Source organism: Dendrobates tinctorius, unplaced genomic scaffold (assembly GCF_039654945.1).
Source record: "Dendrobates tinctorius isolate UK_male_01 unplaced genomic scaffold, ASM3965494v1 ptg000028l, whole genome shotgun sequence".
Classification (NCBI taxonomy): domain Eukaryota; kingdom Metazoa; phylum Chordata; class Amphibia; order Anura; family Dendrobatidae; genus Dendrobates; species Dendrobates tinctorius.
Genome location: NW_027361696.1, coordinates 75,158,639 through 75,219,586, shown reverse-complemented (window position 1 = coordinate 75,219,586; position 60,948 = coordinate 75,158,639). Strand labels below are relative to the sequence as shown.

At 42.7% G+C, this 60,948-nt stretch overlaps 1 protein-coding gene and 1 long non-coding RNA gene across 2 annotated transcripts; one reads left to right on the top strand and one right to left on the bottom strand.

Moving 5' to 3' along the window:
- The first annotated feature begins 891 nt into the window (after window positions 1–891).
- On the top strand, window positions 892–14,990 carry LOC141085553 (galanin peptides-like). The gene is made up of 6 exons (XM_073571001.1): window positions 892–1,041; window positions 4,129–4,209; window positions 6,905–6,959; window positions 8,683–8,772; window positions 14,607–14,681; window positions 14,814–14,990. The coding sequence occupies exons 2-6, from the start codon at window positions 4,129–4,131 to the stop codon at window positions 14,870–14,872; spliced, it is 360 nt and encodes a 119-aa protein (XP_073427102.1). The 5' UTR covers window positions 892–1,041; the 3' UTR covers window positions 14,873–14,990.
- A 6,792-nt stretch (window positions 14,991–21,782) lies between these two features.
- LOC141084950 (uncharacterized) lies at window positions 21,783–42,304 on the bottom strand. The gene is made up of 3 exons (XR_012231179.1): window positions 42,221–42,304; window positions 31,836–31,948; window positions 21,783–23,814 (listed from the first exon to the last, which is right to left on the bottom strand). It is a non-coding gene; the product is annotated as an uncharacterized lncRNA (long non-coding RNA).
- Between the last annotated feature and the right edge of the window lie 18,644 nt (window positions 42,305–60,948).

The window sequence follows — 60,948 nt, the reverse complement described above, 5'->3', positions numbered from 1 at the left end:
GACGTTACGCCTTATCCCATGAATAGTGGATAACTTCCAAACTTGAGGCTACTGCTTTAAGTAACATATAACAGTTACGAGGTAGCATTTAGATTCCGTGCATCTACTCCAATATTAGCTAAATGGACTCCATTAACCATAAGAAATGGGCTAGAATTTCTCAGGACCACAGCCAGCAGCCGGTACCTGACTATGCGTCGTGTTTGTAGCAGGTCATAACAGCCAGAGAAGCTATACGCTTCTACGCCTGTCATGAAAGGGGTGAATAATCCTGAGACTGCAGGAGTCAATAAAAGTGTAATTTTGTGCTGAATTGCCTGAAGACACTTGTTGTTATATTAGTTATGTTATTTGATTGTACTATTGTATATGGCAAAAAGTTTGTAAATGTTGCAAATCGATCTCTTTCACAAAGGGGATCTCTGTCTTGCTGGTGGCAGGTCATTGGGGAAAAGAATAGCATTACAATAGTAAAATCATTTTATGTTCATTGGGAAAAGGTAGAAAACAGAATATTCTTTTTCCTTGTAATAAAAAAAAATAATTACAAGCATTCTGTCTACCGGAACTATTAATATTAACATTAAAAAAAATCCTCCTGAATTATAAGGGTAAATTTCTGGAAAAAAAAAAGGGTCCTTGGTGCAGGCGGGAGAAAAAGACTAACCACGGAGAGTAAACCCTCGACTGAACTGTATCCACATAAGATGGAAGTCAATTATGGGCAATTATGGCTATCAAACTAATTTTCCTGTTGAAAAGGCAAATAATAGCATTCGCCTAATCAGAAACCTTTTTGCGTCTTTGCTTTTTTTTTTTTTTATCCCCTCCTTTACTCCCTCCTGGATAATGATCAAAAATTATCCTCCCTGCATAAATACCCACAAAGTAGCTCGGATTTTACTACAGTCAGCGGGTGGCTGAGTAACATTGGGCTTGCAAGATTTCAGCCAATAAGATATAAATAAAAAACCCACCCAAAGAAAAAAAAAGTCTCATTTCCTATCGGCTACGAAAACAGCAACAATTTTCCGAGAAAAGGTAAGAACTTCGGCATTTAATGTCATATCATTGCCGGTATGATTGTCAGATTTACATGTCATCTATTCTTCTATTATATCTGTCTGCATGCAATGAATGGTGAAATAGAGTAATCTCTTACATATGACTCTCCAGCTGGTGGGGAACTATAACTCCCAGCATGCTCCAAAACCTAGGGATATATTATTCATTATGATACATACATCTTTTTTAACATTAGGGAGAATGCACTTATCCATTCTTGAAGCATCCTAATACTTCTAGGTATACACAACTGTACCGTGCACTGCAGCTGCTGCAGAACCTCATTTCGAAGTGAATGATATAAAACTCCCTCCATAATGATCAGCTGTCATGAAATAATGCATTTTGATGTCCTGTAGTATTGGAGTTGTGTATTAGAAGTGGATACAGCTGCTGAAGAACCTCTTTTCGAGGTTCATCAATCAAAGAAATTTGCAATTAAGGCTGCATTCACACATCCGTGGGAAAAGTCTGATTTTTTTTTTTCATTGGACAACACACAGACCCATTGAGTATGTCCTATTCTGATCCTCAAAATCGTAACAGAGTGGGACACGCTCCTGTTTTTAACACTTATATGTGTATGGATCAATGAAACTAAAGCGTGAAGTTAAACTTTTATTTGAAAGCTCCTGTCATGGGAACAGAATATGAGCTATTCATTTCGAATTGTTAAAGGGGTTATCCATCGTTGAGCACAATTTTTTTCAGATTGGGGTTAAAAAAAAATCATTTTTCGTATTGGGTTTAATTTAAAATTTTGCCATGTTTGCCTTCTATAGCCGCTGTGTTGCACTGGCTATTACTGGCTGAAGAATGCAAAACCAAAAGGAAAAAACAATGTGTGTATATACCCTAATGAAAATAAGTAAAAAAGCAAGTGCATTAAATAACATAGGGTACTTGGTAAACATGCTTTTACATCATGCATGTCATTCAAGTCTACTTCAGTTTTTTTGCTTTTCTACTGGCTGAAGAATATCTGGCTTTTCCTTAAAAAATAAGCCAGTTAGTCTCTTTATATCCCCCAAAGCATTGCTGCAGCAGCCAGAAATTGTATTTTGAAGTGCATCGGAGTGAGACGATGCACTTACAGCTCCTCAGCCTCACGCTGTTTTTCCTATCAGGTAGCACTTTGCTCTGCCCTGGCTGACTGATTGATAGGTCAGTGGCCCTGCAACAGAGTTAATAACCTGTCAATCAACCAGGGCAGAGCAAAGTGCTAGTAGGTAGGAAATACAGCAAAGGCTGAGAAGCTGTAAGTGCATCGTCCCACACACAACTTCAAAACATGATTTCTCATAGCTACAGCAGTGCATAAAGGGATCACCTGGCTTATCTTTTAAAGGGATTCACCATTACAGAATGGTTTGGGAAGTGGGTAAGTTTCTGATCGGTTTCCTTTAATGACCCATATTAGTTTAGGGTCCCATTGGATACTTTAAATTAAGGTTCACATAACGATTTTTCTAGCCATCATCTGATTCCTGACTTATTACATCCCTAAGACCCATTTTTTTGGCTACTACTTACAACTAGTAAACCCATACAGCATTGTTTTTTTTGTTTCCTCACATACATATGTATAGTATTCAAGATACCTACAGTATTTTTTTCAACTTGCTTGGTTATTTGTACTAGACATTTTTGTTTATTACGTTTTACTGAGTTTTCAATAAAAGTCTGGTGTTATGATTGGAGGAATTTTTGCTTATGGAAGATGTTTTATCTGGAATATCCTCAAATGGTGGTGATTATTTGATAGCTTTGAGCTATTAAATTTCACCTGATGACCCATCATTTTAAGGCAAATCATCGATTTCGTTCAACCTTGGTGTTAAGGTGGCCATATACATTAAAGAGAAGTAGGTTGGAGGCTGAACGAACATTGACTGACTAATCACCTTGTGAACCACGTTTTAGTCCATATTGGCTATTACAGTGGTTCAAACTGGGCATACGCGTTCTCAAACTTCAAGGAAAGGGCAAACAATTGTTACGGGAGAATCCTCTAGGCTAAATCTTTCCGGCAACGTTCAGAAAATGTTCTTTACGGAATGATCTTTTGTGGACTGATGACTGTTAATCGATATTTTTAATTAAAGCCAACTTCTTTATAATCCAGACCATGAGGGTTAGTCGTTAGCCACATGTTTATTGTTATATTTCAGCCAATAAATGATTATTTCGGCTATAATCATCTTTTTCGTTCAACTTTAGGTAGTCTACATTTAATCAAAACTGACAATTTCAACCAAACGATCATTCATTTGGTGAAATTTAACAAAGGTTGATATTTTTAGTTGACTGGTAACAGACTGCCATTTCCGGAAAGAAGTTAGATATTTTTTTAAATTTTAGACATTTAGTCACTAGACAATCAGATAATGGTCCCTAGAGTATTGGTTGAAGTCATTGAGCATTTATCACCAGTTTGAACAACTGTCAAGGCTAATGTTGCCAAAAATATGACTGCATCCATGAAACCAACATTCTGCTGGCGATCGTTCATTCATCAGTTGTTCAACGATCAACTTACTTGTTTTAGTTGGAATGGCTACATTAAGGTTCTACTGGACAATCTCTAGTTTTTTTGAGTGATCGTTCAACCTTTGCGGTGTCATTGAGCAATTTTTAACTGGTCTGAACAATTGTGGTCTAAAATTTATATGACTGCATGACCAAAACAAGGATTCTGCAGGCGATCAATTGTTCATTCAGTGGGAGAACCAATGATCACATCCATAATTATCTTTCTTGGGGCTGGGAATGCCCTCTGTTTAACTCATATTTTTTCTGACCTATTTATAATTTGAGCCTTGAATTACAGTCATGATATACTGTATTCACATGCCGCAGATTGGATGCCAAAATTTTCTCGAATCACAATTACAACCGCTCTACTCAATGGGGCTGTTTCTATATTATGTGCAATGATTTCGGCATTCATGCTTAGAAATCAAATATTGGTCATCATTATCAGAATATTTGGAGACAGTCTCTTTATATTGACTTATGTTTGTGTTAATAAATCATCAAACATTTTCTATCTGTTCTTTCTAGATGCGCACTTCTCAGGCTCTCCTGTGTGTTTCTTTCCTTCTCTGTGGCTTGGCAGCTCAATGCTTTGGCTACAGTATCATGGTAAGAAAGTAGAAATTACAATTTCTATTAGACCCATCAAAGACATATATAAAAAGACTCAGACTGAGGTTGTGTCCCTGATACTGATTTCTGCCAAAAAAAACTCTTCAACATAGGAATGAGTGCCACTAGTTCTATCATGATGGTAGAATAAACTGGCTCTTCTATCTGTATGGTACATGCCCTTGTCACCTAATAGAGGGTACCATTGTCCATATTTACTAAGACTAATGTTGCAGGTTATGATAAAAAAGCACCATTTTCTAGCTATCATCTTACTAAATTTGACCACGCCAACTTTTCCACCTGGTTTTCAAACAGAGGCTGGACAGACATCTGTCTGGGATGATTTAGCGAATCCTGCTTTGAGCAGGGGGTTGGACCAGATGGCCCAGGAGGTCCCTTCCAACTCTACGATTCTATGATTCTATGGTTTTCATCTTTTAAGCAAATTTTTGGCACAATTTTGGCCCACACAATAATTTGCACCAGTTTTTGTCAATGCTAAAGACCGATGCAAATAAGTTCATAAATATGGGTCTATATTGCAAGAATGATCAAGATTAATTATTGAAGGAGATCTCACTCTTTACTGAAATGAGAGTATTCTCCATTCTATCCCCCACTGCAGTTTTAATCGAATACGGCAGCATGGTCGATAAAATGCATCCCAATCCCTGACAGAGATAGCTAAAAAAAGGGTCCCATTTCATCCCCATGAGAAATCAGTGGTAGCGCACATGTGTGACCACCTCTCTAATTCTTGATTATGTGAGTGGTGGTCACAATGGCATGATGGCGCTTTCATAGAGTCAGAGAAGTGAGCGCTATGACTCCATTCACAGGCGCTACGAAACCTCCGTTTTTCCTAAACCTCCACCAGTCTCTCATTTATCACCCCTTCTGTGAGTAGCAATTGTTTTTTTCTCCTCCTTAAGCCATAAATATGATCTTGTCTAGTCGTGGACAACTTCTTTAAGTATTTTTCAACTGGTGGTAAAATTATGATACCACAGACCCAGTGATTACTCGACAATACTTTATTCTGGATTTTTTAGGAGAATTAGGGCCACCTCTAGTGTTTGGTACATTCTCATTCAATGGTAGGGTAGCTAAAGGATCATAATACTCTCTGGCACTACTAATTTTGGTGTGAAACAGATGGATTCAATAGAATGAAATTCGGTCTGCCGAAACTTTGTTTCTCGATGCAACAGATTATAGATTAGGGTCTCATGGTCTCTGTAGAGTTGAAATTGTTAGAGAATACCCTGAGAAAGCTCTAGAAAAAGTATCTCATATCAACGGCCATTTCTCGTGAGGTCAAGAAGACATACACTCACTGGCCACTTTATTAGGTACACCTGTCCAACTGTGTGTTAAGACTTAATTTCTAATCAGCCAATCACATGGCGGCAACTCAGTGCATTTAGGCATGTAGACATGGTCAAGACAATCTCCTGCAGTTCAAACCGAGCATCAGTATGGGGAAGAAAGGTGATTTGAGTGCCTTTGAACGTGGCATGATTGTTGGTGCCAGAAGGGCTGGTCTGAGTATTTCAGAAACTGCTGATCTACTGGGATTTTCACGCACAACCATCTCTAGGGTTTACAGAGAATGGTCCGAAAAAGAAAAAAAATCCAGTGAGCGGCAGTTCTGTGGCCGGAAATGCCTTGTTGATGCCAGAGGTCAGAGGAGAATGGGCATACTGGTTCGAGCTGATAGAAAGGCAACAGTGACTCAAATTGCCACCCGTTACAACCAAGGTAGGCAGAAGAGCATCTCTGAACACACAGTGCGTTGAACTTTGAGGCAGATGGGCTACAGCAGCAGAAGACCACACTGGGTACCACTCCTCTCAGCTAAGAACAGGCATCTGATGGCTACTTTCAGCAGGATAATGCGCCATGTCATAAAGCTCGAATCATCTCAGATTGGTTTCTTGAACATGACAATGAGTTCACTGTACTCAAATGGCCTCCTCAGTCACCAGATCTCAATCCAATAGAGCATCTTTGGGATGTGGTGGAACGGGAGATTCGCATCAGGGATGTGCAGCCGACAAATCTGCGCCAACTGTGTGATGCCATCATGTCAATATGGTCCAAAATCTCTGAGGAATGCTTCCAGCACCTTGTTGAATCTCTGCCACGAAGAATTGAGGCAGTTCTGAAGGCAAAAGGGGGTCCAACCCGTTACTAGCATGGTGTACCTAATAAAGTGGCCAGTGAGTGTATATTGTCTCTCTTGACAATACTGAAGCTTCTTTTCCTACAAGTCTGCTATGGTCAGGCTGGAAATGTATGGATAAGTTGACAACTGGGTTTTACCATCCCTCTTATCAGTGGAGCGTTTCGCAAAATCGTCTGACACTGTCCAGTCAGTGCTGATATTTTTAGTCTGTGAAGAGACACAACCAAAGAAAATGGTAGCGCCCAGTTGTCAATTTGTTTAAATATTTCGATGGAGAATATTAGAGAAACGTCACACTGAACAGTTTTAAGAAAAGATGATCCAACTTTGCTATTTAAGAAGAATTTACTGAAACAGACAAGTCAGAAGAACTGAGATGTCCTTTTAAATATTTAAATTAATTTTTAATAACCGTATAACTTGTTTTTCCTGTGTTTAATATCATTTTTACTTCACTTTCTTATTTTGTCTTTTATTTATTTAATGAATGGGATTTATTAGCCCAAAGATAAGAGAGGATGGACTCTGAACAGCGCTGGTTACCTACTTGGACCCCGTAAGTATTATTCTGGCATGTGTTATTATTGTTTTAGCTTTACTCTAAAATAACACAGAAATGATGCCTGAAATATAGGAGTAGAAAGCAAGCTAAACACTCAAGGTTTAGTAACTATAAAAGCCAATTATCTATATGGGTTGTCCACTATTAGACATGCCCGGCTTAACCAATTCAGTGCATACTCACCATCATTTCATCGATGTTGGCGCTGCTGTTCCTGGCAGGTGACATGACGTTGTTGGGTCACATACCGCTGCAGACAATTCATAATTTGACTAAAGGGAACCTGTCACCTCATTTTGCCGCTATAAGCTGCGGCCACTGCCTTTTGGGGCTTATCTACAGCATTCTGTAATGATGTAGATAAGTCCCTGAAAGAGAAAAAAAGCAAGCTTTGTTATACTCACCTGGGAGCGGTCCGGTCCGATGGGTGTCGCAGGTCCCGGGTACGGCGCCTCCCAAATTCATACGATGTCGTCATCATACGACGACAGTAATTACTGAAGAACATAATGATTGGAAGAATGGAAGGTACAAGGTGAAGACGATGATCAGCAACCCAGTGGCTTGATGCAATCAAAATAATGGTGGAGAAGACCCTTGTGGACCTATCTAGGCTTGCACAAGATCGATCTTCCTACAGATAGTTCATCAATTGACCATGGCTTAAGATTGAGGCAAAGGCCATTATATAATAATAATTAAATAGAGTTAGTGATGCCACCATTCCATCCATGATTAATTCAGTTAAAAGGTTATTTCCATGGTAGGTAGTGATGGCGTAGAGTATCACCAGATTATGCCATCACATATTGACTGGTCCAGGTTCGACACCGCTCTTTGTCTGTTGCTTCTTTATTCTATTTCCGTGCACAGGAATACTCCCAACCCACTGTTTGGGAACCTACAACAAAGCCCTGATCAAAAAGTGATGTTGATGGCAGAAACAATAGTGTCTATACTGTTTAGAAAGTGTTAGTCATTAGATAAAAATTGCTTGGAGGACAATTGTTTACTGGCGCAAGGTACATCTCAGACTACATATTGAATTTTTTCAAGTCGACGATGCAGCCAGTGCTTAGCATTGTCTGAAAAAATCCAACATGCTGGACCGGTATTCAGAATGATTCCAATCATTTGTTGATCAGTTGTCGGTCGAAATGAATGACGGTATGTTTCACCGGGCCTGCTGTCAAAAATTTGTTATGATTGAAATCAAACATTTCACTGAGGTTTTACTAATGTGTATAGAGTCCTGTACAGCTCCCTGCAGCTTGGGTGGCTGCTGTACAGGGAATTAGAACTTCCTCCTTCTCAGCATTGATCAGGATTGGGTGACCCAGAAGATGGACCCCACTGATCATCGCAAAAACTTTAGAATAGTTTTAATTCTATGGACATTATAGGCTATTAAGTTCTAAGAAGATGATTATGCAAACCAGATATCTCATTTATGGAGACTCAATGACAGACCTCAGGCGAATCAAAGGTTAGATGTGTTGGCCTTTAAAGAGAACTTGTCACTGGGTCAATTGTGGTCAGGTCTTGCTCTTGTTTTATTCTCTGTAAGGGAGCAGAACAATGAGTTTTCTTCAACTCTTGACAATCACGTCAGATCTCTTCTTTTTTTAAAACGGCTGTGAAGTAATAAATGCACTCAGTGACCAAGCAAAATATTATAACCTGAGTGGTAATCACTGATTATCTTTTGCTTTGTTAGATGCGCATCGAACACTGAACGACAAAGGTGGAATGGCCGGAAAAAGGGAGGTAGTGGATGATCTGTTCAAGTCTGGAAGAGATATATTTGGTAAGAGCTGTGTTGGGTGGATGAGCAGAGATAGTGATCTTCCCTGTGTGCCGAATTATTAGGCAAATGAGTATTTTGATCATATCATCCTTTTTATACATGTTGTCCTACTGCAAGGTGCATAGGCTTGAACGCCAACTGCTAATTATGTAAATCAGGTGATTTGCATCTCTGTAATGAGGAGGGGTGTGGTCTAGTGACATCAAAACCTTATGTAAGGTGTGCTTAATTATTAGGCAACATCCTTTCCTTTGGCAAAATGAGTCTGAAAAGAGATTTGACGGACTGAAAAGTCAAAAATTATGAGATGTCTTGCAGGGGGATGCAGCAGTCTTGAAATTGCCAAGCTTTTGAAGCGTGATCACCGAACAATCAAGCATTTCATGGCAAATAGCCAACAGGGTCGCAAGAAGCGTGTTGATAAAAAAGGAGCAAAATAACTGCCCATGAATTGAGGAAAATCAAGCGTCAAGCTGCCAAGATGCCATTTGCCACCAGTTTTGCCATATTTCAGAGCTGCAACGTTACTGGAGTATCAAAAAGCACAAGGTGTGTCATACTCAGGGACATGGCCAAGGTAAGGAAGGCTGGAAAATGACCACCTTTGTACAAGAAACATAAGATAAAACGTCAAGACTGGGCCAAGAAATATCTTAAGACTGATTTTTCTAAGGTTTTATGGACTGATGAAATGAGAGTGACTCTTGATGGGCCAGATGGATGGGCCCGAGGCTGGATCAGTAAAGGGCAGAGAGCTCCACTCCGACTCAGACGCCAGCAAGGTGGAGGTGGGGTACTGGTATGGGCTAGTATCATCAAAGATGAACTTGTGGGACCTTTTCGGGTTGAGGATGGAGTGAAGCTCAACTCCCAGACCTACTGCCAGGTTCTGGAAGACACCTTCTTCAAGCAGTGGTACAGGAAGAAGTCGGTATCGTTCAAGAAAAACATGATTTTCATGCAGGACAATGCTCCATCACATGCATCCAAATACTCCACAGCGTGGCTGGCCAGTAAAGGTTTAAAAGAAGAAAAAATAATGACATGACCCCCTTGTTCACCTGATCTGAACCCCATAGAGAACCTGTGGTCCTTCATAAAATGTGAGATCTACACACAATGTTGATCGTAAACAGATCAAGCAACTGACAGAATCTATGGATGGAAGGCTTTTGAGTGTCATCGTAAAGAAAGGTGGCTATATTGGTCACTGATTTTTTTTTTTTTGTTTTTGAATGTCAGAAATGTTTATTTCTAAATTTTGTGTTGTTACAGTTGTGGCCAAAAGTATTGACACCCCTGCAATTCTGTCAGATAATACTCAGTTTCTTCCTGAAAATGATTGCAAACACAAATTCTTTGGTATTATTATCTTCATTTAATTTGTCTTAAATGAAAAAACACAAAAGAGAATGAAGCAAAAAGCAAAACATTGATCATTTCACACAAAACTCCAAAAATGGGCCAGACAAAAGTATTGGCACCCTCAGCCTAATACTTGGTTGCACAACCTTTAGCCAAAATAACTGCGACCAACCGCTTCCAGTAACCATCAATGAATTTCTTACAATGCTCTGCTGGAATTTTAGACCATTCTTCTTTGACAAACTGCTCCAGGTCCCTGATATTTGAAGGGTGCCTTCTCCAAATTACCATTTTTAGATCTCTCCACAGGTGTTCTATGGGATTCAGGTCTGGACTCATTGCTGGCCACCTTAGAAGTCTCCAGTGTTTTCTCTCAAACCATTTTCTAGTGCTTTTTGAAGTGTGTTTTGGGTCATTGTCCTGCTGGAAGACCCATGACCTCTGAGGGAGACCCAGCTTTCTCACACTGGGCCCTACATTATGCTGCAAAATTTGTTGGTAGTCTTCAGACTTCATAATGCCATGCACACGGTCAAGCAGTCCAGTGCCAGAGGCAGCAAAGCAACCCCAAAACATCAGGGAACCTCCTCCATGTTTGACTGTAGGGACCGTGTTCTTTTCTTTGCATGCCTGTAAACTCTATGTTGATGCCTTTGCACAAAAAGCTCTACTTTTGTCTCATCTGACCAGAGAACATTCTTACAAAACGTTTTAGGCTTTTTCAGGTAAGTTTTGGCAAACTCCAGCCTGGCTTTTTTATGTCTCGGGGTAAGAAGTGGGGTCTTCCTGGGTCTCCTACCATACAGTCCCTTTTCATTCAGATGCCGACGGATAGTATGGGTTGACACTGTTGTACCCTCGGACTGCAGGGCAGCTTGAACTTGTTTGGATGTTAGTCGAGGTTCTTTATCCAACATCCGCTCAATCTTGCATTGAAATCTCTTGTCAATTTTTCTTTTCTGTCCACATCTAGGGAGGTTAGCCACAGTGCCATGGGCTTTAAACTTCTTGGTGAGACTGCGCATGGTAGACACAGGAACATTCAGGTCTTTGGAAATGGACTTGTAGCCTTGAGATTGCTCATGCTTCCTCACAATTTGGTTTCTCAAGTCCTCAGACAGTTCTTTGGTCTTCTTTCTTTTCTCCATGCTCAATGTGGTACACACAAGGACACAGGACAGAGGTTGAGTCAACTTTACTCCATGTCAACTGGCTGCAAGTGTGATTTAGTTATTGCCAACACCTGTTAGGTGCCACAGATAAGTTACAGATGCTGTTAATTACACAAATTAGAGAACCATCACATGATTTTTCGAACAGTGCCAATACCTTTGTCCACCCTCTTTTTTATGTTTGGTGTGGAATTATATCCAATTTGGCTTTAGGACAATTCTTTTTATGTTTTTTCAATTAAGACAAATTAAATGAAGATAATAATACCAAAGAATTTGTGTTTGCTGTCATTTTCAGGAAGAAACTGAGTATTATCTGACAGAATTGCAGGGGTGTCAATACTTTTGGCCACAACTGTATATTGGTTTACCTGGTGAACTCCAACTTCCAAAAATATTAAGCTTTGATATTTGAGTCTTTTGGGTTGATTGAGAATATAGTTGTTGTTCAATAATAAAAAGAATCCTCTCAAATACAACTTGCCTAATAATTCTGCACGCAGTGTAAAAAGCATGTGTTATTGTTAGTAATGAAAGAGAAACCATCAGACTCTGAACTCATGGCGAGAAACACTGACTTTTTTCTAGATCTTTCTGTATTAGGTAGTGCCAACATATATGTCCTGTGGGGTGCCCAATTGCAGCCAAAAAGCTCAACAGCTCAATAGTAGGCAATTTCATCTATCTATTAGAGATGGGCGGATTGATTTATGGGAGTCCAGTCCATCAGCCTGGTCAGTAGTTTCTGGCCGCTGGATGGGAGGGCAATAAATCTCTAATCTTCCCTTCTGTCACGCCACAATGATGACATTGCGCCAGCTCAGCTAATTGAAAGCCAAACTGGGAATCATGGAAAGTAAGAGATTTGTGAGACTCCCATCTAATGGCCAGAAACTACTGACCTGGTCGATGAGCCAAAGTCTGTGAATCAATCTGAGCAGCTTTTTTATCTATCTACGGTATCTATTATCTATCTATCTTCCCCACAGCATGATGCTGGCACCACCATGTGTGACGACGAGGATTGTGTTTTCAGGGTGATGTGCATTGTTAGTTTTCTGCCACACATATTATTTTACATTACACCCCAAAAGTTCTAATTTGGTCTTATGTGAACAAAATATCGTCATTCACATGCCATGTACGGCAAACAGCCAGCATGTGGAAGGTGCTCTGACCAGATGAGACCAAAGCAGAACTTTTTGGGCTGAATGTAAAGCGCTATGTGTGTTGGAATGCTAACATTGCACATCACCGTGAAAACACCTTCCTCACCGTCAAATATGGTGGTGGCAGCATCATGCTTTGGGAATGCTGCTCTTCAGCAGATACATGGAAGCTGGTAAGAGTTGATGGGAAGATGGATGGAGTTAAATACAGGTCAATCCTGGAGGAAAACCTGTTAGAGGCTGCAAAAGACTTGAGACTGATTGAAGGTTTACCATCGAGCAGAATGACCTTAAACATACTGCCAGAGCTACAATGGATGGTTAAGATGAAAGCATATTTGTTTGTGTGAATGGTCCCGTCACAGTTTAGGCCTAAATCCCATTGAGTATCTGTGACAAGATTTGAAAATTGCTGCTCACAGACACCTCCATCCGATCTCACTAAGCTCTAGCTCTAGTGTGTGGAAAGAAGAATGGGCAAAAATGTCAGCCTCCAAATGTGCAAAGCTGGTAGAGGTACACCCCAAAAGACTGGCTCCAGTAATTGCAGTGAAAAGTGTTCCTATAAAGTATTGACACATGGAGGTTGAATACAAATGCCCTCACAATTTTCAGATTTATATTTTTAAAATAATAAGAAAACTGTGAATCAATACCTTTACACTTCATAAATACTATCTATCTATTATCTATCTATATGAGTTTGTATGTTCTCCACGTGTTTGCGTTGGTTTCCTCCGGGTACTCCCATTTCCTCCCACATTCCAAAGACATACTGATAGGGAATTTAGATTGTGAGCCAAAATGGGGACAGTGCCGACAAAGTTTGTAAAGCACTGTGGAATTAATAGCGCTATATAAATTAGTAAAATAAATAAATAAAATATCTATCTACCGGTATCTAGCTATACAAAAAAACCTGACCAGCACCTCCTTAGTGTGAATACCAGGTGCAAGCTGCAGTGACTGCAAAACATGTATAAAAAGGCACATCAGCACCCTGTGAATGCCAAGACATATAATGTCAATGGAAATAACAACTTCTAAATGCTTTGTCCCTCAGTAAGATGTACTTACAAAAAAAGCGAAGGTTCTTAGCGCATAAATTGGCCAATTCATGTGTGCCCGTCAACCACGGCAAGGTGACACTTCTCTGAGCGGTCCTGCCTTAACCCTTCCATATCCTACTGTACATGCCACTTTCGGGCTAAAAAGCCTGCAATTATGATCAAACATGTCTCTCCTGGGCTGCAAGCCTACAATTTGAATGGGCATGTACAGTAGGATATGGAAGGGTTAAGGCAGGACCGGTCAGAGAAGTGTCACCTTGCCGTGGTTGACGGGCACACAGGAATTGGCCAATTTATGCGCTAAGAACCCTCGCTTTTTTTGTAAGTACATCTTGCTGAGGGACAAAGCATTTAGAAGTTGTTATTTCCATAGACAAATTATGTGTTGGCATTCACAGGGTGCTGCTGTGCCTTTTTATACATACCTATCTATATATCTATTATCTATCTATTATCTATATACAGTGGGAATGGAAAGTATTCAGACCCCTTTACATTTTTCACTCTTTGTTTCGTTGCAGCCATTTGGTAAAGTCAAAAAAGTTTATTTTTTTTCTCATTAAAGCACACTCTGCACCCCATCTTGACTGCAAAAAAAAACAGAAATGTAGAAATTTTTGCAAATTTATTGAAAGAGAAAAACTGAAATATCACATGGTCATAAGTATTCAGACCCTTTTCTCAGTATTGAGTAGAAACATCCTTTTGAGCTAGTACAGCCTGAGTCTTCTTGGGAATGATATGCATGCACTGTGAGCTGTGAGATCTTATATAGACGGGTGTGTGCCTTTACAAATCAAGTCCTAGCAGTTTAATGAACTTTTTTGAATTTACCAAATGGCAGTAATGAAACAAAGAGTGGAAAATTTAAAGGGGTCTGAATACTTTCTATACCCACTGTATCTATTATCTATCCATCTATCTATTATCTATCTATCAATCTGTCTATCTATTTATGGCTATGTATCGTCTGCTAGGTACTTTATGTTGTATGTCACTATATACGGTATGTGAGCAGTCTTTGTGTTATTTACTGTATGTTGTATATTTTTATGCAGGCGTACAGCAGCATCCACTGGATGATAGCACCGTTCAGACTGTCCTTGAGTTTCTTGCATTTCTACATCTCAAAGGTAATATGAAAGATGTCATCATAGAATTCCAGTCAGTGAATGCATCTGGCTTAGATACAGTGGTGGTTTATCATCATTCCTATTCTGTTATTCAATAATATGTTCTTTCTACATGTTTTCTTCTATTTTCAGAACTCGGAGCCTTGGACCATTTGTCTTTGCTCGTCTCAGAAGAGTCCACACAGACCTAATGACATACCACATCCCCAGGCTCATAACCTTCCTACAGATATCATTGTTACAATATTTCAATTTCAGTCCAAATTTAAGATAAAAAAATAAATGAAAATAAAGAGAAATTTTAAATGATTTTATATTTTTTAATTAGAACATTGCCTCCAACACTTACATGACTACAAGTGGTAAACCGTAGATGTCAGTCTAATATTGGCATTGTGGTAAGGCACAGAAAACATAGCTAATTGACATAGTCAACCGAATACAGGATTAAGCTAAGAATGAGCATTTTCAAGAAATGGCTTTTTCACATTTTTATGTTTCCGTTTTGTATTTTATGATGATGATGATCACTAAACCCCCCAAAAAAGTAATGACATTTTCATCCAACTGGGTGATCTGGACAGTTGAGTGATCTGCACAGTTGGGTGGTCTGGACAGTTGAGTGGTCTGCACAGTTGGGTTGTCTGGACAGTCAGGTGTTCTGGACAGTTGAGTGGTCTGCACAGTTGGGTGGTCTAGACAGTTGGTTGGCCTGAACAGTTGGGTGGTCTGTGCAGTTGAGTGGGCTGGACAGTCAGGTGGTCTGGACAGTTGAGTGGTCTCCACAGTTGGGTGGTCTAGACTGTTCAGACCACCCAGCTATTCAGATCACCCAACTGTCCTTACCATCCAACTATCCAGACCACCCAGCTGTCCTGACCACACAGCTGTGCAGACCATCTGGTCTGCACAGTTGGGTGGTCTGGAGAGTTGAGTGGTCTGGAGAGTTGGGTAATCTGAACAGTTGGGTGGTCTGGATAGCTAGGTGGTCTGAGTGGTTGGGTGTTCTGGACAGTTGGGTGGTCTGAACATTTGGGTCACCTGAACAGTGGGGTGGACTGGATATCTGGGTGATCTGGACAGTTGAGTGGTCTGCGCAGATGGGTGGTCTGGACAGTCAGGTGTTCAGGACAGTTGAGTGGTCTGCACAGTTGGGTGGTCTGAACAGTTGGATGGTCTGCGCAGTTGAGTGGGCTGGACAGTCAGGTGGTCTGGACAATTGAGTGGTCTCCACAGTTGGGTGGTCTGGAGAGTTGGGTGGTCTGAACAGTTGGGTGGTCTGGATAGCTGAGTGGTCTGAATGGTTGAGTGTTCTGGATAGTTGGGTGGTCTGAACATTTGGGTGGCCTGAATAGTTGTATGGACTGGACAGCTGGGTGATTTGGACAGTTGAATGGTCTGAACAGTTGGGTGGTCTGGACAGTTGGGTGGTCTAGACAGTTGGGCACTTATTGACACTGCATCATTACCAATGAAAAGAGAAGACCAACCTGTACTATCAAACCATCATGTCATGTTCATAATGCCCCACCATACACTTTTGATATCTGTTGGCCGAACAATTATTTAGCCAATCATTTAACCAGCAGCTATCTTTCCCGTCTCTACCATACACAGGAATGCTCACTTGGCGGTGTGCTCCTGTGTTCTCTATGAGATACATATTTCTGGTGGCGACTTATCTCTAGAGAATAAAAGGATGGGCAATTTGAAATGGGACATGCTGGATCCTTATCTCCCCCAACAGTCATCTATCGGAGGCACCCATACACATTAGACTATTGGCAAAATCCATCAATATGGGCAAATTTGGCTGATATTAGTCTAATGTGTCACGGGGGCTTAATTCACAGATAATTGGAAGGGGAGAATAGACAAGTGAGACATGAGGAATGTTAAAATGGGTAACCCCTCTCCATATAACCCATTACAGCATTGGGACATTACAGGAAACAGTCCCACCAGAAGAAACCTCGGCCATCTATGCCCAACACGGAGAGTTATCCTATTGAATAACCACTATGATAATCTACTGTATCTATCTACCTTTTCCATGTAATTGCTCTGGCTTCCCTCCAGCAATAGGGATTGATCACCATGAATTAAAAATGGTGACTTCTTTTTAGAAAGCAGTTTTCTGTATGAGACATCCCCATTAATAGTTTCTAAGTACAAATGCCTACCTTTACCTTTTAAAAAATTACTTTTAAAGTTAAGTGCAAAAAAATGCTAGTTATCTGTACATGTGGGGTTAATAGTGTTACTTAATGAAAGTGTGGCTACAAGGAGGATAAAGTCACTGCTCATTCTACTGTCATTCTACCATACACACGTTGTCAAAATTGTTTGTACCCCTTGTTTAATGACAGAAAAAGCCACAATAGTCACAGAAATAACTTGAATCTAACAAAATAAATAAAAAATCTATGAAAAATCTATGAAAATGAATAAATGAAAGTCAGACATTGCTTTTGAACCATGCTTCCACAGAATTTTTTAAAAAATAAAACTCATGAAATAGGCCTGGACAGAAATAATGGTACCCTTAGCGTAATATTTTGTTGCACAACCTTTTGAGGCAATCACTTCAATCAAACGATTCTTGTGACTGTCAATGAGACTTCTGCACCTCTCAACAGGTATTTTGTCCCACTCCTCAAGATCAAACTGCTCCAGTTGTCTCGTGTTAGAAGGTTGCCTTTTCCAGATGGCATGTTCCAGCTCTTTCCAAAGATGCTCAATAGGATTTAGGTCAGGGCTCATAGAAGGCCACTTCAGAATGTTCCAATGTTTTCCTCTTAGCCATTCTTGGGTGTTTTTAGCTGTATATTTTGGATCATTATCCTGTTGCAAGACCCATGACCTGCGACTGAGACCAAGCTTTCTGACCTTGGGCAGCACATTTGTCTCTAGAATCCCTTGATAGTCTTGAGATTTCATTGTACCCTGCACAGATTCTAGACATCCTGTGCCAGATACAGCAAAGCAGCCCCAGAACATAACCGAGCCTCCTCCATGATTCACAGTAGGGACAGTGTTCTTTTCTTGATATGATTCATTTTTACGTCTGAACATAGAGCTGATGTGCCTTGCCAAAAAGTTCCATTTTTGTCTCATCTGTCCATAGGACAACCTTTGTGGCTTGTCAACATGTAGTTTGGCAAATTCCATTCTGGCTTTTTTATGAATTTTGTTTCAACAATGATGTCCTCCATGGTGGTCTCCCATGAAGTCCATTTTGTCTCATACAACGACAGATGGTGCAATCTGACACTGATGTTCCTTGAGCTTGAAGTTCACCTTTAATCTGTTTAGAAGTTTTTCTGGGCTCTTTTGTTACCATTTGTATTATCCGTCTCTTTGATTTGTCATCAATTTTCCTCCTGTGGCGACGTCCAGGGAGGTTAGCTACAGTCCCATGGAGCTTAAATTTCTGAATAATATGTGCAACTGTAGTGACAGAAAAATCAAGCTGGTTTGAGATGGTCTTATAACTTTTACCTTTAACATGTCTGTCTATAATTTTCTTTCTAATCTCCTAAGACAACTCTTTCCTTCGCTTCCTCTAGCCCATGTTGAGTGTGATACACACCATGTCATCAAACAGCACAGTGAGTATCTGTAGCTCTCTATACAGGCTCACTCACTGATTCCAAGACTGTAGACACCTGTGATGCTAATTAGTGGATACACCTTGATTTAACATGTCTATTTTCTCACATTATTTTCAGGGGTAACATCATTTCTGTCCAGGCATATTTCATGAGTTTTATTTTTTTATAAATTCTGTGGAAGCGTGGTTGAAAAGCAATGCTTGCCTTTCATTTGTTTATTTTCATAGATGTTTTATTTATTATTACTTTTGTCAGATTCAAGTTATTTCTGTGACCGTTGTGGGTTTTTCTGTAATTAAACGAGGGGTACCAACAATTTTGACATTCTACTGTGAACACAGCTGTAATGACTCCCAGTTGATTGGCAGGTCACGTTGCAGTGCAGAGCAAGCTGTCAATCAATGTGCTAGAGAGTTATTACAGCCACCAATCACACAATAATGACCAGTGACGGCAGCCTCTTCATGCACACCCCTGTGACTAAAATTGAGTGGCTACAGGGAGGAAATACGTTTATTTCTTACTGGTAGCTGTACATTTGGCATGGCGGACAGGCAGCATTTTAATGATATCTACCTGAAGATTAATCTTATATTTTCAGGATAGCATTTTTGCACATGATAGGCCCCCTTTAAAAGTAATTTTCAAAAATTTAAGGATGGACATCTGACAAGCTCCCTTGAGTAATGCTTGTAGGAAAAGAGACCCTGAATCCAACAATGTATCACTTAGTTTCGTGGGTGCAGCAGTTGTGATACATTTAGAGTTCTTACATGAAGGATGAAGCAAAGGTGAGAAAGCTAACCCTGACCCCAACACAGTTGACCCTGCCCACATCACAGTTGACCCCGCCCACACCAGACTCTGTGTGTACATAGTCTATGGACAGTGAGTTGATTATCACATGACGGGGCAGTTTCTATACCCTGTAGCATGTAAGCCCAAAAGGGCAGTGTCCTCTCTCCCCTCTGTATCAGTCTGTCATTGTTAGTTTGTTTTTGTTTACTGTAAGTGATATCTGTAATTTGTATGTAACCCCTTCTCATGTACAGCACCATGGAATCAATGGTGCTATATAAATAAATTATAATAATACTGCACCACCTCATCACACTCTCCCTCTTTAGTATACTGTCTCCTACTGGCTGTGCCCCTACACTGTTACCCCACACTGCTCTATTTTGTGACAACTCACACTTTTCTCCATCCATTTTCTCACACTAATCCTCTCAATAGTCTCCTACATGTTTTCCCCTCCCTCCTCATACTGTCTCCTCTCACATCCCCTGCTATCTGTATTGTCTCTTCATATATTTACCCCCTTGCTATCCATACTGCCTCCTGACACATCTCCCAGACTCCTCATACTGTGTCCACAAACATTCCATCACTCTCGCTCCCCATACTGTGTCCACATGCATTCTTCCAATCACTCACCATACTGTAACAGCATACATTCTTTCCCTCGCTCCTCATAGTGTTCCGCACCTGTCCCCCACTCACTATACTGTCTGCACCCATCCCTTCCCTTACTCCCCATACTGTGTCTGCACCCACCGCCTCCCTCTCTTCCCATACAGTGTCCGCATACATTGACCCCTTAGCTCCCCATACTGCGTCCGTACCCATTCTCCCCATTCTGTGTCCGCACCCATACCCACACTCACCATACTGTTTGCACCCATATCCCTACGCACCATACTGTGTCTGCACCCATTCCCTCTCTCACTTCCCACACAGTGTCCAAATATATTACCCCGTTACCAATACTCCCACTCACCATACTGTATCTAGACTCATCCCCCTCATACTGTTTCCTCATACATTCCTCCCTCTAGCTCTTCATACTGTGTCCGCACCTGTCCCCCATTCACCATACTGTGTCCACACACATCCCACCACTTACCATACTGTGTCTGCACCCATCCCTCCACTCACCATACTGTGCCTGCACTCATCCCCACTCACCATACTGTGTCTGCACCCATTCCCCTATACTGTTTCCTCATATATACCGCCAGCTCCACATTTGCTCCTCATATTGTGTTTTCAAATCTCTCCTGCTCATGTCTCTTCCTTGCTTCCGAAACTGTATCTTCAAATCTTCTCCAACCCCCATCACACTAATTTTTTGGTGCCTTCAGCTCCACTCCCCATCAATGTGTGCCTCTACAGCGCCAAGGGAATTTTTGGTTATCAAATAGAGGGGCCTGAAAGATGGAAGTACAATGATTCACTGGGAGCAGGCTCGCTGCACCTTCTCTGAGCCTTCTATCAGCTTGACAGCAAGCTTAGAGAGCAGCGGACTCCCAATCCAGGGCAGCAGCAAAATGCAGCAACCAGGGAGACACCTTAGACTGCCGCATCAAGCGGCTCAACAGCACCCCTCCTGCCGGCTGCACCAGAGGCAGATGCCCTGCCATAGCGGTGCCTATGGGAGGCATGGTCGGACAACTGCTCATATGCCAGATAGTCACAGCAGTGATAATGTCCTGGTGATAAAACCTTCATTGTAAATAAGCAAAAGCACACAGATTGATAAGCGACACATAGCTGAATTCAGTGTTTTAACTGCTATCTCATGCTGTTCTCAGATTACATAACACAAATCTGTTGACAGATTCCATTTAATGGTCTTTTTAGTATGGCTTCCTAGACTTCTATGCATGCAGAATGTTCATTTATATAATTGTTCTGTGCATACAGATCATCATGATATCTGCAGCATATCTCTTGTTTACAAAGTACAATGTGCTGTTAAGAATGAAGATTTTTAGGCTTGCTTAAAAATTATCCCACACAAAGAACAAGCATTTTGCTCATTTGCTGGTTGATTGCTAGCTTGTTTACACTTGGTCAAAAATAGGGAATGGTCTTAAGACAAATTTTTTTTCAAAGCTGTAGCAAAGAAAAAAGTTCATATGTGTTAATGGGACATATGGACAGGAGTTGTTCTGTTGGTCGGAGGTTTGAAGGGGCATTTTAGTAGCTGTAGATGTGCACAGTAGCTTCTGCTTACTACAAAATCTTATAAAAGGTTCAAGTTAGGTTTAATGATGTGCTATAGAAATGCTAATAGCTTCACAGCTAGACCTTCAACTGATTGAGGAGAAGTCTCTCCTTAAAGGCTTTTTCTACGACTTTGATATTGATGACAATGACTTTGATATTGAGGCCATCAATATCAGATTGGTGGGACTAACCCATCAGCTGTTCTCGGCGTCTTAGTCTTGACAAGTAAGCCAAGAATATGCAATACTAGATGAAATGTTCAATAAACTTCTGCCTTCTTCTAAGTGGTTATACCCGAGCAAATGAGATCAGAGAAGCAGGAAATTCATCTCATCCATGGAAAACCCACTTGTAATATTCGCATGGAATCAGAAGCCCAGAAAGTACAAAAGGTCTTTGGGTGACAAAAATACATTATATCTACTATTGAAATGGATATTCACATAATAGTTTCAAAGGACAAGTTTCCATTAAAAGCTTTATTGTCTCTAATCTTGATGGGGTATTGACAAGAAGGTACTTCACATATAGATACGTAATAAGGATTCATGCACACAGCAAGGATGTTTATATGGACCTAGTTAGGTGGTACATGGTGTCGTTATATCTTATCATTACCGACATGTAGACCTTCCATGTTCCTCTATATGGTGGTCTCAGTGAAGATCTGCATTTTCCTATGGCTTTGCCATCTAGGAAAGAACACTTCTGTATTACAGAATATGATGAACTTGGAGCATGTGTTCTTATAAAATTATACAGCATGGGACCTAGATAAAATCTAGAAAAAATGCTGCAGATTGTCTATACGGTCCTCCATGATGGAGAAGACACCAGAACATTTTAGATTGCCCACTTATGCAGCTCCTTGTATTACTAGAGTGTAGAGTTGAGCAAAAAGATTATCAGGTCCCTGGTTGGTTGTCTGTGGCCACCGGACCAGAGCATTGAGAACCTCCATCAGCTCCTTTTCTGATTCATATGCCTTCCAATGTGATTATATTGCAGCACAAAGCATGCATGACGTCGTGGAGAAGAGGTAACAGGGATGCTGCAGGACTAGTAAGGTGATCGCTGGACCAGAGAACTGAGAATCTCCTACTATCTATATCTCTTCTTTTTCTGATTAATATGCCTTCCAACATGATTATATTGCAGCACAAAGCATGCATGATGTCATGGAGAAGAGGGACAGGGGATGCTGCAGGACTAGCAAGGTGACCACTATACCAGGGTCCTGCAGATCTTTGGCTCAACTCTACCATAGTGAGAATTAAAATTTATAGTGTCATTAAATATGAAATTTTCAATTTTACATTAAATTCTGCAAAGCTGTAATCAAGCTGATGTTGGCGAACACTTATAAAAAAAGGAGAAAATGCCATTTTGTTTTGTATATAAATTTCAACTTATTTCTAAGGAAGGCTATCACAATGAGTAGAGATGGGCGAACCCAAACAGTAAAGTTTGGCGTCCGTACCGAACACCTACTGAGACCAATGGAGATGTGATAGAGGTTACGTCCGGTCACTGAGAAAAACTCTCACAGTGCTAGCGGGGATGTCACCGAGGTAACCGCAGTTCAGCCTGGCTGGGAACGGAACCTCACTGACTGGAGGTAACCTCTATGACGTCACCACCGGTCTCTGAGCAGTTCAGTTCATCAGTGGTTTTCAACCTGGACGGACGTATTGTGGCACCATACAGGTTGAAAACTGTTTATCTGTCAGACATGGATTACGGTGTGGGACAGAACAACGGACAAGTTTCGTATATTGTTGTTTTTTTGTTTTAGTTTAATTACAGGGTCATGCACATTACAGCGCAGCAAACACTGGTTGTTCGGGGCCCCAATTCAAGTGAATGGGGTCCGGATTCGGGTTCGGGTCCAGGTACTGTTCTGGCACCCAAACCTTTTGTAACAGTTCGTCCGAACCTGCCTGACGCGAACATCCATGTGTCTGCCCATCTCAAATGATGAGACTTGAGCAAGCCATATTCCATCTTAAGATACAGTATTAATTATGCTAGGTAACAAACACTAATGACATGCATTGAAAGCATGGGACTGTGAGATGTACAGATGGGAGATAATGATACATAACTGAAAGCAGAATTCAATGGAAATTACTAGTAAACATTCAGATTGCAATCAATGGGTTTTGCCCGCCTCCAGTCCCCAACAGAATTCTTAATGCAGCACTTTTTCCAGTAATTTTAAAGTCTCCATCAAAACATATCCTAAACCGAGTTCAGATTTCACTTCGATCCGCGTTTGCCAAAGCGTAACCCAAAAGAGTTAATGTTGTATCCGACTTGGGCTTGTCGTGACTGCCGACCGTTTAGGTAATTGGCCAGCAATTCCTCCAGTGAATGCTTTAAGTTTTCTGTGTCATCTGTCTCATAACGTGGACTCTGGAATTCCACACATGAAGCGCTTTTAACAATTTCCATCAGATCACAAATGTTCAACATTGGCCCCACATCTCTCTCAAAGACTGTGTTCACTGGAAAAAAAATTTAATAGTGGATCATCATTAATAAATATCTTATCCTGAAAAAATATACTGCAAACAATTACCTAAATAAACAAGTAAAGAAGAAAATCCTAATGAGATCCTAATACATGTGCATGATTTTGTCCCCATGAGGCTGGGCCTATGTGTGACACTGGATGTGGATACAGCTGACGCCTCCTCCACCAGCATTCTCCCTGTGTGTTTGATGCCTCAGCGCAGCGGGCGCGATGACATCATTACATCACCGATTACATCATTACATCACGACCGCTGTACCAAGCAGGGCAGACAACACGCTGCAGAAACTATACCAGCAGGGAAAATGGGGAGAGGTGATTTTTCTCCTTCGTCTCATTGGGGGAAACAGGTACTGTGGGTGTATGCTAATGCCACCTGGAGGCTGACACTAAGTGAATAAAAAAAAGGTTAGCTCCTCCTCCGCCGTATAAACACTCGCCCCGGTTGTGGGCGGAAACCAGTTTTTTGCTTAGTGTCCTCTGGAGGCACATGCAGTCTGGACTCTCCAGACTATTTTTTTTTTTCTCTTGCTTTTTTACTATGAAGATGAGACGGGCGACGGATCCTATAGAAAGGGTCCAATCTCCCCAAACCATCAACGGGCAAGCACGCGTTGAGTATTGCCTCCGCGTATCCTTTCCCACACCGAGGGACATATCTGGGACTTTTCCCCAGACATCTAGCTTTTTTGCTTTTTTTCGAAGATTAGACAGGGGCAATGCATCCTATTGAAAGGATCCAATTTCCCCAAACCATCAACGGGCGAGCACGTGCGCGTATCCCTCCACATATCCTTTCCCGTGACGTGGGACATTATGCCGGACTTAGCCCTGTCCACCCCTAGGTATTGAAACCATGGGCTTGCACAGAGGCACAAGACTAGTCTGTGTGACCCCCATTGCTCCACCAATGCAAGACGGCGGTGCTGCATGGCGGCAGACGGTCCCTCTCCTCGCCCCTGCAAGGCGGACAGAGCTAGGGCTGGATGGCAGGTATGGAGGGCTGGGGAGGGCCCTGGGAGAGGCTCCAGGCAATCAGGGTAAGACTGCAATCCGGCAGTCCCCATTCCCCTTCCTCCCTCCCCCTCCTCTTCTCCTCCCTCCCTACTACCTTCATGTGGCTCATCAGTCAGGGGCCGCGGATGTGGAGGGCCACCAGCGCCCATGGAGCTGCTCATAGAGGTACCGGCGGGATCGCAAGGATAGTGGGGCCGCTAGTGCACGGGCGGGCAGTGAGAAATTTAGTCCGCGGCTTCAGCGTGACTAGGCCGCGGGTGGAAGTTTCGCCCCCCCGGCGTGAGGTCATATCCGGCGCCGCCCCCCGCTCGCTGGCAGGGCGAACGCCGAACAAATTGAGGCCCTGGCTTCAGTATGGGGTAGGCCGCAACCGGGAGAGGACGTCTCCGCCTACCCAGAGGAGAAGGGAGCACCACAAAAGCAGAGTCAGGAGCGCGGGGGGACACAGGATCAGGGTAAATACGACCCTGACCCGGGAGCCGCGCTATGTGCGTTAGAGGGTTATCCTCCTCCTCCTTCCTTCCCCTCAACACTCATAAATTGTGCCTAGCAGCAATATGACCGGAAAGGGAAAACCGCACATGTTCCTTTATGCTGCATGCATTTCCTGTGGGGCTATGTTCCCACGAGCGCAGACGATAAAGTTATGTGAAGACTGTGACTCTGAACGCGCCCAGGAGTCCTCCCCTGCGATGGAGCCCAGGGGTCCGGATCCCCCGGAATGGAATTATCACTCTCGCGGTCCATGGCTTCGCTTACAAAGGCGATCAAGACCCTTCAAGCCCCGGATAGGGGCTGAGACGACGGCTCACCTGTTTGGGAGGGATCATCCACCTCACAAGAGCCTCCGGCCTGCAGGGGCCGCACTCTCTCTAGGCAGGTGCATAGGAAGAGAACCCACACTGCGTCTCCAGGCCCCTCCGGTGCTTCGCCATCCGTGAGTGCGGCGTCTCGTTCACGTCACCATTTTCCGGGAGCGAGCAGAGTTCAAATTATGACGCAGAGGAATCCCTGGACCTGGGTGCTCCATGGTGTCGGGAGACGGTTGACAATCTCATCGAAGCTGTCAATCAGACTTTGGGTATCAAGGACGACGTCTCCTTAACCTCAGGTCATAAGGTGTCCTTTAAGAGGGCCAAGCGACCGCATAGAGTGTTTAGCACTCACCCAGAGTTCGAGGACATAGTGCAGCATCACAGGGAACGATCAGACAGTCGTTTTTCAGGCCAGAAGACGCTGGAAGCGAGATATCGGTTTGCACTAGAGCTCTCTAAGAAATAGGCGGAATCTCCGGTTGTGGATCCCCCAGTGTCACGCTAGGTCTCAAAAACGTTGTTATCGGTGCCTAGTGTTACTTCCATTAAAGACCCCATGGATCGCCTCATAGAGAGCTTGGCCCGCTCGGTATATGAAGCATCGGGATCAGCACTCTCTCCCTCATTCGCGGCAACATGAGTAGCCAAGGCCATGATATCATGGTCAGAATCATTAAATAAAGTCCTGCAGGATAAAGACCTGCCGACGGAGGTGTCTGAGATAGCAAGTCAGATCGCAATAGCGGGTGACTACTTAATCAATGCCTCCTTAGGTGCGGCTAAATGCGCAGCACTAGCGGCGGCAAATGCAATCGCCATTAGGAGAGCCCTGTGGTTAAGGTTGTGGCAGGCTGATTCAATTTCCAAGAAATCTTTGACTTCCCTGCCTTATCAGGGTAACCGCCTATTTGGGGAAAAATTAGACAAACTCATCTCGGATGCTACAGGGGGAAAAAGCAGTTTTCTCCTGCAGCAGAAAATCAAACTGCCATTTCGTCAGCCTCTGGCACACTTTCGGGCGTTTCGCAACCCTGGGTGGATGGCAGCGACCAGTTCCTCCGCTCCAGTTCGCTACAACCAAGACAAGGATCGTCAGGTCACGTATAGGGCCAACCCGCTGGGCAAGAAGTGAGCCCACCTGCCCTGGTCAAGGGGAGCCAGATCCCAGAGACCCTCAGCTAAATGACTCAGGGCATCCGTTACCCAAAGACGAGTAGGCGGCCGTCTGCTCCGGGTCTGCCACATCTTGGTCGCGGTAGCACGCGACGCGTGGGTGGCAGAATTAGATTCGTCCAGGTACAAAATAGAATTTGTCAAATGTCGACCGAAATGATTTTTTCTTTCCCGGCTTCCCAAAGTGGAATTCCAGGCAGAGGTATTGCTAGGAGCCATCGAGGTACTCCAGCGCAACTGGGTCATTGTCCCCGTACCAGAGTACGAGAGAACTCAGGGTTTTTATTCCAACCTGTTCGCTGTCCCCAAAAAGGACAGGACAGTAAGGCTGGTACTGGACCTAAAGCTCCTGAGCAAGTTCTTCAGGATCAAACACTTTCGGATGGAATCCCTCCGTTCAGTTATATCTGCCATAGAGCAGGTAGAATACTTGGCCTCGATTGACGTCCAGGATGCTTACCTGCACATTCCTATTTTTCCTCTGCAGCAAAGGTTCCTGCATTTCGCAATCGATGGTCGGCATTTCCAATTTGTAGCTCTGCCTTTTGGGTTGGCCACCGCCCCCAGAGTGTTCACGAAGGTAACGGCGGTCGTCATGGCCATTCTACACTCTCGGGGCATAGTGGTCTTGCCGTACTTAGATGACCTCTTGGTGAAAGGTCCGTCATTTCAGGCATACGAGGAAAATGTCAACATCACGCTGGATACCCTATCCCGTCTAGGATGGTTGATCAATGGGAAGAAGTCATCCCTTGTCCCAGCTCAGAGGATTTCTTTCTTAGGGATGATTGTCGACACCACCCGAGGGTTGGTAGTTCTCCCTCAGGGCAAGGCTCTAGCACTCCAGCAGGGAGTTCGGAGACTTCAACAACCAGTCCCTCACACAATTCGGTTCAGGATGAGGGTCCTAGGGAGGATAGTGGTGGCAATGGAAGCAATTCCGTTTGCCCAATTTCATCTTCGTCCCCTGCAGCATGCCCTCTTGACATCCTGGGACAAGAGCCCATTCACGCTCGATTGTCAGTGCAGGTTATCCTCTCAGGTCAAACAGTCACTGCAGTGGTGGACGCTCGACTCCTCTCTTCTTCAGGGAAATCCTTTCCCCCCAGACCAATGGTTGGTGGTCACAACCGATGCGAGCCTCCTCGGTTGGGGAGCAGTTTTTCGCCATCACACGATGCAGGGGCGATGGTCGCAACAGGAAGCATGCCTCTCGATCAACTTGTTGGAGACACGAGCGGTGCGCTTGGCACTGCAACATTTCCAGCACTTTCTAGCAGGTCGTCCTGTTTGGATTCAATCAGACAACGCCACAGCAGTGGCTTATGTAAATCATAAAGGGGGCACGAGCAGCAAAGCAACCATGCGCGAGATGGAACACGTACTTCGCTGGGCCAAGGAGAACCACTCGGTAATTTCAGCAGTCCACATACCAGGCGTGGAAAACTGGGCAGCGGACTTCCTCAGCTGGCAGGATGTTGTACCCGGGGAATGGGTCCTGCACCCCGAGGTCTTCCAGCAGATTTGCCAACGGTGGGGAACACCGGATGTAGATCTGATGGCCTCCCAGGTGAACGCCAAGATGCCCGTGTTTGTCGCTCGGGCTTGGGACCCGCGAGCGATCGCAGTGGATGCGTTGGTTCTGCCATGGAACCAGTTTTGCCTTCCATACTTGTTTCCCGCGCTGCCTCTACTTCCAAGGGTCATCAGAAAAATCAAAACAGAGGGGGTTCCGGCAATTCTGCTGGCCCCAGACTGGCCCCGTCGGGCATGGTATGCGGATTTAGTGCAGCTTATCGTAGACGTTCCATGGTGTCTGCCAGAACGACCAGACTTATTGTCTCAGGGGCCGTTCTCCCACCTGAACTTAGGGGCCCTGTGTTTGACGGCATGGCCAATGAATCTTGGATTCTGACCCAGGCGGGGTTTGGGCGTGAAGTGGTCGCTACGATGGATAGCGCCCGAAAGCCTACCTCGGCAAAAATTTACCATCACACTTGGAAAGTCTTCTTCGGTTGGTGTCGAGATCGCGGGCTTGCTCCACTGATTTTTTCGATTCCCAACATCTTGGCTTTTCTTCAGTCAGGCCTAGCCTCAGGGTTGGCCCCGAGTTCCCTTAGGAGACAGATATCGGCCTTGTCTGTCCTCTTCCAGCGAAAAATCGCTACTAATATGCAGGTGAGGACGTTCATCCAGGGGTCTCACATTTGGTACCTCCCTATAGAGCGCCTCTAGATTCCTGGGACCTTAACCTTGTCTTGAGTGTCCTGCAGGAGGCTCCTTTTGAGCCATTATGAGAAATTTCGTTGTCGTACCTTTCCAGGAAGGTGGTATTCTTGGTAGCCATAACTTCCATTAGGCGAGTCTCAGAGTTGGCGGCCCTGTCATGCCGAGCTCCGTTTCTCACTTTTTCAAGGATAAAGTGGTTCTCAGGCCAGCTTCCCCCTTTCTGCCGAAGGTCATGTCCTCGTTTCACATTAATGAGGAAATTGTCCTGCCTTCATTTTGTCCAGTGCCAGTACATCAGGTGGAAAAAGCGCTTCACACGTTAGACCTAGTGAGAGCGCTCAGAAGGTACGTGTCGCGGACGGCACCCTTTCGCCAGACGGACATGCTGTTCGTGCTCCCCGAAGGGAGCAGGAAGGGACTCGCAGCCTCAAGTCAACCATAGCCCGATGGATCCATCTAACTATTCAAGAGGCCTACTGCATTAGAGGCATGCCGATTCCAGCGCACTCTACTCGGGCAGTGAGCGCCTCTTGGGCGCTTCGGCACTAGGCTTCGGCGGAGCAGGTATGCAAGGCAGCAACCTGGTCCAGCCTGCACACATTTTCTAAATATTACAATGTGCAAACTCAGGCTTCGTCAGATGCGAGCCTGGGTAGAAGAGTTCTCCAAGCAGCAGTGGCGCACCTTTAGACAGGAGGTGCATGTGGCTTGGATTGGTGAGTCAATCTCCCACCCAGGGACTGCTTTAGGACGTCCCACAGTATCTGTGTCCCCCAATGAGATGAAGGAGAAACATGGATTTTTGTGAGCACTCACCCTTAAATCCTTTTCTCCGAGACGCTCATTGGGGGACACAGCACCCACCTTATTAGCCAGTTGGCTCTTGTTTATTTAATTATTATATTTCCTTTTTGAGATTAGGGTGGCCCTTTTCCAGGCATATTGTATTCTGCATTAAGGCTGATTTATTTTGTGTTCTCCTACTGCTGTTGCACTAAACTGGTTTCCGCCCGCAACCGGGGCGAGGGTGTATGCGGCAGAGGAGGAGCTAACCTTTTATTTGTTCACTTAGTGTCAGCCTCCAGGTGGCAGTAGCATACACCCACAGTACCTGTGTCCCCCAATGAGCGTCTCGGAGAAAAGGATTTTACGGTGAGTACTCACAAAAATCCATGTTTTAAAATCAAGGAGTACTTTTTGGGGGCCATTATACTTTTTATGTGGCATCTACTATTTGGAAGGCTTTTTGTGGGGCCATCATGCTACTTGGGGAGCCATCATGTTATTTGGAGGGCTATTTGTAAGGCCATGATGCTACTTAGGGGGCCATCATACAATTGGGAGTGCTTTGTGGGGGTAATCATACTATTCGGGAGACACCATATAATGTGAAGGGTTTATTTGGGAGGGCCATCATATTAGTTGAGGGGCTATTTCTGGTGTCATCTTACTGTTTGAGGGCTATTTGTGAGGCCATATTACCATTTGGGAGACTATATGCGGGCCATTATACTGTTTAGAGAGCTTTGTGGGTTCCAAGTATATTGTTTGGAGGGATCTACAGGGTCAATTATGCTGTGTTCAGGGTTGTACGGGTACATAGAGGACTCAGCTGTGATCCCCTGCTATCCTGTCTGTACACTCTCTTTTGCTTCCTCCCCTGCCTAGGAGCTGTGGTATGATCAGACCATGTTCCTGTACGGTCAGACACAGCCATTACACAGTACACAGCAGGGGTACATTTATAAGATTATGTCAGCTCAGATACATTTTTGTTTAACACATCCAGTTGTGGACTCACAGATCTTCTCTTTGAGGATTTGTTTTTTCTCCTCTGACATTGGCCAATCAAAACATGGCGGTACCCACGGAGCAGTTCAGTGGTACATGGCAGGTTGGTTGAAAGGAAATTATGCTTCTTTATTTATAGGGGAGATGACTTTGGAATGGAGGGGTGCAGTGAAAAAGAAAAACTGTTCCAAAATCAGTGGAGCAGCGACAATTATAGGATCTATAGTATTCAGTTAATATTTGAAAAAATCCAGTGAATGGTCGCCTTTTAGGCAGATTGATTGAGGTCCATTACTGATCAAATGTATACAAATACATAGGCCAACGATTACTGATGAAAATACAATTCTTACTACTATCCTTCTGTCACCATACAGCACCATGTCGACGGCAGCGCATTTCCTGTTTACACAGGACAAGGTGCTGGCGATAATTTGGGTTTTTATGTTGGCATTAATGATCCAATCACCCAACGAATGAGTCCATCAAAGTCCATCTAAATGCACCTTAAGGCTGGTAGGACTTGAGTGATCATTTAGCGTAAGGGCTCATTCAGATATGCCTGCAAATCGGTCTAATCTCAGACCACAATGCGTGTACTGACCACAGGTCTGTCAACAGAAGGTAATGACAGCCTCAAAGAAATATATGTTACATACATATTCTGCTTAGGTGTTTTGTCATCCTAGATCAGACCCAATTGCGCAGACGTCTGAATGAACCATAAGACACATTGAACCTGAAGGATTTTGATTTTGGCTGACTTGGTCTAATGTTGTGCATATTTTTTATATCAGTGTTAATTATATATTTATTCAAAAATATTGATTAAAATATATATTATTGTTCATCCATCAAGTCACCATGGCGCGAGATCGAGTCGAAGGCCGTTAAATATAAACAATAATTATTAAAAATGTATATTATTATTATAAATTCATAACAAAATGCTAGTATTGCTTCTCACCTACAGTCCTCAGGTCAGATCTAGGTAATGTTGGCATGGCTTTTGAAGAACAGGTGAACCAGCAGATGGTCATTACTGTCACACGACATAGTAGTTTCATGGTTATTCTGAGCCTTTGTATCACAAGCAAAATTGACAGAAAACATAGTTAGCGGAGGGGTCAACAAAAAGTATCAATCATATAAATACTAATAAAGAAATTAATGTAATAATTAAAATCACAAGGTTAATAACTGGAATTAAAGGGTCTGCTCCACTTTTTATTAAAACAATCCATGTTTTTAAAATGCTTCCATATTTTTCCCTCTCTTAAGGAACACTGCAAAATGGCCTCTTTTAGGTGTGGTTTTTCTAAACCTAGCCTATTTTGCAAACCTATTTTTGAATTGTCTTGGACTCTTAGAAAGTGTGCTGATGCTGATCTTATATTAAACTTAGGAGGAATCATTATTAGGGCTCGTTCAGAAGAAAGTATATTTGATCTGTGTGCTGTCCATGTGTGCCATGAACCATACATGAAGAGCACATAGACGCAAGGGTCTACTGTACTGTTCAAAGACTGGTATACAAGCAAAATCTTATGTTAAATTACTATAAATATAAGTTTTGTATGGTTGCCTTTTTTTTAATAAATCAATCAATGAAAGGACTTGTTCAAGATTGTAAAAACAAGACTTTTTTTTTTGCAAAAATAGGGCCATACCAGTCCAAGGTGGTATATGACATTGCAGCTCATCTCCATTCCCTTCAATGGTGTTGTCTGCTTTCTATAGAGGTCATATAGAAAGTTTCTTCTTGAGAGCACAGGTGACTTATAAGAAATGCATTGCTCCTTGGGGACAAAAGGTATGCAAATGACCTCTTCGAAGATTAAGACAACAGGGTCTCTAGTGTCAGTTACTGGAGGTAGCAATTCTAGAAGTTAATACTGACCATTTAACCACTTAGCGCAAATGGATGTAATTGTATGTTCATGTTGGGGTCCGCAAGTGGGGAGGGGGCGCAGAACCCAATTTCTCTTCACAGGTGGTAGATTTGGGCTAGGTTACATAGCTGGCATCTGTCAATAAGAGCAGCAGCTGGAGCTGAGCTCTAATCTCTGCCATTAACCATTTAGATGCCACTGTCAGAGATTGACAGCAGCATCTAAATGGTTAACAGCAGAGATCCCGCTGTAAATCTCAGACAACAGCATCTAAATGGAGCGCTCCCCAGTGTGAGCTGTTGGGTAGCCATGTCAGCCAGAGGCCTGCTAAAGATCTCCGTGGGTGTCATCTTGGTACTGCTGTGAACTTCAGCCACAGGCTGAGTTTCATAGGAGTTCACAATTTACACTATATACTATAATAAAATTATATTGCAGTATATAGTATAAGTGATCAGGCAATCACAGGTTCAAGTCCCATATTTAGACCAAAGTATAAAAACATTGTATTTACTGATGAGCGAGTATACTCGTTGCTCTAGTTTTCCCGAGCATGCTCGGGTGTCCTCTGAGTATTTTCACGTGCTCGGAGATTTAGTTTCTGCATGATTGGCGACTGTTGGACAGCCTGAATACATGTGAGGAATGCCTGTTTGTTAGGGAATTCCCACATGTGTTCATATGCAAATTGCCTCTTTAGAGAAAAAGAGGACTTGAACTCTATAGCGCCACCTGTTGGTAGTAGCAATTCTACAAGTCACAATCAACCCTTTAACGAGTCCTGTAATATGACTTAGGATAAAAGCCAAATCAGAATCTCAATTTGCAGACACTGTGTTTCGAGCATGTATTCAGGCTGTCCAGCAGCCGCAAATCATGCAGCTGAGACGACGAAATCTAAATCTCCGAGCACACCAAAATACCCGGAGGACACCCGAGCATGCTCGGGAAAACCCGAGCAACGAGTATACTCGCTCATCACTAGTTGTATTTACCCCAAAATGGTATCAGATTGTCATGTAAAAATATAAGCCCTCACAAAGCTCAATTGACAGAATAAAAATGTCTCATAAAATGGATTCACAAACTAAACTTTTTTATACCACTTTAAAAAAAAAGTTCATGCAAGTTGGTATAATTGCACTGATCAGGAAAATCCTGGAGCTTTTTTTACCATACTATGAACATGGTACAAAAAAATGGTGTAATTTGTATTTTTTTCACCATTTCATACCATTTGGATTTTTTTAGCTGTTTCACACCACATTGTATGTTAAAATGAATGGTGTTTTTCAAATCTACAACTCGTCTTGCAAAGAACAAGCGCTTAAATAGCTATGCCAACTAAAAATAGGAACGTTATGGCTCTAATAAGAAGGCAGGGGAAAAAAACAAAAGAGCAAAAATGAAAAATGGCCTAGGAATGAAAGGGTTAAAGGGAACCTGTCAGCTGACCTAGCCACCCTAAAACCTCCACCAAGTCTTTGCACCGTTTATCTACTGTTTAACCTTTTTTGTGGTGTAGCGACTTTTGAATGGCCGTATAATTAATTTTAATACTGCATTACTATAAAATACCATTGATTGTCCGCTGTCTCTAACATCATGTCCATCCTCTATCTGCAACTGAATCTTTCCTTAACTGTAGTCCTCCCTCTAATAACCTATCTACTTCTGATTTTGCCATCTCCGTATGTGGTTCTACCATTACTCCCCAGCAGCCCACTCATTGAATTGGGGTTATATTGAATCAGATCTTTCCTTTTCTCACTTTATCTAATCACTTGCTTATGTAGCCTTCACCACAAAAACATCTCCAGAATTTGTCCTATTCTTTTTTTTTTTACTCAAAAGCAAAACCTCTTACTGTTGCTTAGATTCATTCTCATCTGGACTACTGCACCTCTATACTTATTTGTCTACCTCTTACTAAACTCTCCCTTACCAAATCTATTCTAAATGCAGCAGCTAGGATCATATCTTGATCCAGCGTTACACTGATACCTCTATCCTGTGCCAGTAATTGCACAGGTTGCCCATCCACTATAAATTACCATATACAGTTGTGTGAAAAAGTGTTTGCCCCCTTCCTGATTTTGTATTCTTTTCCATGTTTGTCACACTGAAATGTTTTAGATCACCGAACAAATATAAATAATAGATAAAGACAGCACAAGTAAACACAAAATGCAGTTTATAAATGAAGGTCTTTATTATTAAGGGAAAAAGAAATCCACACCTACTGGGCCCTGTGTGCAAAAGTGATTGCCCCCTAAACCTAATAACTGGTTGTGTCGCCCTTAGCAGCAACAACTGCAATCAAGCATTTGTGATAACTGGCAATGAGTCTTTTACAACTTTCTGAAAGAATTTTGGCCCACTCATCTTTGCAGAATTGTTGCAATTCAGGCACATTGGAGGGTTTGTGAGCATGGACTACCTTTTTAAAGTTATGCCACAGCAACTCAGTTGGATTAAGGTCAAAACTTTTACTAGGTCATTCCAAAGTCCTAATTTTGTTTTTCTTAATCCATTCAAAGGTGGACTTGCTGCTGTGTTTTGGATCATAACACAAGTGCACTTCAGCTTGAGGTCATGAACAAGTGGCCAGACATTCTACTTCAAGATTTTGTGGTAGACAACAGAATTCATGGTTCCATTTACCACAGCAGGTCTTCCAGGTCCTGAAGCAGCAAAACAGCTCCAGACAATCAAACTACCACCACCATATTTTCCTGTTGGTATGCTGTTCCTTTTTTGAAATGCTGTATTACTTCTATACCAGATGTAATAGGACATACACCTTTCAAAAAGTTCAACTTTTGTCTCATCAGTCCACAGAGTAATCCCCCAAAAGTCTTAGCAATAATCAACATGTTTTCTGTCAAAACTGAAAAAACCATTGTGTTCCTATTGCTCAGTAGTGGTTTTAATCTTGGAACTTGGATTATGGCTCTCACTGTGGTTTGCTAAAGTCCCAAAGCTTGAGAAATGGCTTTATAACCTTTTTCAGACTGATAGATCTTAGTTACTTTGTTTCTCATTTGTTCCAGAAAATCTTTTGCTAGCAGCATGATGTCCAGCTTTTGAGGATCTTTTGGTCTATTTCACTTTGTCATGCAGATCCTATTTAAGTGATTTTTTGATTGAAAAAAGCGTGGCAGTGATCAGTCCTGGGTGTGGCTAAGAAATTTTAAGTCAGCTTTCCAAAGATGTGATAAGCCACAGTTACTTTATATTTTAAGGAGGGGGAGCAATCACTTTTTCGCACAGGGCTGTGTAGGTTTGGATTTCTATTTCCCTTAAGAATAAAAACCTTCACTTAAAAACTGCATTTTGTAACTACTTGTGTTTCTTTTGTCTGATATTTAAATTTGTTTGGTGATCTGAAACATTTAAGTGTGACAAACATGCAAAAGAATAGGAAATCAGGAAGCGGCAGACACTTCTTCACGCAACTGTATTTACGATTGCTTCAAGTGGAGAATATTATATCTATGGTACCTTACAGAGCCTGAATGGTAGCAAACTACTATTACCACTCTGTAGACTGCCATAAAGGTTGCATGCACAATACTCTGCTGTAGTGGGCCTTAACGTAACTTTTGGAGGGTATATTTCACTGTTATTCTGGAGTTCATAAAGTAACCAAACATTTTTAATATAATGATTGATCAGCCTTAGGAATTTTTGTAATATACTTCATTACTTAATTTTGCTTTGTTCTATCCCAAACACTGTGTTCCATTGCTATTTCAATCCTCAGCTCCTTTGCAAGCTCCTTTGAACTGCTGCTCATCAAGCAACCTGTGAATAGGACTTTCCCTCTGTGAGCCTCTCTGCTCTCAACACCCATTTTGAGAGAAATATAGATTGCTTGAATGCTGTTTATGGATCTTGCTGAGAGGCAGTGTAAAGAGGCAACTAAAGGAGCTTGAGCTGGAAAATGTGAACAGCACTGTGTCATACTGTTGGGGCATGAAGAAGGCAAAATAAGCTAATGAAGTATATTATTAAACTTCCTAACTTTGCAGTTATTAATCATATATACACTGCTCAAAAAAATAAAGGTAACACTTAAACAACAGAATATAACTCCAAGTAAATCAAACTTCTGCAAAATCAAACTGTTCACTTAGGAAGTAGCACTGATTGACAATCAATTTCACATGCTGTTGTGCAAATGGAATAGACAACAGATGGAAATTACTGGCAATTATCAAGACACACTCAATAAAGGAGTGGTTCTGCAGGTGGGGACCACAGACCACATCTCAGTACCAATGCTTTCTGGCTGATGTTTTGTTCACTTTTGAATGTTGGTTGTGCTTTCACACTCGTGGTAGCATGAGACGGATTCTACAACCCACACAAGTGCTAAGGTAGTGCAGCTCATCCAGGATGGCACATCAATGCTAGCTGTGGCAAGAAGGTTTGCTGTGTCTGTCAGCATAGTGTCCAGAGGCTGGAGGCGCTACCAGGAGAAAGGCCGGTACACCAGGAGATGTGGAGGGGGCCGTAGGAGGGTAACAACTCAGCAGCAGGACCGCTACCTCAATCTTTGTGCAAGAAGGAACAGGAAGAGCACTGCCAGAGCCCTGTAAAATGACCTCCAGCAGGCCACAAATGTGCATGTGTCTGTGCAAACGATTAGAAACTGACTCCATGAGGATGGTCTGAGTGCCCGACGTCCACAGATGAGCGTTGTGCTCACAGCCCAACACCATGCAGGATGCTTGGCATTTGCCACAGAACACCAGGATTGGCAAATTCTGTGCTCTTAACAGATGAAAGCAAGTTTACACTGAGCACATGTGACAGACGTGGCAGGGTCTGGAGACGCCGTGGAGAGCGATCTGATGCCTCCAACATCCTTCAGCATGACCGGTTTGGCAGTGGGTCAGTAATGATGTGGGGTGGCATTTCTTTGGAGGGCCGCACTGTGTTGGGCTGTGAGCACAACCCCCATCTGTGGACGTCGGGCACTCAGACCATCCTCATGGAGTTGGTTTCTAACTGTATGTGCAGACATCCATTTGCACAACAGCATGTGAAATTGATTGTAAATCAGTGTTGCTTCCTAAGAGGACAGTTTGATTTCACAGAAGTTTGATTTACTTGGAGTTATATTCTGTTGTTTGAGTGTTCCCTTTATTTTTTTGGGCAGTGTATATACATATACAGTGGGGGAAATAAGCTTTTGATCCCTTGCTGATTTTGTAAGTTTGGCCACTGACAAATACATGAACAGTATATAATTTTAAGGGTAGGTTAATTTTAATAGTGTTTTCTCTTTTTAAATCATAGTGACAACCCAAAACATTCAAATGACACTGATCAAAAGTTCACATACCCTGGTGACTTTGGCCTGACAACATGCAGAGAAGTTGACATAAATGGATTTGAATAGCTACTAAAGGTAACATCCTCACCTGTGACCTGTTTGCTTGTAATCAGTGTGTGTGCATAAAAGCTGAGTGAGTTTCTTGGCTCCAGACAGACTCTTGCATCTTTCATCCAGCCACTGACATTTCTGGATTGTGAGTCATGGGAAAATCAAAAGAATTTTCAACTGATCTATGGGAAAAGGTAGTTGAACTGTATATAACAGGAAAGGTATACAAAAAGATAGCCAAGCAATTGATAATTCCAGTCAGCAGCATTCAAACTGTGATTAACAAATGGAAAATCAGGGGCTCTGTAAAAACAAAACCACGGTCAGGTAGACTAACAAAAATTTCGTCCACAACTGCCAGGAAAATTGTTCAGGATGCAAAAAAAACCTCACAAATAACATCAGCTGAAATATTGGACTCTCTAAAAACTAGCGGTGTGGCTGTTTTGAGATGCACAATAAGGAGGCACTTGAAGGAAAATGGGCTGCATGGTCGAGTGGCCAGAAGAAAGCCATTACTGCACAAATGCCACCAAGTATCTCGCCTACAATATGCAAAACAGAACAGAGACTTCTGGAACAAGATAATTTGGAGTGATGAGACCAAAATTGAACTTTTTGGCCACAATCATAAACATTACATTTGGAGAGAGGTCAACAAGGCCTATGATGAAATGAATATCATTCCTACTGTAAAGCATGGAGGTGGATTGCAGCAGGTTATCAGCAAATACTGGATGCAAATTTGCAATCATCTGCCTGGAAACTGCACATGAGACATACTTGGATGTGCCAACATGACAACAATGCCAAGTCGACCTGTCATTAGCTACAGAAGAACAAAGTGAAGGTTCTGGAGTGGCCATCTCAGTCTCCTGACCTCAATATCATTGAGCCACTCTGGGGAGATCTCAAGCGTGCAGTTCATGGTAGACAGGCCAGGAATTTACTGGAACTGGAGGTTTCTTGCCAAGAAGAGTGGGCAACTTTACCATCTGAGAAAATAAAGAACCTCATCCACAACTACCACAAAAGACTTCAAGCTGTCATTGATGTTAGAGGGGGCATTTGGATGCTTTGTGTTGTCATTATGATTTAAAAAGAGAAAATAGTAGTTTGACAATAAATGGCTTCACCCAACCACTAACCATGAGTGGAGAAAAAGGTTTGGTATTATCATTCATATTCTCTGTAAAAAGGCCAAGGCAGCAAAAATTCTGCCTGGGTATGTAAACTTTTGAGCACAGCTGTATCTATATATCTATCTATCTAATCAACCTTTTGGTTGAGAAAGGTTTGCACCCAGGACCAAAACGTCACCACAACTTTTTTTGAATCTATTATCTATCTATCTATCTACTATTTATTAGTGATGAGCGAGTATACTCGTTGCTCGGGTTTTCCCGAGCATACTCGGGTGTCCGAGTATTTTGGATGTGCTCGGAGATTTAGTTTTCGTCGCCTCAGCTGCATGATTTGCAGCTGCTGGCCAGCCTGAATACATGTGCAGATTCCCTAACAAACAGGCATTCCCCTCACATGTATTCAGGCTGTCCAGCAGCCACAAATCATGCAGCTGCATCGACAGAAACTAAATCTCTGAGCAGGAGACAGTGATTGGCCAGCTGCCTATGACAATGCTATGAGACACTGAAACATGCGCAGTTAATACATAGGAAAGCTATATATGTGTGACGTTCAGGAGCAGACAACGTCTAAGAGTGGACCCTCTGGGTCAAGGATCTGGAGCCCCTGGGCCGAGCATGCCAGGTGATGACAGACCCCTATACAGGGATCGTTAGGGGCAGGACCGCAGAGGTCAGAACCGCGACAGCCGGTACCAAGAGGGGCGGCTCACAGGAGGCACGGATGAGTGTATGGGAACTGGGTACCAGGAACACAAAGAGTGTACACAGAAGTGCGCAAACTACAGACAGGTAGCCGTGAGCACGTATGGCGTATAGCGAGTAATACGTCCGGAGGTAAATAAAGCAGGATGCGTGTCAGGAGCACGACAGAGTACTGAATGGAGCAGCAGTCGTGCCAGGACGTGTTACAGAGCACAGGGACAGAGAGTACCAGGAGGTACGACAGAGCAAGGGACAGAGGACAGGATACTAGAGTGTGCCAAGAGGCACTACTGAGCATGAAGTAACGTGAAAGTTCAGAGTGAGTGCTAGAAGCACAATAGAATACCAGACAGAGCAGAGGACCTGAGAACAGCGCACGGCCCGGCTGGGACTAAGCAGACCCAGCCAGGAAGCACAACAATAATCAGGCACCTCCCATAGGGGAGGATGGCCTGATATAGCACATGACCAAGACAGGTTCCGGGTCAGATCCTAGCCAGAAAGCACATGACCCTACAGCTTCCGGGTCAGGTCCTTCATTACCATAGAGGAGACTGACCCGGAGACAGCACTGACAGGAGCGCGCAAGCGCAAACGTGACATGGAGGAGGAGCCCCGAGGATGAGAGCTGTGCGTGCACACCTGACGGAGGCCCCGGAGGGACCGCCGTGACGGAGGCCCCGGAGGGACCGCCGTACCGGAGGGAGTGACATCGGGACCGAAGCCCCGCCTCCTGGTGAGTGCGGCATGACAATATGGCATTTTCCAGCATCCTCCATGTGATGGCAAATAATCCTGACTGGGTGAGAAACCACCACAATTTTACACAGATGGATATATTATGAAATTATGAGTAATTAAGAAATAATGGCTGCTAAAAGAAATGGAATAAGACACTTTATAGCACAAGGACTTTAGATGATACACTCTGAGATGAAGTTGTTGCACAATGAAATAAGAAGATGGAATTATGTTGTTTTATATGTATTATTGCACTTTATGATGGAATCATGTCTGATTAAGGATTGTTACAAATGATGTATATATACTCACCTGTGTGTGAAGGTCATTGCTTGAAAAAGGTTCAGTGTGAGCCAAAACGTCGCCAAGCCATGTGGGTCTGAATGAAATCTACATTTTTTTCACCACAAATCAATGGAATTCTGCCTTCATTTTTTCTGGATTGGGGCAAGTATTGGATGCTTTGTTGAGGAGGCCTGTGCACCCGTTAATTGGTATTGCACTGTTCCATTTTTTCTTCTATCTATCTATCTATCTATCTATCTATCTATCTATCTATCTATCGATCATCTATCTATTATTTATATATCTATTATATATCTATCTATTATCTAACATTTATCTATCTATTTATACATTATCTATCCATCTATCTACTATCTATCTATTTGTCATTTATCTATCTATTATCTATCTATTTATCTATTATCTATCTATTGTCTATCTATCTATTTATCTATCTATTATCTATCTATCTATCTAATTATCCATTTTCTATCTATCTAATGTATTTCTATCTATCTATTATCTATCTATATATTATCTATCTATTATTTATATATCTTTTATATAAAAGTGAAAGGTTGTATTCACACATTTAGATTTTCTATTAGTCAAAGCCAGTTATTGACCCAAGCGGAAGTAAAAATACAAAGGAAGGAAACATTTTACATCTCTCTCTGCAATGAAAAACACAAGTGTGTCTAAAACCTGTTGGAGCTTGATCGTAACAACATGATTAATTCTCATTAGCACTTAACATTCATACCAATATTGCTACACAGAAACCAGAGAGGAATGCTATCACTTAATATTTATTTCTTTTCATTTATGTTGCTGAATTATTTTCATTCATATATCTATTGATTCATGCAGACAATTATTGCATAATGTTTCATATTTTGCAATATTTAGAACCGCTTCGCTATGCCATGATTTTGTTATGCACCATGCTAATTGGTTAATGAATAGTATTACTTATTAGCGATTTTATCGTATATATATATTTATCTATAACATATATATATATTAATGTGCTATGTACTTATGTGTAAATATATATATTATATATATATATATCGTGTATATATATATATATATATATATATATATATATATATATATATATATGTATATACGGTACATAAATACATAGCACATTAATGTAACTTATAAAGGTACTGTAATTACTCACATTTAAATTCCTGAACTTCTTCCTCTGCTGCTACGAAGGCACACGGAGCAGGGTTCCTATACTTGGGAGGGATAGGAAGTAAACTGGAGTCTGGGAGACTTGTTCATCACTGCGTCTTTTATAAAGACAATAATAGATTCATGAGAGCCGTACAACAATGCAAATGCACAAAGTATATTTCATAGTTAAATGCAAGGAGGTCCTCAGCACTTGCTATTTTCAAGAGTCTGACGCAATAGGTCCTTACAATGGATTTGCAAGTGGTTTCACTCATTGTCTGCTCTTTGGACAAACATGTTTAGAAATGATCCATCTGTTTATTTGTTAATGAATTGTCTACTTGGGTTTATATACTATGCATACTGATTTATACACAAAAAGCATTTGCTGTGGGGTGGTCTAATGTACTATAGATGCCAAAATTGAAAGAAACGGATGGCACTCACCGATTAAAAAAACATCTTTATTCCAATACTTTGAAACATCGGCGTTGGGAGGATGGGAGCAGGAGTGGAAGGGACGACAGCCGTTTCGCGCTGCAGTTGCGCTTCTACTGGTCCCGACGCCAACGTTTTAAAGTATTGGAATAAAGAAGTTTTTTAACAGGTGAGTGCCATCCGCTTCTTTAAATTTTGGTATTTATTGTGGCTGTTTTCTTTGGAGAGGCACCCCGGCTCACGGAGCATTCATTGCGATATATATGCCTGCAGCTTAGTTCACGCAACACCTGTGCATTGAGTGGGCTTCCCCGCTGTGCGGATTTACACTTCTCTGGAGCTATAATGTACTATAGCCAGACCCAATTTTCTAGACTAATAATAATAAGTGCCCTGGATGAAGTTGCACCTCCTATACATATAACAACTCGGCACAGACGGCGAAAAACCTAGCACACACTGCAAACATGTTTTCTACAGCGGTGCTCCAGGTGCCCTGAACGTCTGTGGAGAAAATCCAATCTGCCCAATCTCATCCATTATAAGTTTATGCTTAAAACACAACTCTGTCCTTCACCTCTCCAAAAAAAACTATTTCAACACCTCACTGTCCAATAATCCTAAATATCTCTTTGACACCTTTCATTCCCTACTCAACCCAAGAGTGCAGGCGCCAACCACGGATCTTCGCGCTGACTTTGAAGCGTTTGTGAAGGGACTGAATGCTAATGAGGTAGGATTGTACTTCACTTTTAAGGTCAGTAGGTCGAAACTGGCATTCCTTAATATCCTTATTCAAAGATGCGAGAATGGCGAAATAATCATGAGAAATTACCGCAAACCTACAGCAACGAATTCCCTTTAGAGGTGGGAAAGCGGTCATCCAAGACCTCTAAAAAGAGGCATACCAAAGGGACAGTATTTGAGAATTCGTTGCAATTGCTCAGATGCGACAAATTTCAAACAAGCAGATGACCTAAGAAAGAGATTTCTCAAAAGAGGATACCCCGATAATATTTTGACTGAAGCTTACAAAACATTCCTTGCAAGAGACTGCAGGGAATTGCTTACCCCTACACCTCCTAAAACAGAAAGGAATGTATCACGTTTTATTACGAGGTATTCAAATGGGGCGGGAGAAATCAAAGAAATACTCCATTGCCATTGGTCTATTCTTCGCATGGATACAGATGTCAGGGATGCAGTTGGCCCATCACCTCAGGTCAATTTTCGAAGGGGCAGATCTCTAAAGGAAAGATTAGTCCACAGTCACTTTCAGGGCCCTAAAAATCAGTCTTGGCCATGCCCACTACCAGCAGGGTGCTTTAGTTGTGGTAAATGTAAAGCATGTGGTTCTATCTTACCTGGCAAAACGTTCAAAAGTAAAAACACAGGGAAGATCCGCTACATTAGAAAGTTTATAAACTGCGAAACCATGGGCATTGTGTATAAAGCAACGTGTGAATGTGGTATGGAATACATCTGAAAAACAAGAAGGGAATTCCGCAGGAGAATAGGAGAGCATATGCAAGATATTGCCAATGAAAGGGACACTGCTATAGCTAACCACATCAATAGACACCATCAATGCGATTCCAAGAAAATAACATTTAAGGGAATTGATAAGATCACCCCCCCAATCAGAGGTCTCAATTGGGACCAAATGATCCTTCAAAAAGAATCAAAGTTGATTTTCTGGTTACAAACCATACATCTAAAGGGCCTTAATGACCAACTTTCCTTTACTTCTTTTCTATGAGATAGGGGGTGATAGGGACAACAGAGAGGGAAAGCTGTAGACGAGTAGTGACGCCATTGCACAGGTTTTAGGGTGCCAACCTCCACGTGAGGCAGGGTGCAGTTGGTACAGGGCACTCTAGGGTTGTAATAGGCCACAAGGGGTATATCACCCCTTCTTTCACTACTCTGTGTTATCTTCTTTATCCAGTTTATCTGGGAAAGTCAGTGTATCTATGCACATGTGAGTCTATTTTTAAGTGCTTGCAGATTTTGACATCGATTCTCCTCTATTTTCTGAAGGGGTGTACTTTGTCTGCTATAGAGTCCATTGCAGAACCTCATAGAGATATCTTCATAGTATTTCCATGATTTGGAACCTGCACGTAATTAAATGGTTAATAACAAATTCATTATGGTAATGAATTTTGTAGACTGCCCACCACAGATTTATAACCGGATTAACTCTGAATAAAGGGCAGCTGGCATGATTTTTTTTTATTAAAAAATTGTATAAAATACCTTAATCAGGACGCAAGTATGTACTGAAGCATTGTACCTACACGCATGCGCACATAAAGGCACTTGCACACTAGCTTAGCTTCTGTACCATGCTCTCAGGATGTTATGCGTTCCACAGAGCGGACACTCTGATGACTTATTGCGGTTCAGAGACTGGAAACTCAGTAACATCTGAACCAGAAGTATCTGTCCTTCGGATAGCAGGGCGCTAACATAAAGATGGATGATGCGAGTTTGTCCTCACATGACGGCAAGCTTCTTTTCAGAACGTTTACTCTGAAGAGATGGTCATTTTGGCCCCATGGTACTCTCCTGATGAGATATAATGAAACGTGTCGGAGGAAAGGGGGAAAGTGCCAACGCTGAATATGGATTAAAGGTCTGAATGACTAAGTTCCTTCCACATGATGAGACCTTTCTATTACATGACTATGCCTAGTCTTTATGTCATGGTTAATGCCCTCCTGAGAGAGGGTCAGTAAGGTGTTCACACTATAGTGAGGGCAATTTAATGAGTAATAATGCTACTCTTTGGTGACACCTTTTAGAAATTGCTGTCATATTTAACCCCTTCCTTGAGACAACCTCCAGACATATAAAAAAGTAAGGGGGCAAGGGTTTTTTGGTTAACATGCAAACTATTTTGATACAATAAGGTCTGCTGTGCTGGTCAAGTTGCATAAATAGGACCAAAGCAACAATTTTGATTGGACAAAAATTGTGGTACATAGTCCATACAATTTGCCATACTGCGGTCTTTTGTTAATGCAACAATGTGAAGTTGACACAGGCCTGGTAGTTATTTTGAAGTATTGTGATACTGGGCATTATTGTTGACAAGGATCCATTATGCTCATATTGTATGAGCTTAACTATAAGGGCTCTTTGTGATAGCAATTTTGGACCTAACCTTCCTGTTGTGTACACTTCACTACCTCATTTTGCGTTGTTTGTTTTTGAGCACCTTGCACTTTGTTAGGATTTGATATTTTAAAGGTACTATTAAAAGTTATATTGTAATCCAAAACGCTGATACTAACTATAGACCTATCTATAATCTTCCCTTGATCACTAAACTCCTGGAACGCTTGGTTCATTCCCATCTAATGCGCTATTTCTCTGATAACTCTCTTCTCGACCTTCTTCAATCCAGTTTCTGCTCTTTACACTCTACTGAAACTGCCCTCACTAAAGTCTCTAATGATCTACTAATAGTTAAATCTAATAGTACTACTCCATGCTATTTCTTCTGGATCTTTCTGCAGCACTCAACACTGTTGATCAGCAGATCCTCCTCACTATGCTCCGCTCCATCGGCCTCAAGGACACCATTCTCTCCTGGTTCTCCTCCTACCTCTCTGACCGCTCCTTTACTGTATCTTTTTCTGGCTCCTCCTCCTCTCATCTTCCCCTTACTGTTGGGGTTCCTGAAGGATCAGTTCTAGGCCCTCTACTCTTCTCCTTATATACTGCCCCTATTGGACAATCAGTAGATTTGGTTTCCAGTACCATCTCTATGCTGATGACACCCAATTATACACCTCCTCTCCTGATATCATGCCTGCATTATTACAAAACACCAGTGATTGTCTTACCGCTGTCTCCAACATCATGTACTCCCTCTATCTGAAACTGAACCTGTCAAAAACTAAGCTCTTTGTGTTTCCTCCCTCTACTAACTTACCTATGCCCAACATTGCCATTTCTGTGTGTGCTTCTGTAACAACCGGTACACCGGTCGTTGTTTGAAATTGTGATACGGCGCTGCTATGAACGACTCTGACCATGATATGATACTAAACCAACTTTTCTTTATAACTTGTGCAAAGGATAACAGAATTCTACTTCTCATCAAAATATGGGCCACAACAGCCAAAATCCACAGAATAAAAATTATGCAGCCTGAGAGATCCCAAGTGCCAGCAAAACTATCCCACAACTATGCCACTCCCTCCCTTATCTAGTACAGGGCCTATCCTGGGTTCTACCATGTCCATGACATGTGGTCCTCTCAGGTATACAATCTTACACCCGCCTCCTGCCTTAATTACAATAGATTCTGGGTACCCTGTTTTCCCTTTGATATATGTATATATATTTACATGTCTAGTCACTTGAACCAACACAATATGTACACAGTGCACTGTTCTCTTTGTGAGTGCTCAGAGCAGAAGCCATGACAGAATATCTTCAACAGTAAGCTAGTGGACTAGTTATTCTGACGTCCGGCCACTAGATTTAATCAGCTTTCTAGGTCACCAAATCCTCTGACATAAGGTGCAGGTGAAGTTCCAGATCAGTCCCAGTAGTATTTCACATAACTCTTCTATTGCGTTCACGTTTTTATCAGAGCCTCGATATACAGGAACTACAGTCTATGGGTAGTAACAGAAACGGTCTTGGATATGGTGCAACTTCTATCTAACTCTCCCCAGCTAACTAAATAGTCAGTGACCGGTCACACATCTCAGTTTACTCACGGGAGCCGCTCCCTCTGGATCACATCGTCCAATTTGGATCACTTCAGGCTCTCGATCCTTCTCAGTCTCTCAGGCAGGGCTCCTTCTCTCCATTTACCTCACGAAAGCCAGACGCTATGCCTTCCTGTTTCCAGAGCTTTTTTCTCTTGTACAAAGGCCTCTACTGGCCTAACTAAGTTACCACAGCATCATTTCTTATAACAGAAAATGTTGAAAACATTAACATGCTACACTACTATCATTACTCCACAGCTACATGCTTGCTGTTTTGGGGTCATACTTGATTCAGAGCTTTCTTTCACCCTCCACATCCAATCACTGGCTCGCTCTTGTTATCTGCACCTCAAGAACATTTCTAGAATTTAACCTTTTTGTACTTTCGACTCTGCAAAAACTTTTACTGTTACTCTTATTCATTCTCGTCTGGTCTACTGTAACTCGCTATTAATCGATCTCCCTCTTACCAAACTCTCCCCTCTCCAATCTGTCTTGAATGCTGCAGCCAGGATCATATTCATCACCAACTATTACACTGATGCCTCTACCTTATGTCAGTCATTGCACTGGTTACTGATCCACTCCAGAACTCAATATAAGCTTAACACTCTCACCCACATAGCGCTCCACAAACCAGCACCACCCTTCATTTCCTCCCTTGTCTCAGTCTACCACCCTACCCATGTCCTCCATTCTGCTAATGACCTGAGGTTAACATCCTCAATAATCAGAACCTCCCACTCCCATCTCCAAGACTTCTCACTTGCTGCATCAATTCTTGGGAATGCACTACCCAGGATAAGTGTGCCCTAAAACCGCATTTCTTCAGACTGGCCTACTGCCTCAACACATTTATTTAACTATCCCTGTGTTGTCCATTCAAAATTTTCACCATAACCAGGTTCCTCGTATCATGTTCTCACATGATTTATGCATTTAATAGCTCTCTATGTCTGCACTTTTACACAGTCTGACTGATAACCGGTTCATGCAGCATTACACGAACTCCCTATTTTAACATTATGGCTGGTCAGAACAATGAAAGCAATTGTTATCATCCACCTTTCGTGTCTCCCCTATTTCCTCATAGATTGTAAGCTTGAGAGCGCGACCCTCATTCCTCCTGTATCTGCTGTTTATGTGATTATTGTTATGCTGTAATGACTTTTATTGTCTGTACAAGTCCCCTCTATAATGTAAAGTGCTGCAGAATATGTTGGCGCTGTAGAAATAAAATTATTATCATTATTATAATGTGTGGCCATTTCTCCAAAAGTGCCCTAGGATCCATTTTTCATCACAACTCCAAACTGAATGTTACTGTTACTACTGCAGCGTATCCAGACTTGTCTCCCATCAAACACATCTGGGACATCATTGGTCGACAATTGCCAAGGGAGCTGCCAGCAGCGGATCTTGAGGAATTGCCCAACTGCAAGGCTCTAAGTGCGGAGATTTCTGCGCGTGGTGCTCATACTCCAGACTGAATAAATCATGATGTTTTTATAATTTTGTTCCATCTTTTTCAGCATTTACAGATCACTAACCTGTCTATCCATCCAGTGATTTCCATCATTAAACAACTTTTCCATCTTGGTGTTGCAATTTCGATATTGAAGACAAGGAATCTATCACCAGGTTTGTGCTATGGAGTCTGACAGCAACATGATGTAGAGACTGAGACTATGATTCCACCTTGTTCTGATGTGTAAATAAATATATGTAACCACATAGTGTCCTTCTAACACTCTAGAGTAGTGGATGTATCTAAATAGATTAGAATAGACCTTTTGTGCCTCCTACTAAATTGAGTGGCAACAGTATTTGCATAGAGATCATACAGGCTCAGCCAACCATATGAAAGATTAAAACATTTTTCCATATTATTTATAAAAAAAATACAGAAAAAGCATTTACAATGTGCTGTTCATGCAAAAATACACAAAGTTTCAAGTAGATGAGTCACTGTTCCTCTTTACTGTGCATTATCCCTTCACAAGTGTCTGAATGCCTTTCTTCATCAACCTCATCTGTGAGTAATGAGTATAAGCTGAATAGGATGCATGTGTACATAAACACCCTGGATGTGCCTCGAGGATGGAGGAGCATACCAAGATCAAGGAAAAAGTGCAACTCACGGTGCTACATTTATTTTAGAATCCACAGTCAGACCACATGTTCTGAGTGTATTGAACATCTGTATCCATTTGAAGATCCTTTGTTTTGAGCAATCGTTCTCAATCTTTCCTTCTCCTTGGGGGCGGATGTGCCTTGAGGAGGAAGGAACATGCCAAGATTAAAGACAAAGTGCAACTCTAGGTACCACATTTATTTTGTAATCCACATTCAGATCATGTGGTTTGAGCATATTCATTTCCTGTAGCCATTTCTTTTGACCAATCGTTCTCTATCTTCCTCACTCCTCAGGGGCGGATCCCAATTGATCATTCCAAAGCTCTACAAAATGATTTCACATAAAAAAAATCAATATATTTCTTTCTTATGGTATATCGGTGATGATCAACACAGGTCTTAAAGTCTCATCTCAAATCACAAGGGCAAGAGAATAAGGAAAGAATGAAATTTGAATTATAGATAAAATAATGATTTATTCTGATGAAAAGAGAATAATGAAAGAATGAAATTTGAATTCTAGGTAAAAAAAATTATCCACACTGATGAATTGGAGGTGTGAAAGTGTCACCTTTAATCGTATGACTGCAATTAATGTAGCCTTAGCATGGATAAAATACTTTCTAGGTACTTCTGATAAAAGAAAGTTATCATCACACAATGATAAATGATAAATTGGTTGTCCATTGAAAAAAAAGTCTCCCATCCACAGGGTGTCCGATCACTAAGACTGCACTGATTGGCAAAACAGAGAATTTTGTTTCCGTTACAAAATGGAGAGACAGGTCAGATACACCGTTTGTTCTCTCCATTTGCTGCTGGAAAAAGTCAAGCCCAGCATTTGACAGCCCCATAGAGAAGAATTGGAGGGCAGGTTACTTCATTCTTGTATAAAAGTTTCCCTTTCTGGCTCTTGGTGAGGGTCACTACTAGAGTTGAGCAAATTTGTTCGGGTTCCCTCTTATTTTTCAAGCTTAAGTGCTTACCGAATAAGCTACAGAGGATCGCGCCGGATGATCAGCTGATCGGCGTTGCTGCTGCATGTGTCGCGGCTGTGTCACAGTCACATATACACTCACTGGCCACTTTATTAGGTACACCTGTCCAACTGTGTGTTAAGACTTAATTTCTAATCAGCCAATCACATGGCGGCAACTCAGTGCATTTAGGCATGTAGACATGGTCAAGACAATCTCCTGCAGTTCAAACCGAGCATCAGTATGGGGAAGAAAGGTGATTTGAGTGCCTTTGAACGTGGCATGATTGTTGGTGCCAGAAGGGCTGGTCTGAGAATTTCAGAAACTGCTGATCTACTGGGATTTTCACGCACAACCATCTCTAGGGTTTACAGAGAATGGTCCGAAAAAGAAAAAAAATCCAGTGAGCGGCAGTTCTGTGGCCGGAAATGCCATGTTGATGCCAGAGGTCAGAGGAGAATGGGCAGACTGGTTCGAGCTGATAGAAAGGCAACAGTGACTCAAATTGCCACCCGTTACAACCAAGGTAGGCAGAAGAGCATCTCTGAACGCACAGTGCGTCGAACTTTGAGGCAGATGGGCTACAGAAGCAGAAGACCACACTGGGTACCACTCCTCTCAGCTAAGAACAGGAAACTGAGGCTACAATTTGCACAAGCTCATCGAAATTGGACAGTAGAAGATTGGAAAAACGTTGCCTGGTCTGATGAGTCTCGATTTCTGCTGCGACATTCGGATGGTAGGGTCAGAATTTGGCGTAAACAACATGAAAGCATGGATTCATCCTGCCTTGTATCAACGGTTCAGGCTGGTGGTGGTGGTGTCATGGTGTGGGGAATTTTTTCTGGGCACTCTTTGGGCCCCTTGGTACCAATTGAGCATCGTTGCAACGCCACAGCCTACCTGAGTATTGTTGCTGACCATGTCCATCCCTTTATGACCACAATGTACCCAACATCTGATGGCTACTTTCAGCAGGATAATGCGCCATGTCATAAAGCTCGAATCATCTCAGATTGGTTTCTTGAACATGACAATGAGTTTACTGTACTCAAATGGCCTCCTCAGTCACCAGATCTCAATCCAATAGAGCATCTTTGGGATGTGGTGGAACGGGAGATTCGCATCAGGGATGTGCAGCCGACAAATCTGAGCCAACTGTGTGATGCCATCATGTCAATATGGTCCAAAATCTCTGAGGAATGCTTCCAGCACCTTGTTGAATCTCTGCCACGAAGAATTGAGGCAGTTCTGAAGGCAAAAGGGGGTCCAACCCCTTACTAGCATGGTGTACCTAATAAAGTGGCCAGTGAGTGTATATAGTCTATTTATTGTGGCTATGTACATGTGTTGTTTCCTGATAGTCTAAAACAAGCCACAGTGGTCAGTGTAGAAATTACAATAATTAATACAGATTGTGATATGAAAAAATGCTACAAATTGAATCATATATATATATATATATATATATATATATACTGTATGCATATATACATACATATGTATATATTTTAAATTTGGAGCATTTTTTCATATCACAAACAATCTGTATTAATTATTGTAATTTTTACACTGGCCACTGGGGCCTGTTTTAAACTTTCAGGAAACAACACATGTACATAGCCACTATAAAAAGACTCAGACCCTATGTTTTGTATTGAACCATTTAATGACTGTCTGCAAAGGTCTTTGTGAAGGGCAGGGGAGCAGAGGGAGTTTTGACATCACCTATTGTGATTGGTGGATCCAGTGTTATCAGTTTTGTATAGCGATGTTACTGTCATTGTGATTGTGCCTCTGCTGATAAAGAAATTGCTGTAAACTCTTCCTGAAATTACAGGAAGGGTGAGTCTAAAAAAAGTCCCAGCAGCCAGTGTAAAAATGACAAGAATTCTAACTTTGTTAATTTTTTTATTATTATTATTATTATTTTTTATTTATTTAGTTTTTTTTTAATATAAAGCTCATGATATGAAAAAAAATCCATTGCAAAAATAACAAAAATACATGAAACATAAAAACATTGTTTAAACAATAGGTAATTTTCTGATGACAACTTCCCTTTGAGTATCTTTGACTACTTGTCTTAAGTGAGCAGAAACAGAATGGCCAATCTGCCTTTAAAGAGGTTGTCCCCTCAGGGTACAAGTCTGCAGTCACTCTGTGTGACTGTAGACTTGTGAATCCTCAAAGTGTGCGCTGAACACTGTGAGGATTCTTAGAGTGTGAAGGGTTAAACTAAAATCAAAGCTGAAGGCTTCATTTTTTGTGCTTGTAACTATCTTGTTGTTTACGAGATAAATTCTGTTAGCTGTTATGACTAGCTCACACCAGTTTGAACAAAGGGGGTTGTTGTGTAGTGGCCTTGGCTCATGAAGTTCTGTAACTTTTTTCCATGTCACGTAGCTAGGGACATATTCCAGTTTTCTTGCAATACTAATGGCTTATAAAGTAAATGTATTACGATGCTATTGGTAGCTGTGTACTTTGTATAACTAAGCAGAATACTATAAAAGAGGTGACATAATAAACGGGGTTAGCGATCTGCCTTGATCCTCCCAAACAGAGACCCATCTCCGTCTGGTCATTCTCAGTTGCTAGCAACGCACTGTGGATTAATTTGGAAATCACTTGGTCAACCATGAAGGGTCACTCTAGATACTCCCTCAACAGCTGGCTGCCCAACGTGGGAACTCAAATAGGGACACCTCTGCCCACGGAGAACAACAAGACAAAGGACCCTCGGACCGGACACAGGAGCTGGAAAATTGGAACTGATCATCCCCCATGACAACCACGGTAAGTTGGCAGTTATACTGTTCAGACTGACCATTTGGTGTGGTTTTCCTGTGTTTGTTGCTGCAAAGAGGATCTGAGGTTTGTCCCTGATTGTGAGGTGATTCTTGGGTGGAATCACATAGAGGTGCAGTCCCGTTGGGGGCCCAGTGTTTGATCCGTACCTCATAAGGGATGGACATCCCGGATTGACCAGTGATTTTGACTCTCTTTATAGTCAAAATATCCTGAAATCCTGATCACTGTTAGATTCAGGCGTGGTGATGTGATCGAATATTGGGTAGGATGTGTGTCTCAGGAATATATATATAACCAGAGGTGTCCGGAGGGATAGTCTGAGACACCCTCCTCCTTTCACTGAGTACCGCATTGGAATTTTGGGCATCCCAGAGGGGGATAGACCCGGTGGAACACACTGTACGGCCGCTCCAGTACTGTGCACAACTGAAGTAAGGATATTTAGCTCTAAAGGAGAGAATCATGTTTCCGTGGAAGAAAAAGAAGAGTTTGGATTTGTGTGATGGATCGGATACTGTTAGTCTTATGACTGAAAGATGGGGAATGAAATCTGTCAGGAATGCAGAAAAAATATTTTCAATTATGGGATTCCCCAAGAACGGGAGGCTACAGCCTACGCTATGGGACGAAGGTGTTAAAAAGAATAAAGTGAGGTTGACTGATGATGGAATGCTTAAAGACGCTGAAGAATTCCGTGGCTTGGCACATGAATTGTGTGATGAAGGTTATATGGAGGTAGAAGAGGAAGTGAATTCTTGTTTCTGTTACTACTATGTTGAAGAAGGAAAACTGTCTACTACTATGACAAGGACTGGATGTTTTGTGGTGCAAGAAGGAACTGAGAAAGTGACTGAGGGTAATGTGCGAGAAAGACAAATAACTAAAAATGATGATGTGGAACAAGGTGTCTCCCTGCCAGATGATAAGGTCCCTCCCCAGGAAATCAAGCCTCTCCTCCCATCTGTAAGCTCTGTGTCCCTCAACCCCAGGGCAACAATATATCCTGGGCTGGCAAAATCCAGTGCGCCCCCACCCTATGATCCTGCCGGGTGGATTTGTGACGTATGCGGAGTTACTAATCCTCAGTCGAGAGAGGTCTGTTGCAATTGTCGAGCAAGGAGACCCGGAGTCATAGTCCCTGCCTTTCCCTTGCTAAATGCTGATGGTACCTATCAGCCACCGCCAGCACCAGTCCCTGCTATGTCTAGTATTGCTAGTGGTTATGAGTATCCACCCCCTCCGACCTGGTCAGAGACAGGATACACATAGGAGATAGAAGATTTCCAGGAAATGTATTACAATGTTATTCCTGGACCCCATCGTCATGATGTGCTCTTTAGAATAGGGACAGGGGATCTCACGAAGCAGCACGTTGGGGCCATAGTAAATGCCGTGAATAATCAACTTCGCCATGCTGGAGGACTGGCCGCAACAATTTCACAGAAAGGCGGACTCGTGATACAGGAAGAATCTAATTCGTATATACAAACGATATTCAGGTAGAATCAGGACAGGTCGCAGCAACCAGAGCAGGACAGTTGCCGTGTCAATATGTAATACATGCAGTGGGACCACGATATAATCCTACCAACGTTCCTAGGTCCCAACAAATGCTTACTGAGGCTGTCCAGAATGCAGTCCTGTATGCCTCCTCTGTCCCCCCCGGTACAATGCCTCAATGTACAGTGGCCATACCATTAATCTCTGCCGGTATCTTTCAATATCCCAGGAAGGATGCCGCCATGGTCATAGTATCAGCAATGGAGCGGTGTATACAGGAAAACCCCATAAAATTGGAGGAGGTCCGATTTGTCCTCGACAGTCGCCTAACGGCCCATCAGGCAATACAATCTCTAACTGTAACAGAGCCTCCTGCCCCGCTTCCGCAGCAGATGCCTCTTGTTCCCGTACTACCGCCACCTCCTCCCGCCCCTGAGTCAGTAATATCTGAATTTGAAGAGGATGATGTGGAAACTACTCCTGACAGGCCAAAGTATACCCCCTTAACCCCATCCCAAATAGACACCCTTTGCAATCAATTACCCGATCCAGAGACTTCCCCCATGGCCTTCTACAGGCAATATGGCAGCGAATCAAGAGATTTATTCAAGTCCCCAAAGAGATCTATTACACAGACTGCGAGTAAAAGCTGGGGAGGGGTATTTTCCAATTATTGAGGGTGGCATAATGTATAATGTGAACCTGGATGGGGGAACCCATGAGAGTGGTGTCGATTTCTGCAATGCTTTAAAGGTTTGGGCACAACAAGACTAGCGGATCAAGTTACCTCTCTCACAGATGTCACACAGGACAAGGGGGAGACTGCCGAGAAGTTCTTTGGGCGTCTTATGGTGGAATTTAAAGATCTGGGATTCTCAATGTATAATAAAGCCCATACACACCTTTTTGTGGCAGCTTTGATGTCCGGCCTTAAACCCGAATTGAAAGTAGCGATAACGTCAGTTAGACCTGACGAATTCCATTCCGGACGATGCATTAAAAGTAATCAAAAGTTTTCAGAAGAATTTAGCCTGCTCTGCATCAACAGGAAAAAAAAACAAACCCGTAGCTGCAGCAGTTCCAGCCCCCACCCCAGCTGGAAGCACACAGCTCGTTCCATATCAGTGGCCCACACAGCAGACTCCAGCTTCCACCCTCCAACCATACACAAACTCAGCTCCCTACTCCAATATCTCTTCCAATCCTATGACTGGGAACCTTACTCCCCAGATTCGCCGTGCCAATTCTCGTCTGCAATGCTGGCGCTGTGCCCGACTCGGTCACTTCCAGAGAGATTGTCACCCCCCTGCTGATAGATGCTACCCTCAAGTTCCCCCTTCCAATCGTAACCTAAATGCTGGGAACCCTAGAGGATACCTCAGTTATGGACAGCACCAAAATCCTGATAATTGTCCATACTGAAGGGGTGGCCAACCAGGGTCTGCCATCACAATGTCCTCCACCAAACCTGGGGCATGCTCATCTGTCACACTCCCTGTAGGGGACACTGTTATGATTGAGTCACCGTAGGAGGCAAAAACAGAAATGCTAGCTAAGTCCAGAAAACCAGAGAGGTTGGCAGCTATCGGATTGCAGACCCCTGATCCTATCACAACAACTAACAGTAGCCGTGGGGGGTTCCTACGATGCCCTAGACCCCTCGATCACAGCTGGAGAATTAAATAGGCCTAAAGAAAGAAAGGGGAAATCTAAACTGCCCCAGAGCAGACCCCAAAGCAATAGGCAGCCCCCAACATATAATGACGGTGAAGCAAGATGAAAACACTAACACAGACAGAAAGATAGACTGAGCAAAGACGGGGCCCAAGCTAACTAGATAGGAAAAGACAGGAAGGCTGCTGTCTGCAATCCGTGAAAAACCCTATGAAAATAAGAGCCAACAGACTGACAGTGAAAAAGGCCCTGAAGACGCTAGGCTTCAAAAAAGCTATGTCAGTACTCAGGAATATTCTGAAGACAGAGCAACCGGCAAAAGGAGATTCAGCTCACCCCAGCAGGGAATGACAGAATCCAGAAAAGCAAGGAAAACAAAAACAAAACATAAATGCTAACAGGCAAAGCAGAAAACTTAGCTTCAGAGGAGCAGGAATCAGACTGGTATCCTAGAAGTCCACAGAGAAATCACCCGCAGGGCAGAAGGGCGTCAGCAGCCTTAGATCCAGTCAGTGACTCCACTCAGCCAGTCATCCTCATTAGGCTCAGGTGCCTGATAATCAGGCTCATTACCTTCCTTTACCACAACAGGGAGTTCACCAGACCTCAGTGACGAAGGGGAAAATGAACACACAACAGTACCTCCCCCTTGAGGAGGGGTCACCGAACCCTCAACCACGCCACCAGGGCGATCAGGGTGAGCCCGATGAAAGGCACGCACCAATCTTTTGGCATGAATATCAGAGGCAGAGACCCAGGAATTATCCTCCTGACCATAACCCTTCCACTTCACCAAATACTGGAGTATTTTCTCTACCTCATATTCCATGTTACCTTCAACCAATACAGGGTCTGGAGGTGCCACCCCAGGAACAACTGGTTCAACAAACCTCTTCAACAAGGACTTATGGAACACATTATGGATTTTAAATGTGACAGGAAGAGCCAAGCGAAAAGAGACCGGATTAATAATCTCCAAAATCTTGTAAGGTCCAATAAATCTAGGCTTAAACTTAGGAGAAGCCACCTTCATAGCAATATTTTTTGATGATAACCACACCATATCACCAATCTTAAATTGGGGACCAATGGTCCTATGTCGATTGGAAAACCGCTGGGCCTTTTCCTGGGAGAGAGATAACTTATCCACCACTTGGTCCCAGATCTGGTGCATTCTCTCCACCACAGTGTCAACACCTGGGCAGGCAGAAGGCTCCACCTGCCCTGAAGAAAATCGAGGATGAAACCCAAAGTTACAAAAAAAAGGTGACATCAAAGTGGCAGAACTAGCTCTATTATTTAAAGCAAATTCGGCCAAGGGCAAAAATGAAACCCAATCATCCTGATCAGCGGAAATAAAACATCTCAAATACGACTCCAAGGTCTGGTTTGTTCTCTCTGTCTGCCCATTGGTCTGAGGGTGAAAAGCAGAGGAGAAGGACAACTGAATTCCCAGCTTGGAACAGAAAGTCCTCCAAAATCTAGACACAAACTGAACTCCTCTGTCAGATACAATGTTCTCAGGAATCCCGTGTAAGCGAACCACCTGTTGCAAAAACAGGGGCACCAACTCAGAGGAAGATGGCAACTTAGGGAGTGGTACAAGATGAACCATCTTAGAGAACCGATCACAAATCACCCAAATAACAGTCATTCTTTGAGAGACCGGCATATCAGAGATGAAATCCATTGAAATATGGGTCCATGGCCTCCTGGGGACCGGCAAAGGCATCAACAACCCACTAGAGCGAGAACAAGATTTAGACCGGGAGCAAGTCCCACAGGACTGCACAAAATTCCTGACATCATGAGACAAGGTGGGCCACCAAAAAGAGCGACTCACCAGATCTCTAGTACCAAAAATACCTGGATGACCAGCCAATGCAGAGCAATGAACTTCAGATATCACTCTCTACTTCCACTGGTCAGGAACATACAACTTTCCACTGGGACAATGCTCAGGTTTGTCCTCCTGGAACTCTTGCAGAGCAAGTCTCAAATCGGGCGAGATGGCAGAAAGAACTACCCCTTCGCCTAAGATGGTAGCAGGCTTGGTCACCACAGGAGAATCAGCAAAGAAACTCCTAGAGAGGGCGTCTGCCTTGACATTCTTAGTTCCAGGAAGAAAAGAGACCACAAAATCAAAACGTGTAAAAAACAAGGCCCACCTAGCCTGTCTAGGGTTCAAGCATTTAGCCGACTCTAGGTAAATCAAATTCTTGTGGTCAGTGAGGACCACAACTTGATGTTTAGCTCCCTCCAACCAATGTCTCCACTCCTCAAATGCCCATTTCATGGCCAACAGTTCCCGATTCCCCACATCATAGTTACGTTCAGATGGAGAGGACTTTCGGGAAAAGAAAGCACAGGGATTCATTTTAGATGTTACAGGATCCTTTTTGGACAAAACAGCTCCTGCACCAATCTCAGAAGCATCCACCTCTACCTGGAATGGGAGTGAGACATCAGGTTGCCGCAAAACCGGGGCGGAGGTAAATCTTCGCTTCAGCTCCTGAAAGGAAGCAACAGCCTCCGGAGACCAATTCAACACATCAGCACCCTTCTTAGTCAGATCCGTCAATGGCTTGGCAATACTAGAAAATTTTGCTATAAATTTCCAATAAAAATTAGCAAAACCCAAAAACTTCTGGAGGGCCTTCAAAGCAGTGGGCTGAACCCAATCATAAATGGCCTGTACCTTGGCCGGGTCCATTTCAATAGTTGACGGAGACAAAATAAATCCCAAAAATGAAATCCTCTGTACTCCAAAAAGGCATTTCGATCCTTTGACATACAGGGAATTCTCCCTCAAGATCCGGAACACAGTCCGAATATGTTCCACATGAGAATCCCAATCCTTGGAGAAGATCAAAATATCATCCAGATAGATAATCAAAAATTTATCGACAAAGTCTCGGAAAATATCGTTCATGAAGCACTGGAAGACAGAAGGGGCATTAGTGAGCCCAAAAGGCATCACCAGGTACTCAAAATGTCCCTCCGGAGTATTAAACGCCGTTTTCCATTCATCCCCCTGCTTAATGCGGATAAGATTATACGCCCCCCTGAGGTCAAGCTTGGTAAACCAGCAAGCACCTCTAACTCTAGAGAATAGATCCGAAATCAGGGGTAACGGATACTGATATTTAATAGTAATTTTATTGAGGGCACGATAATCAATACAAGGCCTTAAAGAACCATCCTTTTTGGCCACAAAAAAAAACCGGCACCTAAGGGTGAAGAGGATGGTCTAATATGACCCTTCTCCAACGCCTCCTTAATATAGGACCACATAGCCTCGTGCTCAGGTACAGATAAATTGAAGAGCCGACCCTTGGGAAATTTACACCCCGGGCTTAGTTCAATTGCACAGTCATAACTCCTATGAGGAGGCAAGGACGCAGACTCATTCTCACTAAATACATCATAAAAGTCCGACAAATAGTCAGGAACATCATGCGACTGAGGAGAGGTGGAAAAAACCGGAGCCTCACTAAAGGCACACCGACAACCCCAACTCACCACAGACACAGATTTCCAATCCAAAACTGGATTATGAATTTGCAACCATGGAAACCCCAGAACAACGGCATCATGCAGACCATGCAACACCAAAAATCTGCAATTTTCTTGATGGTCTGGGGCGACCCGCATGACCACCTGCGTCCAAAACTGAGGTTTATTTTTAGCCAAAGGAGTAGCATCAATCCCCCTCAAAGGGATAGGTGTCTGTAGAGGTGTCATAGGAAATCCACAACGTTTAGCAAAATCCAAGTCCATTAGGTTTAGCGCTGCTCCCGAATCCACAAAAGCCTTGGCGGAAAATGTGGTCAGGGAGCAGATCAGAGTAATTGCCAGAAGAAACTTAGGTTGAACACCACCAACAGAAAACGTGTGTGCAAAGCGTTTCTCTGGTTTAGGACAAACAGAAATAATATGCGAGGCATCTCCACAGAAAAAACACAGCTTATTACGCCTTCTGAACTCCTGACGTTGCGCCCTAGACAAAACTCTATCACATTGCATAGGTTCAGACGTCTGTTCAACCGGTGGCAACACCTCTCGTGCAATCCTGCGTTCACGTAAACGCCGATCAACCTGAATGGCTAATGACATAGAATCATCCAGACCAGAGGGAACAGGAAATCCCACCATAGTATCTTTTACGGCTTCTGACAAACCCTTCCGAAAGAGAGCAGCCAAGGCAATATCATTCCAGGTAGTAAGGACCGCCCACTTTCGGAACTTTTGACAGTACAACTCTGCAGAATCTCGACCCTGGTTCAATGCCAACAGGGTCTTTTCAGCCTGATCAATAGCATTAGGTTCGTCATACAACAACCCCAAAGCTTGAAAGAATGTGTTCACATTAGTCAGAATAGGATCATCTGGTTTCAAAGAAAACGCCCAATCCTGGGGATCGCCACGCAGCAAAGAGATGACAATTTTAACCTGCT

Coding starts and splice junctions, on each gene's coding strand:
- LOC141085553 (XM_073571001.1), top strand. CDS start 4,129: ATGCGCACTTCTCAGGCTCTCCTGTGTGTTTCTTTCCTTCTCTGTGGC. Junction 6,960..8,682: donor TGGTTACCTACTTGGACCCC/GTAAGTATTATT, acceptor TTGCTTTGTTAG/ATGCGCATCGAACACTGAAC. Junction 14,682..14,813: donor TGCATTTCTACATCTCAAAG/GTAATATGAAAG, acceptor TTCTATTTTCAG/AACTCGGAGCCTTGGACCAT.